The sequence below is a fragment of the Vanessa cardui genome, chromosome 15, assembly GCF_905220365.1.
Source record: "Vanessa cardui chromosome 15, ilVanCard2.1, whole genome shotgun sequence".
In the NCBI taxonomy this organism is placed as follows: domain Eukaryota; kingdom Metazoa; phylum Arthropoda; class Insecta; order Lepidoptera; family Nymphalidae; genus Vanessa; species Vanessa cardui.
This window is the reverse complement of record NC_061137.1, coordinates 13202275-13274363: the sequence shown is the minus strand read 5'-3', so window position 1 is coordinate 13274363 and position 72089 is coordinate 13202275. Positions and strand designations below refer to the sequence as shown.

The 72089-nt window shown below is 33.4% G+C and overlaps 2 protein-coding genes across 2 annotated transcripts; both read right to left on the bottom strand.

The window, feature by feature from the left end:
- Window positions 1-26312: 26312 nt before the first annotated feature.
- Window positions 26313-38403, bottom strand: LOC124535867 (xanthine dehydrogenase/oxidase-like). The gene is given in 17 exon segments (XM_047112262.1): window positions 26313-26383; window positions 26722-26835; window positions 27630-27822; window positions 27899-28665; window positions 29213-29408; window positions 29845-30064; window positions 30300-30862; window positions 30934-31062; window positions 31168-31329; window positions 31559-31849; window positions 32168-32295; window positions 32500-32602; window positions 32962-33182; window positions 33812-33975; window positions 35693-35853; window positions 36844-37001; window positions 38361-38403. Coding segments are annotated over 17 exon segments (3684 nt in total).
- Window positions 38404-50490: 12087 nt separating this feature from the next.
- Window positions 50491-59015, bottom strand: LOC124535753 (dopamine D2-like receptor). Its single transcript, XM_047112070.1, has 7 exons — window positions 58906-59015; window positions 58300-58552; window positions 56668-56855; window positions 53506-53616; window positions 52375-52584; window positions 51622-51833; window positions 50491-50951 (listed from the first exon to the last, which is right to left on the bottom strand). The coding sequence occupies exons 1-7, from the start codon at window positions 58962-58964 to the stop codon at window positions 50737-50739; spliced, it is 1248 nt and encodes a 415-aa protein (XP_046968026.1). The 5' UTR covers window positions 58965-59015; the 3' UTR covers window positions 50491-50736.
- Window positions 59016-72089: the final 13074 nt, after the last annotated feature.

Genomic DNA, 72089 nt, shown 5'->3' with positions numbered 1-72089 from the left:
TAATTTTTGATTTTTCCGTCAGAGGTTCTGATGTTCTGACGACGGCATCTGATTGATCGGTGCTGGGCTTGCCTCACAGGAGGCACTTGGGTCACCTTACGACATCTGGCTTGAATAATCTAGCTTTCCCGGAGACGCTGTAGTCATTGTTAGGACCAATATACAATCAAAAAGAGAAACTTAATATGGTATGAAGTTTATGAATTAACGATTATTTCATTGTTGTGTTTGTTATATTATATTCTGCTGGCCTAATTAATAATAATAATAATTGTTGCTGTTGCTAAGTTACTTTTCCCCGGTCAAGGCTCTCCAATTACATACCAATTACTCATTAATTAATCTACATAAAAAAAGAGTATATACATATCATTGTGTTCCAGATTGAAGTGAGATAGAGAATATATTCATCTCACTCACCTTTCATTCTAGAACATAACAGGCTCAATGAGAGAAATAAAGGAAAGGTTATTTAGGACACGACACAATTTTAAACAGTATAGCAAATATAAAAGAAAAAAGAAATCCTGGCAAATAAAATAGTATATTTTATAAAAACAAAAAAACAACAAAACGGAAAATAAATATAAAAAAAGAGATTTGGCAAGAAGTGACAGATCGTGTACTATTCAGCTTCCACGTTGGGTCCTGAAAACCAAAACCTGATTTTAAATGGTACCCTATGAAGATACGACGGACTGTGACAATGTATGTTAATATTTAAAATAAAGACAATATTTTTGATGTTGTGTTGGCTGGTGATCGCTTAACATATAACAATATATAACTCAGTAGGAGATATTTACATACCTTAACAAATACTAATTTATATACGCCATAGTATTCATTTTTATTTAAGAACAATAGTGAATATTCTGATTAAGAGTTTTTGAACACTGTTAAAAGAGCGTCCTTTTGGCAGTGGTTCGGAATAATTTGAAAGTAATTGTAAGAGAAGCGACAGAAAAGGTAAAGGACCAGCTACAAATGAAATACGATTATTGAAATACTTGTAGTGGCTCGCACTCGGATGAGACCTCTAGGGAAGATAAATGCGCTTCATAGATATCACTCGGGACTTCTTGAAGATTTTGAGGGGATTTTATTTTAAAAAGATTTTTTTATAGTTATTAAATTTTGTGAAATATTTTCAAAGTGACCATGAATTTATAATCTACTGTGGGTAACTTTTCTCTTGGTAGGACTTTATGCAAGCCCATCTTGGTAAGTAGTAAAGTAACAGCCTGTTCATTTCCCACTGCTGAGATAAGGCCTCCTCTTCCACTAAGGAGAGGGTTTGGAATATATTCCACCACGCTGTTCCAATGAGGGTTGGTCGAATGCACATGTGACAGTATTTCGATGAAATTAGACACATGCAGGTCTCCTCACGATGTTTTTCTTTACCGCCGAGCATGGGATGAATTATAAACACAAATCAAGCACATATATATATAGTGGTGCTTGCCGGAGTTTGAACTTGCAATCATCGGTTAAGATGCACGCGTTCTAGCCACTGGGCCATCTCAGCTCCTTGGTAAGTAATCAATAACCAATCAATAATCACATAGTTAGCTGTCAAACTGCAGCTCTTGATATTAATGTGAACCGATTTGAGTAGTGACTGAACAAGTGTGGCTACATGAACATATAACATTCTACCTCCCAAGGTTGATGGATTGGTGATAAGAGGAATGTTTAATACTTCTTATTCGACCAATTTCAATGGGAATTGAACATAATTTACCATCAGATGACCTATATGCCAATCTACATATGACGTAAGATAATATCAAAAACCCACGTCTGGTTTCAATCTCTTCATTTGGAGAAGTCGAAATTAATATTTTAAAGAAAACGTGATGGTATTTATTATACAAGATTAATATTATAAATTGGAAAAGTATCTGTCTGTCTGCTTGTTATATTATCACGACCAAATAACTGAATGAATCGTAATGTAATTTCTCATAGAGGCATCCTGGGACCTGAATACGAACATGGACATATTTATATGGACATATAAATAATAGCATTTACGGAGAAATTTAATCTGACACGTCGAGTCAGCCAGGGTGTCCCCTGGCTGACTCGACTTGTCAGATGGATAATATATTCGGATATACGAGAACATCAGGCGCTTGTTGTTGTTGTTTTTGTTGTTGTTGTCCGTGATCATATTATCTTCATATCTGATCTAGTATCTCAAATTTTGCAAGGGTTCTTAGTGACCACTTTGTCGTTTCTTCTAGAATCTACATTCCGAAATATTGGTAACCTTATATTCAAAGATAATTATCAAAAAAAATTCAAAAATTTTTTAGTATTTTTGGTCTTTTTACATCTGAATACAGTATATTTAATTTTGATGTGATTTGATATATCTAAATTATCATCATCCCTATCCCAATTTTATTTGGGGTCGGCGGAGTATGTCTTCTCCTTCCATACTTCTCTCTAAATATGGAACCAATTAAAATAAATATTAAAATAAGAGATGCGCTTCAAATATATTTATAATGAAAATCAAAAAGGTTATCATGGATTAATTCAGTAATACGCTTTCAAAGATATATTCATAATGCTTATAAAAATCTCTCCTAGTTTTAAACACACTGTTGCGATCCATTCATCTTTCAGTCATATTTAATAAAATATATCAAAGCTAAGGAAAGAGACCGTAAGAATGGAACTCGTTAGCGCAAATGAGTTTTCATTTAAAAAGAAAAATAGTGTTTCATACTTATCAAATAACTGTCGCTGAAACTATTTCTATACTTCGCTCCACATTTCTCTTCATATTTTACCAATAAAAAATATATAATTATTAAGCCTTAAATTTATATTTATACGTACTTTAGATGCTCATATTTAGATGAGTTTTTAAGTCCACACGTGATGTTCCATATTGTTTCAGTTGTTTCATAAGAAATTGCATTAAATTCGATTTATTGTTTTGGCCGAGAAACAGCAACAGGCACACAGACAAGTACTGTAAATTCGCATTTGTAATATAAGGGTAGGTATGTAAGGGTATATATTTGAAAAGGCTTGCAAAAAGTAAGTTTACCATCAAGTAAATCTCAATTAACTACTAAAGTAAAATACTCCTTAAAAAGTCTGTTTGTTATTCTTCCGCCAAATAACAGTACTCAGTACTGTTGTGTTACGGTTTGAAGGGTGAGTGAGCCAGTGTAACTACAGGCACAAGGGACATAACATCTTAGTTCCCAAGGTTGGTGGCACATTGACGATGCAAGGAATAGTAAATATTTCTTACAGCGTCATTGTCTATGGGTGATGGTGACCACTTACCATCAGGTGGCCCATATGCTCGTCCGCCAACCTATACCTTAAAAAAAGTAAAAAGTTTGTAGTGAAAAGAGGTATTATTTGTAATGAATAGCTTTTTAAATTTACTATTACGCTATGATAGATAGCATTGATCATTCAAGTAACTACCCATTGATGCTGCAAATTGTCAATCAATCAATTTGAAGATACTTATAAGAGCCTACTTCAACGAAGTATATTTCTACGTTCGAAGATGGCGTATTTCCAAACGAAATTTCAACCAAAATGGCCTCAAGGCGTTTTTATGCGATCAGTCAACGATGCAGAATAATTATTATAAAAGTGGATAAGTGTTTGCCACAACACATGTATGTTTATTACAAGGTGGTAGGGCTTTTTGTGAACCCATCTGGGTTAGTACTATCCACTCATCAGATATTCTACCGCCAACAACAGTGCTTAGTATTGTTGTGTTCCAGTTTGAAGGGTGAGTGAACCAGTGTAACTATAGGCACTAGGGTCATAACATCTTAGTTCCCAAGGTTGGTGGCGCATTGGCGATATAATAAGTGGTTAATTTAATTCATGCGCCTTTATCCATGGCCGGTGGTGACTACTTACCATATGGTCGTCTGCCAAAAACGACTTTGATTTATTTATCAAAAATAAATCTACACATAAATAAAAATCTTCAGCGAAGCTTTGTTTTTATAAATATAAAGAAAATAAAATAATATTAAGAAGATAGTTGAATAGCACAACCAACATTTAAATACTTCCCGTCACTTGGAACGAAGACTGCTTTCGTCCTTTAATTCAGAATGTTTCCTTGTAAGCATTACACGTATGTGTTCCTAACCCGTTTGCCTAATTGAGTTTAACTTTGTACAGTAATTGTTGTTGACACTTGCGTAAATGTTCCTAGCAAAGCACGATGTACAGTCAGAGTAAGAAAACCTTCGTCAGTTTTCAAATTTATTCCTTTACCAAGTCTTAAAGTCTTAGCACCTTTTGAATCTAAATGTTAAATCATTGCAATATATCATTCTCTATCGTTAAAGCAGATCGCTCATATTGAGCACACGAAAATAGATCTTAAGGTGAAAAACCTTTTCTTGACTGACCCTGACTGTACATATTATATCGTCAGTAGGAAGTATGAAACGCTAGTAAGCCTATATGTTACTTTTGTAAATTGACATTTAATGTAAATTTGTTAAGTTTTATTTTCTCATAGTACCATTTTGGCGCTTGAGCTTTTCTTGCTTTTTTGATTATACCAAATGTATAGCATAATAATTTGCAACTGAAACTTTGCAGAGATAACTCAGTAGTTAAAAGTTTTGAGTCTTAATCGAAGATTGTGGATTCAAAGCCAGTCCAGCTCTACTGGATTTTCGTCTGCTTAGTCTTAAATATTAATAAGCGTAAACCGATTACATATCATATATAGAACGATAGCTGTATATAAAAAAAAAATGATATGGTCTCATTTTGAAGAGTTCAGGTCGGAGATGTGCTTTTGTGCACATAAAGATAATCATCACCATGATTGCAATTTATTTAAATTCTTACAATTAAAGAAATAATTAATTTTAGAGAGCGAAAGAACGTTACTGGACTGGAGTGAAAAAAGGTGTAGTTCCAATCTCTAACAGACCAGTAATGGCTGTGTTATAAAAAACTTAAACAAAATAAAACTAAATTGTTTGGGACAAACTCATTTTTTTCTTGAATTAATGATATTAAAACTGTCATTTAAAAGAGTTTACGTCATTTTCAACCGACTTCCAAAAGGAGGAGGTTATCAATTCGTCTGTATTTTTTTTTTTTTTTTTTTATGTTTGTTACCTCATAACTTTTCACTGGGTGGACCGATTTTGATAAATTTTTTTTTGTTTGAAAGGTAGTGCTTCCCGTGGGGTCCCATTTTTTTATTTTTTTTTCCGATGATGGTATCCATGTGAAAACGACATAAGTCTTAAATTTGCATTATGTATATGCGCGACAAATAGGTGAATAACTGAAAATCACGTTAACCAATTTTGATAATTCTTTTTTTATTATAAAATATATACTTCAAGGGTAATTTGGTGAAAGTTTGGTAAGGTTCTGAGAACAGGATCCATGACAAAGTAACGGAACGGAAGGGAACGGAACAATTCTGAGGAGCACGTTAGCGATACTCGGTCGAATCTTTTATTTATAGGTTATTTGGATATTTGAGTCACCTTCCGTAATGTGGTTATGTTTATGTAATTATCATAGTCGAATATTATAATCACCTAGCTACCCAACCCGGCTTCGCACGGGTGCAATACTGATACTAAATATACTACAGAATTTGTTTATATACGACATCACATCGCAAACTTCTAAAATTATCAGTGTTTCTTTACTATATTGTTCATGTATTATATACACAAACCTTCCCCTTGAATCACACTAACTTTTAAAAAAAACCGCATCAAAATCCGTTGCGTAGATTTAAAGATATAGGGACAGAGAAAGCGACTTTGTTTTATACTATGTAGTGATGGAACTCCTATACGGCTCGCAGTTAGGGTGCGATATGGGGCAGAATTTCTTACTATCTTTAATCAAATTTTGTGTATGTGATGTGATGTCATATGATGTATGAAATATAGTTGGTCTTTTTCAAAGTTTTTTTGCTGAGTTCGATTACAGCTCTTTCGAGGGATCCTTGTAGTTTACGCCGCGTGACGTATTAAATCCGCATTTTCGAAAGTCTATTTTTGCTTTATTCGCAAGTTTCCTTTGAAATTGTCCTCGAAGTAGTTTCTGACTCATATAAACGGAACGCTTAATCTATCCATATTAAAAAAAAATTAGTTAGTCTACATCAGCTTCACTTAAAATCAAAAAATAAATAAAATTTTAACAAAAAGAAAAACCGACTTCAAACAAAACACTGTTTTAAAACAAATGAATATGCACGAAAAAGTAATAAAAATAATTGCGTATTCAACATATTTTCTAGAGTCTTCCTAAGTTAAATGAAATGAAAAATATTAGACTACTTAAAAGCTGATTAACGATTATATCATGTAGTTATAATTATTGTTATATTTGGAGTCGGTGTCAGCCAATAAAACCGTACAGTATATCTATCAAAAAACAATACGAGAATACTTTAACAAATATGTTTTTTACAAATTACCTTTTACACAATAATATACTGGATCAATCAAGGGGCTCGTATCGCTTCTTTCTTTTGATTGTTGGGGCAAGGGCACCGTGGCTGACACCGGCTCCAAATATACCAATAACTATAACTACATGATATAATCGTTAATCGACTTTTAAGTAGTCTAATATTTTTCATTTCATTTAACTTAGGAAGACTCTAGAAAATATGTTGAATACGCAATTATTTTTATTACTTTTTCGTGCATATTCATTTGTTTTAAAACAGTGTTTTGTTTGAAGTCGGTTTTTCTTTTTGTTAAAATTTTATTTATGGCGCTAAATGTAGACGAGTCTCTTGCGGTACACAATCAAATGAAATCAAAACAAGATTTTGTCAATGGTTTCGAAATTCCTAAACTATGTTTTTATTAAACACAAAGTTTGTCTGGGGACCCACCAGTATTTGTTCAATAGTTAAAAAAAAGCATAAGTTAACCTGTATGGGAAGAATAGTGCGCCTTTTGTGCATCTTTCTCAATCGTGTTTAAATTATTTATTCATTGACGACCTCTGCGGTCAAGTGGTGTGTACACCGGTTTTCATGGGTACGCCACTCAGAGGTCCCGGGTTCGATTCCCGGCCGAGTCAATGTAGAATTTTTATTTGTCTTCTATGTCGTCTTGGGTCTGGGTGTTTGTGGTACCTTCGTTACTTCTGATTTTCCATAACACAAGTGCTTTAGCTACTTACATTGGGATCAGAGTAATGTATGTGATTTTATTTGATTCGATACAATAATTTATATGCGCTAATCATCACTGAAAAACCCTGGTAGAATAAGTGGAAACTCTTCTTCTTTTATTATTTATCAGATCACTGGATTCCGTCGTTAAATGTGATAAAGATTATATTAATAAATAACACAACGAAAGACAAGGATAAGAAACACGCCATCTCATTCCAACCGCTATCTCGCTCTCACAATCCATTCAAAGCTGACATTTAATTCGTAAAACCAAATACACAATGGAGGTAAATCTCACGTTTTCCAAATAATAAGACATCAAACACACTTCGCCGCGAAATTAAACATTTAACCCGAAAAATTGTGAAACTTAATATAAGTCAGCCAGTCCCGAAGTATATTTATCTCATCAGCGCTGACAATACACCATTCTTGCCCAACAAAAGGAGCTCAGAGGGCGCTTTCTGCAGCTTCAACCAGTCATGGGCTATTGAAAACTTAGTCATGCCTTTTCTTTATTGTTCCCTTTTTCATTTAAATATTGAGGATATAATATTAAAATTTATTTATTTCAAAAGTTTTTGACATTGTTTTCTGTGTTTTTAAAATGTGATTTAGTTGGGAATGAAGCGATCGCCTCCTGGCTATTTCTATTCATATTCAATATACGAACTAGGTAGTGTTTAACTTGACTATCAATAAATAAGTGTAATGCTTCTATATATTATATTACTACTAAATGAAAGAATTTGTGGTAAATTTTGGTATCATTGATATATCTTTAATTTACCTGCAATAACACACGCACGCACGCTATGTATACACATTGAGTGTAGTGTGTCAGTGTAGTTTCGAGTGTATTAGTTGATCTGGATAAACACATGCCTGTGTAAATATATAAAAATAATACATAAATTAAAATCAAAATATTATTTATTTAAGTAGACTCATAAAAGCACTTTTGACACTTATTCACAAGAAACTCAGTAGTTATTCTTTTTTCGCCATTTTAATTACAGAGTATGTCAGTACGGTTTTCTTTATACTCCCTAGCAATCTACGACAAAGAATAAGGATGAAACTACGTGGAACAATTAGAATTTAATTACTAGTATTCAATTAAACGTATATAACTTCCGTAAAAAATCCGAATACAAACTCCGCTATATAAAAGTTTTATTGATTAGAAAGTATCTGCGGTATTTTATCGATTTTATAGAAACGAATACCTCGGCCTTTGTTGTAGACTAGCGCCCGTCCTGGCTTCGTGCGGTTTCTTATGTTATAGAGAGCAAAGAAACAGGAGGCTCACCTGATGGAAAGTGACTACCGCCGCACGTGGAAATCTGCAACACCAGGGGGCTTTCAGTGCATTGCTGGCCTTTAAGGAAAGTGTACGTTCTTTTCTTGAAGATGTGTGATTCCACAGAGTGGTTGTGCGAGGCACAAAAATCGCGCTGTTGTTGATTTTTGGATAGGTATCTATGTGATGATGAAATTTGGAATTTTGACGAGATGTCCGAAGGTGAAATTCAGCAGCCGGGATTGATCCAAACGATATCAGAATAATCTTCATGAAAAATTCGGTAGAAGATGTAAAGTATTGACGAGTGAACATAAGATTTTTATCTTTTATTTATATATATATTTTTGTCGTTTTATTTTTATATATTTTTAAACACAGTACCACAATATCTAATTGTACTTATAGTCCGAATTTTGTTCATTGTTTTTTTTATTTCAGTGAAGTTTTTAATGTTAAGGGAGAGAGATTATTTTGTTTTTTTTTTTTTTATTTCTATACCTTATTAAATTCCTAATATCTATTAAATGGAATAGCTGATTTGAACAATTCAAAATGTGTTGAAATTAAAACAGTCATAAATTGAAACAGTCTTGAAAACAATATGATTTATTTTGATAAAGATTTAATCAGAAGCATGAATAACGTAGTCTAATTTAGGTCGGTTTCTTTAATAACGTTTAAAATGTATAATATTTGTGGCGGTGACCACCATTAGGTTGGTCATTTGACCGTATATAAATAAGTAAAAACTTAATCTCATATACATATAAAATAATGACTATAAACTGAAGCGAGGAAATATGTTAAAAAACCTCGAACCGTTTATATTCACAGCGTAAAAATTTGCGCAGAGTTTTTTATATTTTATTTTCTCGTTGTTAACGATAAAGATTAAATTTAATCTGTTTCGTTAACGTAACAGAGGAGATGAAAATATGCACATGCTACGGATCCCGAACTAACAGTCGACATTCAATTACAGTCTAATTGAATATCAGTTTTCATTTAACCCTATAAAACAAAGGCTTCAAGTAATGAACTGCGTCCGGAACGTTGGAGACAAAAATCGCCCATAAAGTCTTGTATTTACATCAACAACAGCCTTTAAATTTCTCACTGCTGGGCTATGACTTGCTCTCCATTTGAAGAAATAGTTTGTCATATATTCCACCACGCTGTTCCAATGCGGGTTGGTGGAATACACATGGCAGAATTTCTATTAAATTAGACACATGCAGGTTTCCTCACGATGTTTTCCTTCACCACTGAGAACGAGATGAATTATAAATACAAATTAAGCACATGAATATCAGTGGTGCTTGCCTGGGATTAAACTTGCAATCATCGGTTAAAATGCACGCGATCTAACCGCTGGGCCACCTTGGCTCTTTACTTGTAGTTGCTTTTTTGAGAAATCACATATTGTTTGTAAGGTTTTGAGTACTTGTTAATATTGCTTACGTATTTCACATGATATGTATGTTGCAAATTATTGAAGTTGTAATATATTAGTAACTTATGGTAGATCCACTGGACACAAACTTTGATCTTACTTCTTTTGAATATTGTCTGTACTTTGCAGTTCAGACAAAAGTTGGTATTGGAAAAGTCTGAGATTTTTATGAAAGTTGAGTTTTGTCGGCGTATTATTTGGAACAAAATTGTTGAACAGAGAATAATCTAATCTAGTATTTGCAATGATATTGCTAAGATAATTGTTTGGAAAACTACATCCTCAAAACTAAAAGTCGGAGATAATGACAAGGCAGTACAGACATTTTGTCGATAGACTTTTTTACTCAGACTTATAAGTCAAAGGACAGAAAAAAGTAAAAGTGTGCCAAGTCTATGTCGTGTGGACTTACTATTAGGTTGATTTTTCCCTATCAATTAATGTTTCGATTGATGTTGATTTGACTAAAGTAGCGTCAGGCAATCAGAAGTGTTGACCAATCATAGCGACTACAAAATCATAGTTGAGAACAGCTGTATAATATCAGGCACTCTGTCTTGAGCGCTCAACAAGCACAACACTACGTGTAACATTATATTACATGGTTTTTCTTTACAATAACAGCCTGTAAATTTACCACTGCTAAATTATTTCAGCTGTTTAAATGTATTATAATATTACTAATTGTATTTCTAAACATACATAATATGGATGAGGAGGACCGAGGATCGGGCTCAGTGGGCGCCTTGGGGGAGGTCTACAGTGTCCAGCAGTGGAATAATACAGTCCGATTATGATGAGGATTATGTATCTCTAAAAATGATTACACTATTTCTGTAAACATGTTTTATTGTCTTGTTTAAAGTCATTGCTCTTTACATAATTTTTTTTACATACCGTTATAGACATGTCTATTATTCGAATATACTATTATTAATAATAATGTTTTTGTAATAAACGCCGTGGAGTCGTTAATTGAGCTGCTTTAATATATTAATAATTTAAACCACACAATTAATATTATAACAATGAAAACATTCTATACAGTTAAGCACAAAAGTATTTCTCATGTTATTAATTCCCTGCCTTCCCAATTCCACCCCCTCGGTGACAAATTCTTGGAAATCTTGGAATTCCTATTATATAAGTCATTGTATTTGTGATACAAGTAATATCTAAGGCTTGTTAAAATTCTATACGTTATTTGTATAGTAAGTAATTAATTGTTCCTTCTCGTCTTCGCCTGCGTGTCAGAAGAGGCAGGTGTACGAATTATAACATGTATGTAAAAATGATGTTTAGTTGAGTAGGTGTTGATAAGGTTTAGCAAAGAAACTCACTTTCACATCATTAAACAGTATAAAACAAAGTCGCTTACCGCTGTCTGTCCCTATGTATGCTTAGGTCTTTAAAATGATGCAACGGATTTGGATGCGGTTTTCTTTTAGTAGAAAGAGTGATTCGAGAGGAAGGTTTTTGTTTATAAAACATTTAGAATGTAGTAAAGAAATACTGATAATTTTAATAGATTCTAAAGTGATATCTTAAATAATCAAATTCTGTAGTATATTTAGTTGATACTAAATATACTACAGAATTTGCACGCATGCAGAGCCGGGATGGGTCACAGTTTTATAATATAATATTAGAATGAGTAATAATATTTAATTGTACTGTGAAAGATAGTGACAGAAATATTATTTTTTCTCAAATGTTCACAAAAATATATATTCAGCATTTTGGTTTCGTATCAACATAGTTTATTCATTAGGGCATCTTAAATAGCAGTTCTGTTTAATAAGAAAGATATTTTAAGTTGAAACCGCATTAGTCTGAGGTTTTGCGTTGAATACGAGCAGCGAAATTACTGAAGAGATGCATTAAGAATTCCTCACGGTTTAATCCAAAAATAAATATGTCTATTGCCTTAAAATGCTTTAAATATAAGTAACGTTTTATGTATTTCACTAATCTTTATAATTCTGAAGTAAAGTAACAGCCTGTAAATTTCCAACTGCTGGGATAAGGCCTCATCTTCCATTAAGGAGAGGGTTTGGAACATATTCCACAACGCTGTTCCAATGCGGGTTGGTGGAATACATATGTAGCAGAATTTCTATGAAATTAGAAACATACAGGCTTCCTTCCTTGAATTTTAAACATAAATTAAACACATGAGCACATTAAGTGGTGCTTGCTTGGGTTTGAACCCGCAATCATCGGTCAAGATGCACGCGTTCTAATCACTGAGCCCTCTCAGCTCTTATTATTATTATTATAAGAATACTACAATCAAATTATACTAACAAAAAATTGTTAACATTAAGTCCTTAAATACATATAAATATGAATTAAAGATAGTTACGGTTTAAATCTGAACAATGTGAAACGGTAATGGAATCGCAATTCTATGTAATATGTAGATAAATGAATGTTGATAATTATTTAATTGTAAATATAAAAATATCAATATGTCATTATTATATAAATTGGAAGCTATTACAAGAATGGGCAAAAATCCCCGCGTAGATCTTAAAGCCCGGTCTTCTCAGGATTATGTATTTTCTTTTCCGAACCTTCAGACAGACTTTTAAAAATAAATTGAAACTGTCTCAAATGTGTAACTAGCTGTGACCGCGACCTTTAACGCGATTGAATTTGAAAAAAAAACATATTATAGCCAAAGTTACTCCTTATTATATCATTTTTCTGCCCGTGAAAGTCCCGTCAAAATCAGTTCAGCCGTGACAGAGTTTAGCCGGAACAAACAGACAGACAGACAAAAATTGTAAAAACGTTATTTTGGTATATGTACCATCTAAGTAAAAAAGGGGCTATTTGAATATAACAAACAGACACTTCAATTTTATTATATGTATAGAAGATAATAATTAAGACGTGCCCAAAAATATTATGAAAATCAAGCCACATGACATACAGCTGATGTTTTTGTCTATTTGGCTCGACGAGACGTCCAAAATCTAAATCAAAATAAGCTTTAGTAGGCTTTTACCAGCACTTTTGAATCGTCAATTAACAATTAAGTGAAGCTACCACCGGTTCGGAAAGTAGATTCTATCGAGAAGAACCGGCAAGAAACTCAGTAGTTACTCTTTTTCACCATTTAAAAAATACAGTCATATTAGTTAAATACAATTATGTATGTATGTAATGTATCCTGAAAGTCAACAGGTATTCATTCCAAGCTTTTTATCATCTACAAAATCCTGTATCGTTGATAGGAATAAATTGAAACAGTTTAAGGAATACCGACGGTAACGACGTATTTGTGTTGCAGATTCCGTTTTGCATTTCCCAACACTTGCGATACGGGAATAAATAAACAATGGTTTTCGTTGCTTATTGGAATTGTATTTCTTGGAAATTAAGTAGTCTTCGAATAAATTGGCTATTTATCATGACATTTTAATAAAAAACGGACGTTTTATTTACAGTTAATGTTTATAATAATTGTATCGTATTAGTGGTTAGCTTATTAGGCCGCTAGCTCAAATAAACAGACAGACAGTACGACAGAATTACATTAATAATATTATTTACTATAAATTATGTATAATTGACTAATATTATATATTTTAAATCAATGATGAATTACTTGGTGGTAGGACTTTGTGAAAGGCCGGCCGGGGTAGGTACCATCTACTCATCAGATATTCATTCTGTATTGTTATGTTCCAGTTTGGGTGAGCGAGCCAGTGTAACTACAGGCACAAGGGACATAGCATCTTAGTTCCCAAGGTTAGTGGCGCATTGACGTTGTAAGGAATAGTTAATATTTTTTACAGCGTCATTGTCTATGGGTGATGGTGACCACTTTTCATAAGTTGGCCCATATGCTCGTACGCGAACCTATTCAATAAAAAAGAGTAATTAAAACAGATTATATCTTGGAATGCGCAAATAAATAGCATACATAGTTCCTGTACGCGTGACGTCTGTGTAAACTTCTTGTTATATGTTTATACATACAACAAACAACAACAACAACAGCCTCTAAATTCCCACGGCTGGGCTAAAGGCCTCCTCTCCCTTTGAGGAGAAGGTTTGGGACATTTTATACAAACAGCTTAAAATATTCTATAAGAGTACGGAACATACGATTCCGTACAATACTATTTCTTAATTACCTAATTTTTCACTCCTTATGTATTTTCACAGCTTTTTCCCTACAAAGTTCTAGTTAATTAAAACGGCTAATTGAGTTCTGAGCTGTAAAGCCGTAACGTACTTACGGATGAAAATGCAATGTTGCGACCACAGAGCTATGACGACTATAGAAGTGGCACACATACAGATATTAATATATTTAATTATAACTACAACGGGTAACGCAAATAAAAATACTATTTGTAAAAATGTTAAAAAGTTGAACCGGTTTTCGTGGGTACAGCATTACGAGGTTCCGGGTTCAATTCCTGGTCGAATCGATGTGGATTTGGGTGTTCATGGTACCGTCGTTACTTCTGATTTTCCTTAACACAAGCGCTTTTGCTACTTTCATTGCGATTGATTGTAAGTGATGCTGTATTTTTTTTAAATACTTTCTAGCACAACACATTACACGACAATGGGTAACAGAGAGACAAAAAACAACAAATGGTGCGCAAAGGCGGTCTTATCGCTTATAGCGATCTACTATAAATACATATTAGGAAGTAAACATTGTAAGCAATTTCGCGAATATTGTGGGTGGTTTTTATTTTTAAACATTTAGATCTGTAATTAGAGCCTTTAAGTGATCTCCCATAGCGCTATGAAAAATATCAATTTCTTACATTGTTAGGTAATGTATTATAAAGATATTAATATACCTTGGGGATCTTATTTTTGCCTGTTCAAGTAATTAGTTAATCTACGACCTAATGCAAATATACATTGTATGTATTTCAATTTTCTTTATATCCTCCGAGGTACTTCAGATATGGAAAATATAAAGGGATTAAGGTGTATTATAAAACAATTCTGTATTTAGAACAGTTTACCATCTTCCTTATACATAAGCATTAAAATAATGTAATTGTTATATTTAAAAATAGAGAGCTATGATGGCCCATTGGTTAGAACGCGTGTATCATAACCCGTGATTGCGGGTTCAACCCAGGCAAGCACCACTAAATACATGTGCTTAATTTGTGTTTATAATTCATCTCATGCTCGGCGGTGAATGAAAACATCGTGAGGAAACCTGCATGTGTCTATGGAAGAGGAGGCTTTATCTCAGCAGTGGGAATTGTACAGGCTGTTACTTCACTTTTTTTTATTTAAAAATAAAATAGGTACTGTGTTTTTAGTTCCTAAAGCTGAATCTACATTCTGGACTTGTGGTATCGTTAAGGTTTATTTCATCCCGTAAAATAATGACTCAGAAGTGCTTACATTCTACTTGAATAATATAGTAGATATATCTTAATCTAGCCTGACATCGCTAAGTTCATCATTTTTAATTTTCCTAATAATATTATTTTAGCAAAAAGTATATACTTTTCTAAATTGAGCCCCTAATTATCTGTATTCTTCTTTTGAATTGTAAATTTATTGTGACAGAAACACGTGACATGACGTCTGAACTAAGCCTCGCAAATGTCATTTTTAAGTAATTATAAATGCTTAATTTGTTTTTTTAATTCATCTCGGTCTCAGAGTGAAGTTAGTGAGGAATCAGAAATGAAGTGATCCGTCAAAGAACCAAAGTCATCGACATAGCCCACGGGATTAGTAAGCTGAAGTGGCAGTGGGCTGGTCATATTTGTCGCAGAACCGACAACCGTTGGGGAAAAGGTGTTCTAGAGTGGAGACCGCGTCTCGGTAAACGTAATGTAGGACATCCTCAGGCACGGTGGAGTGACGATATACGCAAGGCGGCAGGCAGGAGCTGGATGCGAGTAGCCGGAGAAATACCACAGTGGCGTGCACTTGGAGAGGCCTATGTCCAGCAGTGGACAAAAACAGGCTGATGATGTATGATGTATGATGATGTCAGAGTGAAGACATCGTAAGGAATATTGCATGTATCTAATCTCAACGATATTCTCTACACGTCTAACCAACGATCCGCATTTAAGAAGCTTAGTGGAATAAGCTCAAATCCTTCTCCTCAAATGAGAGGAGACTTCAGCTCAACAGTGCGAAATTTATAGTTCAAAGTATTAAACATAAATTCGCAATAAAAAAAATTCAGAATTATATCAGGGATTAATATCCCTGAGATAATTACTATCTGTAAAGATGCGGACATATGTATGATCTGACCCGTCCTACCTTCGCACTGCATAATAAGGATCTAATCAAAACATTTATACTGTAACACATAGCTCAGTCAGCATTTTGTTTTTGACATCTTAAACTGTCCAAGTTATACTTCAGTCAATTTACATAAAAGCTTAATGAATTGTATCCTTCAACTTTCCTCATAAATAACACCGTCCATTTGTGAACAGCCTGTGAAATTGAGAAGGTTGTTTCTAAGTTTACCACGTTTAGACAAACAGACAAATATACTGAGGACGCTTTAATTTATCATATGTTATGACGCAAAATCAAAATCAAAGTATTCTTTATTTAAATAGGCCCAAAAAAAGCATTTTTAATATTTGTGTTATAGTATTGAATTAAATTTGAAATTACCACCGGTTCGAAAAATAAATACTATCGAAAAGAACCGACAAAAAACTTTTTAGATATTCTTTGCCACTATTTTAATTACAGAGTATGTCAGGGTGAGACCGTTATCTTACTTTTCCTACAAGACAAATTACACACACATGTGTACCAGTACAATTGTATATATGTATTAGAATATACATACATACATATAGATATATCTTCTGGTATAAGCGTTCTTATTTTTAGTAACAGGAATTTGTTACTGCCACCCAAAAGGCACATTGGCACTCCGACCACAATCCATTAACAAATTTAGCCGACCTAGGTCCCTAAGAGCCTCTCATAATACTTATGTTAAAGCTTGCATTAAAACTTCAATATAGATTACATTCTCACAAATATACTCTTAAATTTACTCTTCTCAATACATATTTTGTAATGTTTTGTATGTACGGAAAAATATTAATGTTTTTATGAGAAAATGTGATTCTCATAACATTGGTACAAGGAACAAACACAATCTTGTTACTCCTGTTACTCGACTGCATAGAGTCAGTAACTCTTTTGTGGGGCAATGTATACGCTTCTACAACAGGATCCCAGAAAGCGTTCAAAATGCTTCTGTTGCCAAATTTAAAAAAATTGTTAAGGAACGCTTGTGTGCAAAAGGTTACTATACAATTAGCGAGTTTATGTTTGATAGCACACCTTGGGAATGAAACGATCGCCTCCTGGCTATTTCTAATCATATACCACTATGTACCTTATAAATTTGACAAAAAAAAAAAAATAACAGAAAAAAAAGACCCGCTGAGTTTCTTTCGCCGGTTCTTCTCAGGTCAGGGTGTTCCTTTTTCCGAACCGGTGGTAGTATTTATTTGACAATCAATAAGTAAGTGTAATGCTTTTATATTGAATAAAGGAATTTGAGTTTGAGTTTGAAAAAAATACATTTATGTGAGAAACATAAATGAACTGTAAAAATAGTGTTTATTGAAAATAAAATAATATACCTAATCAATTTCTAAACAATAAGTTAACTTAAATTTAATTATCAAAAGAATAAAAACATATGCAAGCCCGCCTCATTAGGTACCCTTTATCAAATATACTACCACCAATTTCCCACTGCTGAGATAAGGCCTCCTCTTCCATTAAGGAGAGGGTTTGGAACATATTTCACCACGCTGTTCAAATTCGGGTTGGTGGAATGCACATGTAGCAGAATTACGATGAAATTCGACACATGCAGGTTTCCTCACAATGTTTTCCTTCACCGCTGAGCACGAGATGAATTATAAACACAAATTAAGCACATATATATAGTGGTGCTTGCCTGGGTTTGAACCCGCAATCATCGGTTAAGATGCACGCGTTCTAACCACTGGGCCATCTCAGTTCTATGATGATGTAAATGTATGTAATGGTTAATATACCTCACAGCTTTAGTGTCTTTGTGCAGTGGGGACCATAAATTGACACTATTATTTTTAATATGACAGATCAATTTGTATTAAATTAAAAAAAACGATTGAAGTGTTGTGAATTTCAATATAAACTGAACGCCCCGTTCACAATTTTTACTCTATTTCTCTATATATCTATACTTCTGTACTATAATATTATTAATTTGAAAGTAACTCTGTCTGTCTATTTGTCGGTTTTTCACTATCAAACCACTGAACCGAATTTGATGAAACTTTTTATGAAGCAAATTTGATCTCCGAGAAAGGGCGGGCTACTTTTTTCCTTGACATATGATAACTAATCCCTAAATCACGAACGAACCCGCGGGCGATAACTATAAAATTACAATCTGTCAAAATTTCTATAACAATTTGACCGTGACATAAAACTTTAGTTACTTTTATAATAACATCAAAAACTGCAAAACAGGTTTTGAAACGATTTTTATAATGGTGAAAATTAAATTAAAATTTGTCCATGCAAAACCAGGCGTAGTAACAAGTTGTATAGATGGAATTGTTCAGAACCACATACCCCATCTATTAATAAGATTTGACGTAAGTTGATTATGTAATTTGCCTCGGGAAGTATGTATTGGCTTTGTGGAGCGTGAACTTGATGTAAATCTCGTTATACTATATAGTACTTAACTACATTTGAGTCCAAGAACATCGTATCTGTTTTATCAAGTTTAATATGTCAGTAACTACAGAATTAATATCAGCGAAACTTTAGTTCGAACACGATTTCGACTACGATTACAGTACAGTAAACAGTAACAGCCTGTAAATTTCCCACTGCTGGGCTAAGGCCGCCTTTCTCATGGTTTAGAACATATTCCATTACGCGGTTCCAATGCGGGTTGGTGAAATGCACATGTGGCAGAATTTCGATGAAATTAGATACATGCGGGTAATCCTCACGATGAATTCCCTACACCGTCGAGTACGAGATGAATTATAAATACAAATTAAGCACGTATATATAGTGGTGCCTGCTTGTGTTTGAACCCACAATGATCGGTTAAGATGCATGCGTTCTGATCATGTCAGCTCATATCGATTACGATTATTTGATAACAACTCGAATTTGGAATCTTTATCTTATGCATATAATTTCATTTATGCAAATATCAAATCACAAGACTAGAAGTTGTGTATCACTGCAACGCTAAGGCCTCCTTTTTTTTGAGAAGACTTGGAGGTCATCTTACAATCCGATTTAAATACATATGGAGTAGATTTTTAGCGCAGAACAAACAAATTATGGATATAAGCAGTCGGCGCGGATTTGAACCCGCAATCTGTAAGTGTTCGATTCATTGATCTGTCATTGAAATAATATCCGGTAAATCACTATGCGATAAGGTTAGTGTTGCATATATTTTTGATTTTAGAAACACATATTATGGAATCCTGTTCATACGAAATTCAATCTATACTTTTATACTAATATTATAAATGTGAAAGTAACTATGTCTGTTTGTCACTATTTCGCAACCAAACCAATGAACCGAATTTGACGTAATAGGCTATTTGACTTGTTTTTAAAATCCATTTTATATTAGGTATTTAGTAGAGGTTAAGGAACCCAGTAAAAGTTGATTTTTTTATTTCTAGTACATATTTGCCAAAAAATATCATATTAAAAATTCCATATTTAAATAACGCGCGAAAACGCTACTTGGACAATATGGCGCTGCAATGGGGTCGGTGACGTCACTTTGCTGTATTTTAATCTGTAGTAGACTTCATCATAAGCCCGGCCAATAAGGAGCGTTTTGTGTCAAGTGACAAACGTTTGAAAAAATGCATTTTTATTTATTGATTTTTGAATAAATTAAGTATTATTTTTGAATTTCGTTAGTAAATAACCATTTTTAAACTCATAATATACACTGATTACAAATTATTTTTCGCATTGTCAAATAGCCTATTTCCTTTGAATCAAACTTGACCTCCAAGGAAGGACATAGTCTACTTCTTTGCCTAACATAAGACAACCATAACTAAAATGCAAGCGAAACCACGATCGACAGCTAGTATATCATTAATAAAGGTAGATGAACAAAATATGGATTATACCGCTCCTTCTCATTATCAGAAGAGACTAGCAAAAAAACACGATATTTCCTTTTAAGTGAAGTAATTAATTCTATAATTTTATTTTGCAAGTAAAATCATTATTCATGTTGATAAATGAAAAATACTAAAAAAATATATTATATGTATTAGTAACGCTTCCAAGAAAAATTTATGTCTCCTGTAAAAAATATTTTTTGCATTTAAAAGATTCTGCTTGCCTACGATGTACGAAATGATTCTCACGATGTTTACGAACCCAGAACCTTCGGTTAGACTTTACGTAGCACACCACTAAGCAGTGACGGCTCATCTAATACGTCCAGATTATACTCTCAAAGCGCCACTAGCTTGCACTGGAGTTAATATCACGAAACCACAAAAATGCAGATGTAAACTTGAGCTAACCTCATGGTAGCGATATTAAATTCTCTATCGCCTTACTGACAAATCTTTTTGAAGGCTTCCCAATATATCAAAGATTAAATTTATTTTACTTTTATAAAGATAAATATTATAACTCAAGTACTGCATACATTATACACAAAACCATCGTAAGTGTTGGAGTTTCTTCAAAATCAGTTTTATACCAATTTCAATCTATATTAATATTATAAATGTAAAAGTAACTCTGTCGGTCTGTGGCTCACGACTAAACCAATGAACTTGATTTGATGAAATTTGGTGTGAAGCAAACTTAAACTTCAAGGAAGGCTACGTATTTTGTCTAACATGTCCCCTAAGACGCCAGCCAAGCTACGGTCGACAACTAGTAATACATATGTTTTGGTGAAGTTAACGCAAAAGAAGCTTAAACTTTAGTGATTTTTTAGCCTCATTAGTTAATGTCATGCCTGACTGTTTACCGATTTTCCTATTTGCAACATTAAAAAAGACGAATTATCATAAATACTTTCATGCCTCTTAGAGATTGATTTAGGGAAATCCTTGCATGAATAATTTCTTCTTGTTTGACCAAGTTGGTTTAGACTGTGCGTTATCAGTCGATTATATTTGGAAACTATCTGATCCAATTAAGACTAATTACTATGAAATTATCATGAATTTTAATGGCGTTACGTCATTAACGATATATATTATTATCTACACGAACTAACTATTTGGCTCTTGAAGAATTTTAACATTAAGATTTCCAATTCGGTCGGGCATTGAAGACATTCTAACCAAAATGAGATTATTTTATATTCCACGACCACCCCGCTCATTAGATCTCGATAGAGTAATTTTAACCGAAGTATTGTGTGTTGTAAAGTACAACTGCCTTCTAAGAAACCAACTAAGTAGTAATTAACTGTATAAATGTAACTATACTGACAGGATATTGAATGAAGTAAATAAAAATTTTAACAAAAAAAAAAAACCGACTTCAAACGAAACACTATTTCAAAACGATGAATATGCGCTAAAAAGTAATAAAAATAATTGCGTATTCAACATATTTTTTAGAGTCCTACTAAGTAAAATGAAATGAAAAGTATTAGACTACTTAAACGTCGATTTACAATTATATAAGGTCCAACCGACCGTCCACCGACTCCAAATATACCAATAATTATAACTACCTTATATAATTGTAAATCGACGTTTAAGTAGATGGATCCTGTGTTCAAAACCTTACCAAACTTTTACCAAATTATCCTTGAAGTATATATTTTATAATAAAAAAGAATTATCAAAATTGGTTAACGTAATTTTCAGTTATTCACCTATTTGTCGCGCATATACACAATGCAAATTTAAGACTTATGTCATTAATTAAAAAAAAATAGGACCCCACGGAAGCACTACCTTTCAAACAAAAAAAAAAAATATCAAAATCGGTCCACCCAGTGAAAAGTTATGAGGTAACAAACATAAAAAAAAAAAACTTCCTCCTTTTTGAAGTCGGTTGAAAATAGTTAATTTCACTATTGATTCTAGCGATACCTCATACATCCCGATCAAGACAGGTATTTATAAGTTTTGCTGGAATAAAGAAACTCAGAAACATACATACTATATATATGAATTCAAAGAAACATTACACCCATTTTGTTATTATTTTGTTATATATTTGTAACAATTTACAATATATCTACATTAAACAATGTACTGAACAAACTTATTCTTATTAAAGTATTTGTAACTCACAGCTAACTCGAACAATAGTACAAGTACATATCGATACCTTAGTTCGAAGCGATCCCTCATGTTTAGTTTCAGGGTTAGTTCAATTGCAAGCACGGAGTTTGGACTTGAAAGTTGGTGCCACACCTGCTACACGCCTTAATCTCTTATACACTTGAACTTTGTAACATGCAACCGCCGCTTAAAGAAAGTAATAAGTATTGTACAAATGGTCCTTATGAAATAAACTTTATAACAAGCAAGGAAGAAATACTACGTATAATACTAGTTGTCGTTCACGGCTTTGTGTTTTTTTATGGTATAGGTTGGCGGACGAGCATATGGGCCACCTGATGGTAAGTGGTCACCATCACCCATAGACAATGACGCTGTAAGAAATATTAACTATTCCTTACATCGTCAATGTGCCACCAACCTTGGGAACTAAGATGTTATGTCCCTTGCGCCTGTACACTGGCTCACTCACCCTTCAAACCGAAAAACAACAATACTGAGTACTGTTATTTGGCGGTAAAATAACTGATGAGTCGGTGGTGCCTACCCAGACGGGCTTGCACAAAGCTCTACCACCAAGTGAAACAAAAAAAGCCTATGCCCTTACTTGCAGCTCAAGTTTGCTTTATACAAAATTTCATCACATTCGGTTTGATCGTGAAAGAGCGACAGACAGACAGAGTTACTTTGACATTTATAATATTAGTATAGAAATGTAGATTGTAATCGAATTACTTTTTATTTTTTTATTACTCGCGTTTCGAGGGTTACACGTCAGGTGTTATATATATCTAACAATTACTAACTTTATATATAAAGTAGTAGTAGTTCTTCGGAAGAACATACTTATTTGTAGTATATTCTTCCGAGGAAGAACATACTTACGTACAATAGTTTGCTTCACAACAATTTTCATCAAGTTCGGTTTAGTGGTTTGGCTATGTGTGTAACACAGAGACAGAAATTTATAATCCTTCTATGATAATTTTGATTTTATTATATATAAAATGGATTTGGATGAAACTTTACAGTAATATAGGATATTATACATCACATAGGCTACAATTTATAATGATTTTATGAAATTTGGTCATAATATAACGATACATACAAAGAACCCATCCGATGCCGTAGCGGGTAGCTAGTATTAGTATAAAGTTAAAAGAATAAGACCGTATCCGTTTTCCATACAAAAGTTACAAGTGTTATTGTTGTATGTCTGTTGAGAAATCTTGTAACTTCGGAGTTGCTTCCTGGTTCTCGTTTGCTTGAGTTCACATTCTTGACCGGTAGGTTTACATAAAATTTAATAGTTTGACGTAACGATTCGAGAGTTTTGATCTAAACTTGTATTTATAAAATATTTTATAAGGTATAATCATATTGTGATGTGTGTTTGTTTACTTGAATACTTCAAAATCTTGATATTTTAGTTTTATTTAAATAAGTCAAGAACAACAGTCTGTAAATTTCCCACTGCTGGGCTAAAGCCACTTTTCCCTTTGAGGAGAAGGTTTGGAGCATTATGGACCACTCCAGTGAAACTGAGGCTCAGCCTCCGACATGTATAAATAAATGATAATATATATTTAGGAGATAATATTTCGGAACGTGAAAACCCGGGGGCTACAATTGAATAAACACCTGCAAGGGACACGTGCAAGTGTTCAGTGAGGAAAACAACAAACAACAGATGGAGACTGGCGTGAAGAGATATAAGTCAGTTCACTCGGAGCCGTTGTAGTGTTTAGTCGTCTTAAAATTTAAAACTAGAATTAATGTTAAAATTGTTACATTTTGTATAAATTATTAATTAATTGCATTTTGTTAATTCCATTAAATTCGATTATTTAAAAGTCCTACGTCCGTTTTATTTTTATTTTTTTAGTAAAATTTTTATGAATCGCTAAAAATATGTATAATCGTTTGGTAAACAGCTGTGTTTGTGAAATTACAGCCACTTCAATTTTATTTGTATAAATAACATCTGTAGATATAAATCCTACGTGGGCGGAGCATTAACGTCAAAAATAGAAGCTATTGGTAATAATATTAAAAACATCTTGATAAAATTTCAACTTTAACTTTTTAAAAGTTTTACTTTCTAACAATTTTAATAATATCTATAGTTTTTAAGTTATTCTTGTTTTAGGCTCGAAATAAATCCAAGTGACAGAGATACTCCCAATCTGCCAGAAATACGAAATCAACTTGGCATTTATTGTACACGAAACCGGAATATTTTACAGGACTACGAGAGCAATAATTCTATTACATAGATTATAAACTATTTCGCCATTTCAAGTCACTGACTGAACTGATTTCCCAAAGGTACGGATTCGGTGCTATCAATACGACATTAAATCATATTTTCATTTCTGGAATAATACTGTTTGAAATATTAAATTCTAATATGACTGTACATACATATTTCAGAGCTGTTCCCTTGGTCCAGTAGCTAACATAGAAAGCTTTTGATGATGATGTCTTAAGATCGAATACCGGGTCATGCTAAGTTGATGTTTTTATGTTTTTCGTCATAATTTTTATGTTAATGAGATAGAGGAAAATAGTATTCTAAGGAGATTATTTGGTTTTCGTTGTGGTTTCTTATTTATTTTTTTAACAATAATATGGAATATAGTCGAAATAGCAGGGTGAAGCTTGCGATTTTCTACATCACTTGGCGGCCCTTTTGAGGTTACTTGGTGGTACGGATTTACGGATTAATGTATAAGAGTTTAGTGAGTCAGCGTAACAGCAAGCAGAGAGACAAATTAATATCTAAGTTCTCAAGGTTAGTAGCGCGTTGACCATGCTAGGGATGGTTAAATCAAATCACCTTTTTTATATTATTTTATATTTCTTATCTTTCTTAAGTCTATAATTAGTAGTGACCATTACCCACTAGGCGACCGATACGTAATTCGACCTACCCTTTTTAAATAAAAGTACATCGTGAGGAAACCGGTATATGTCGAAAAAATAACATATGTGTATCATGCCAACCCTTATTGGTGTGACGCGGTCGAGAGAAGACTTCCAGTAGATTTGGGTAAATTGACAACTTTCTTTACGTTGTGGTATACAATTATTGAAACGGTTAGAACAAGTGCATCTTAACCGACGATTTCAGGTTCAAACCCAGGCAAGCACCACTATATATGTATGTGCTTAATTTGTGTTTATAATTTATGTCGTGTTCGACGGTGAAGGAAAACATCGTGAGAAAACCTGCATGCTAATTTCATCGAATTTTACCGATTCCGATTGGAACAGCATGGTGGAATACGTTCCAAGCCCTCTCCTTAATGGGAGAAGAGGCCTTAGACCAGCAGTGGGAAATTTACAGACTGTTACTTTATTTTTTTATACAATAATTTAAAATCCATTTTTTTTCTACAAGAATTTGTATCAAAAGGTTCTTAAGGGGAACCCAAAACTTTATAATTCGTTTTTGCTTTCAGCACAGTATTGCAAAATACAATTCGAAAAGTGTTTTTGTTTGAAAAAGTTGGACTTTCTTCTATTTAAGACCTTAAACGGTTTTGCTTGGAGGGAGTAATTGTTTTACAAAACGGCTTCAAGTCGACATAATAAGAAGATGAGCATTTAATACTAAATATAAATCTGTCTTTGACATTCATAATGCAGGTTCTTTGGGGAGGCGTCACAGTAGGCAAAAGCGATCCTGTGGGGCCCACTGAAAAGACGGAGAGGATACCACTGGTTTTTCGTGGGTATTCCTGAGCACCAGAGAACCCCACATACTTTACATGAGGGAAACGAGTAATGCGTTTTTCCAACGAGAATAAATTCTTTGGGAAGTTTCCAGCTTTTGTCTTTCTGCCCGATGTTAGGTGAACTTTCAGTTGGTAATATTTTCACTCCCTTTCTTAATTATTTGGAAACTGCGTTTTCAAAATTCTCAGTTAAAAATAAACATGGCAATATTTTGTGAACGGATATTAAAGAACAAAACCCATATCCATTTTATTTGTAAATATACATACAAACATTTTAAGTATTAATGAATATTAATATAAGCTATCAGTAAAATTTGAAATCCTCGATTTTGGTTTCGCACGACAGACATATTTTTTCCACTGTATATGGTCCATCTGAAAAATAGCGTTAATAAGAGTTAGCTACCAAACCTTTTTGATTACAGCAAAATAATTACGACCTGGTAAATTATTTTGAAATCAATATCTTAAAACTCACACAACACTATCGTGAAAAGTATAAATAGAAATGCGACTTTGACTATAATAATTACAAATTTTAAATTTGAATTTATGTACTGTACGCACCAAAATGCGTATTAATTATCTATCGTTAGTCGTTTTTACCCCAATTCTGCAAGTGAGTTCATAAAGAATAGATCTGTATCTATCGTATATTAAAAGACCAGTGACTTATAATATAGTTTTTTTCATAAGTTCTAGATTTAATTTACCTATATCAAACCATTTATTTGAAGGTATTCCTGATTCTAATCTGGCAGAAGCTATTGCCTCTCTCATTGCGAAGGGTACTGCTATTGACAAACAGAGAGGTGGTTCGCTAGTTGCTGCAAACGAACAAATATACATCGATTATTTATATATACATATCGCAGTATCAGATAATTAAATACAATTCAATCAAATGAAATCACTAAGTTGAGAGATTTGCTTCTGATGGATGGATGGATGGCCAGTGAGAATCATGTCAGAAAAACAAAAGATGTCAGCTGTCAAGAAGCGGTGGACAGATGGTTGCTTATAAAATATAGTAAAAATCAATATACGAATCCAGCTATAGATTTTATTATTTCGTGAATATGTATGTGGAAGATGATGAACCTGAACTAAATAATCCTACCGGCTTCTGGTCATACATATACATATTATGTCGAACTATAAAATAAACAATCGTTAAACAATTCTTTATTATATTGGTATGCTTTTACGGTCTATCTAAAACATATCATTATCATTACATAGTACAAAACAAAGTCGCTTACCGCTGTCTGTCCCTATGTATGCTCAGATCTTTAAAATTACGCAACGGATTTTGGTGTGGTTATTATAATAGATAGATTGATTCGAGAGATACAAAAACCTTCCTATAAAACATACCTTTACTATATTGTCCATGTATTATAATATAATAATTTTAGAATTCAGAAGTTTCTAATGTGATGTCGGAAATAAACAATTTCTATAGTATTTTCAGTATCGGTATTGCACCCATGGCGTATTGAAGTAATGAAGCCGGATAGTAAATAATAATCAAATAAGTATGAGCATAAAAAATTACACTTTGAGAGGTTCACATAAAATTAAATTTGTATATATTAACTAAATATTTTTTTGTTTATACCTTTTGTTCCAAGAATAGCATCATAACTGTAAGATTTCTCCCGAAAGTATATTCTAAAGTCTTGCGGTATGTCCGTTGCTTGTGGCACATAGTAATTCCAAGATCGATCAGTGAGCAGTTCACCAGTGCTGTGATCGTACACCAATTCTTCAGATGTCATATACCCCACTCCCTGTACGAACGCACCTTCAATCTGAAAATAAACATAAAATAGGTAGGGCAATAATAATATTTGTATGATAACTAATTATTCATCTTTCAACACTTACTTGTCCAATATCTATTAATGGATTAATACTACAACCTACGTCTTCTAATAAATCAACTCTTAGGATTTCAGATTCACCTGTCAGTACATCGATTTCAACTTCAGCTAAGATCGCACCAAAAACATTATTATTTTTATACGAGTCATCGAATGTAGCGAGGCCATTTGCTTGTAAATTCATTCCTAATTCATATGCTCTTGCAATTAATTGTTCCCAAGTTGGGTTACCCATATCTCGTCTTAGAGGTTCCAATCGTTTTAGCAATTCCTTGCAACATCTTGTAACTCCTAAAGCAACATTTTGTGTTCCTAAGCTCGAAACGGTACATGAATTATTGGGATTGGCCATTGTGTTGCTGGCTTTAATTTTTATTTTACTTACAGGTATGTTCAAGAAATATGCACAAACTTGAATTGCTTTAGTGTTAATGCCTTGACCTAATTCAATTCCTCCATGAGTTATTGCAACTGACCCGTCTCCGCTGTAGACTGATAATGTTATGTTTAATATGTAAGGGTAGATGCTGTTCCATCTCATTAGAGCAAATCTCAAGCCTCGCTTTTTCCATCTATTTTCTGAATTAAATTTGTCTGTTGCTTTTTTTCTTTCCAAGTAATTCGAATCATCTTTAAGAGTATTGGTCATTTCAATAAGGTCACCGAATTCTTTGTCTAGATTATTTAAGCGAACTGTTAAGGGATCTAAGTCCAGTTCGTAAGCTATTCGTTCCATGATTGTTTCAGCACCAATAATAGCCTCCAATGTACCTGGAAATGTAATTAAGGTACATCTTTATAAATATTATTTATAACGGGCTTGTAAATATTCTTATGACTAAAGCCTCCTCTCCTTTTCAGTAGAAGGTTTAAAGTTTGGACCACCTGTTCTGAGACATGTAATAAACATATGTTAGATGTTCTTCTGTCACATATAGGATTCATTTTAATATTTACTTTCACCCAACAAAACGAATTTCAGTGAAAACACAAATGAGACACAATGACAATTCATTAGTGTTATCAGTAGTGCAGTATTTAACTCTAACATTCATGTGTTCTACCTTACTTAGCAGTTTCAGCTCTAACTAGTTAATTGCTCACTGGAATCACATAACACTTCACATCAATGGAAATCTGTGATATGGATGATGCAATAAATAAATTTCGATCTAACGATATTCCTCTTTTTGAAAATATTACATTACTGCGTATAATACTGCAGCCTTTGCCTTATCTTGACAAAACTGCAAAAGGTAATAATTATCAAAATGATTCATTAGTTCAAAGCAATTAAAATATGAAGTTTTTTTTTTACCTGGGGAACGAAACCAAGTATTTGAAGGAGTATCGGATATAACATTGTAACATCTAAAATCCCACCTCGCCTTGTCATAGCAATTGTAATAGGTTCCTTCGGTGATACGCACAAGGAGTTCATTGACAATGTAACCATTATCGTCATATATGTCATAATTCACGTACTGAACAACACCTTCACTATTTACGCCTATCTAAAAGAAGTAAAATAATTATGTCACTGATTTTTGTACACAACCAATTTATTGTCATGCATCTTGACGATTTATGCAAAATATCAGGCGCTGGATGCGAGTAGCTGCATAAAAACCACAGTAACACATACACACACACACAATGCACGCCGCATTTGGAGAGGCATAGGCCTCAGCAGTGGACAAACATGAGCTGTTTCTGACGATGATGACGATCTTCGATGATCGAGTTGGGAGTAAGATCAAATTGTATACTTGTATATTTATCATCGATAAACGGTATACCCCTCCATCCCCTCTTTGCTCATGCTATGTAACGTATTACATACATCATATACATTGTTGTCATGAAAAACTAAAATAAATTAATGGGAATATTTATATGGCAACATTTTAATTCATATTATACTCTACAAATAATACCCTGTTTACCTACCTCATAATTCGTCATAGAAGGCATTCTTTTACCAAGTGCACGAGTTTGAATTCTTAATGGCAAGAGGAATCTGCATGGTCGGTTCAGTTTGTAGGTAGCGATACAACAAGCCGTAGTTATAAGTGTCTGTCTTGACAATTTCAATCCAAAGCTTCCTCCAACTCGATGAACTTTCATGTCGACCCTGTGTTTTTGAAGCTTCAATAAATTAAGTAACAACCTGTAAAATTCCCCGTGCTGGGCTAAGGCCTCCTCTCCCATTAAGAAGAGGGCTTGGAACATATTCCCCCACGCTGTTCCAGTGCAGGTTGATAGAATGCACATGTGGCAGAATTTTGATGAAATTAGACTCATGCAGGTTTCCTCACGATGTTTCCCTTCACAACAAACATAAATTAAGCACTTGCATATAGTGGTGATTGCCTGGGTTTGAACCCGAAATCATCGGTTAAGACTCATCGTTCTAAAAACTGTGCCACCTCAGGTAATTTTTAAATTTAAATTTTCATAATTCAAGTGTTACGAGTCCGTACCTGCTCTGATCGATGTTCAAGCATCGCGCTGCCATCGTTTGGGCAGCAGCAAGGTAGTGTGACGTAGGAGTAGCTTTGATGCCTTCCTCAGTTGGCCAGGACACACACGACAAGTTTTCCAAACAAAAATGATATTGCCCGAACATTGTTTTTTCACCTTTGATAACTTTCACCACATCACTGCCTTTATCAGTTGCCTTAATTGATGAGTAAAATGTAACTTGACTGGGATCATTTTTAAGATTCCTTATATCCATTTTGGGTTGACGTACATTACTGTACTTAACTTTAACCAATAATCGAGCCCTGTTAGCTATATCATAAGATTCCGCTACGATGATACCTAAAGGTTGGTTGTAATAAAAAACTTCACCGTCACATAGTATCTCTTCGTTGGTAATGCTATCTTGGTCTTCAGGTGGTGTAAATGAATTAATACCTGGTATATCTTTTGCTGTATAGAAGGCTATAACGCCTGGGAAATTCTGAAATTGGTTTTTAATATAACAAAAATCTTTGCTATTGTTTCATTTTTAATCTTATTTATGGTACCTACCAAAGCTTCCGAAGCATCTATGCTGTCTATGTTTCCTCTTGCGATAGTTGTAAGGACAAAGGTAGCAAACACTTCTCTGGGTAGGGATGGATGATCGTCTACATACTTTGCTTCTCCCGCGCACTGGTACTATTAATTTTAATATGGATATTATTAAAATAAGCTAATTTGTGTACGGGTATATTCTATAATTTTAATTTAAATGTTTAAATGTTCATAAATAACAAATCTTACCAAAGCTTCCACCTTAGGTATTGGTTCATTAAGAGGCCATATATTTGGATCAGTTGGAAAAGTCTGCGACGCAGAAGAGACTGGACGCGTTTGATGAAGTTTTATCTTACCGGATTTGTAACGTGAGTGCAATATGTTTTGGGGAGACAGAAATAAAAGTCCCTGTAAAAGATGAATTCATGTTTAAAAAAAAATACTTAATAATGTTTCAAAATTATTTTAAGATCTTATTGATATTAAGCTTTAAAAAGAAAATGTTATAATATATTGATCTGAATGTCTTTTAACAAAATGCTATCGGGCCGTCAGTCAAAGCTTGAAATTGCTTTATTACATCAAATACAATTTTGACTTGTTTTGTGTAATAAATAAAATATTAATACATTTTCACCTTATAAAAGAGTCCTATTGCCAGCTGTTTTCTATACTGAACCGAGGGTTCAGGTGGAAGATCGGTTACCATGAGTTCATCGGAGAGTATTTTGATGGTTTGTTGCAATGTATCGTTATTGAAGAGCATTTTTCCAATGACAAAATGCTCTGTTTTTGTAGCTCTTGAAAAATTTGAAGACAACCCACCGAATACAATTCTAGATTTTAACACATTGTTATCGTCCTCATTTAGCTTATAGAGAAACGCTGCATTAACAATTGCATGTGCATTTCGGGATCTTGCTGACACCTGTAAATTTTATCTTGCATTAATAATAAGGATGAGTATTCTTTCAAAATTTAAGCTTAAATGAATAAATATTGGACCACGTCACATACGTTACTCTGATCCTAATCTAAGTAGCTAAATCACTTGTGTTATGAGAAACCGGAAATAACGACGGTACCACAAACATCCAGACCTAAGACAACGTAGAAAACCAATGAACTTTTTCTACGTCGACTCCGGCCGGGAATCGAACCCGGAATCCGAGTGGCGTACCCATGAAAACCGGTGTAGACACTACTCGACGAATGACTATTATCATATAAAGACGCGTTAAAGTACCTTGTAAGTAACCAATTTATTAGCAGTATTTAAAGGTGGCAGTAGAACATTCAATATTATTTTTCCTCTCATGTTTTCGTTTAGAAAATTTTCCATAGTGACTGTTTTCGTAACACCATTAGCAGATCCTAAAGTAAAATGAAAATAAATATTATTGCCAGAATTCCTACTTAATTCCAGGGAATGGAATTGCGATTCATTGACTATATTCTCACTATTCCACGGGGTCATGATTTATGATTCTTTTTTTTATAAGACTGCTAAGGAAATCTTAGTTAAAATTGTTATGTAAATAACTGATAAACCATAATACGATAAGTTAGTATATTTACTTAACGTCAGCTGCGCTCCGACCGCTTGAAAAAGGAGAAAAATGTCAGAAGAGAAGTCGCGATACATATGTTTTATCATCAAGTTTCCCGCTATTGTTCCTTGCTGAAACAATTAAATTATATTCATACTTACTATGAATTTGAGCTAGACCTTGAACAGGTATGACCAAATCAATGATTAATTATTAGAGCAGTATGGGTAGGTACCACTCACTCATCAGATATTCTACCCCCAAACAAGCGTAATCAGTATTGTTGTGGTCCAGTTTGAAAAGTGAGTGAGTCAATGTAACAGGCACAAGGGACATAACATCTTACTTCACAAGGTTTGTAGCACATTGGCGTTGTAAGGAATGGTTAATATTTCTCACAGAGCCATTGTCTATGGGCGGTGACCACCTACCATCAGGCCCATATGCTCGTCAGCCAACCTATACCCTATAAAAATCTATGTAATCTTACATTTCTGATAGCAACGTTGGCCACTAATTCAATATGATCATTAATAACTTTCAGGTAACCAAAATACTCAGTGTCAGATGTGTCAGCAAATATATCTATCAGTTCTGATAGTGTTGTTCCAGCTCCAACAACCATGTTTTGGTCGAAATAGAAACCCTTCAGATCCCTTATAGCAGTGACATCTATTAAAATACGAGGATATTCTATAATCGGACGTACTCCTAAAAAGAGATAGGTATTAATAAAAAATAAACAGTCCAAAGAATTTTCTTTACTTATAAAACCTTTTACAAAGAACTGAGATAGCCTAGTGGTTAGAACGCGTGCATCTAAACCAATGATTTCGGGTTCAAACCCAGGCAAGCACCACTATATATATGTGCTTATTATAATTCATCTCGTGCTCGGTGGTGAAGGAAAATATCGTGAGAAAGCCTACATGTGTCTAATTTCATCGAAATTCTTTCACATGTGTATTCCACCAACCCGCATTGGAACAGCGTGGTAGAATATGTTTAAAGCCCTCTCTATAATAGGAGATGAGGCCTTAGTCCAGTGGGAAATTTTTAGGCTGTTACTGTACTGTTACAAAAACCAGAAAAACACTGTGTTTTGAAAATCGAACCGCTAATGTTACCTTTTCCAGTATTCCCCGCAACGAGCATATAAGAATCATCGCCTTCTTTCCGTAATATATTAAATACATCTTCAACTGAATTCACTCGAAACCATTTTCTATTATCTTTTAAATCAATATGTATATTAATTTCTCCCAAACTATCTTCAGACACAAAGTACCAATCGTTATCTTTTATGTTACTTTTCATACATATCTCTTTGGTTTTGTTACATAGGGAAATATCTTCTATATCCATTATTTTATTTGGTTCTGGCGCATCACTGGCAAACTTCTTAAATGCTTGTAAAATGGTTCTGTACCCAGTACACCTGCATATATTACTGGACAGCTGTTGTTCTATTTCTATCATCGTTTTCCTTTTGCTCTTTAATAAGCTGTAAATGTTTTTGTTTATGACAAATATTTAATGGGTAATAAATAGGAATATTAGTAATCACTCAAAAGGAATATAAGGAATATTAGTCAGTGCTATCTTATTGATGCTTATTTAATATAATATATTACAATGCATTTGCAATGATTGCGCTGCCATCAATGCTCGAGCTTATAACACATTTCTATGAAGCTGGAGGTTTTTATGACTTATCCAATGCATTTGGTTATTATATTATAATATTTCTGAGTTTCACTCAGATCAGGAAATTATACTAATATTGAGTTTGTGTAGCCCTTTTATTAAATCTTTAAAGTCTCTCACGAAGTCGAGGGCAATAGCAAAACAATAACACACAATGAAGTAATTGAATAAAATTTTAAACAAAAAAAAAACGAATAAATTTTACATTAAAATTGTTAACAATAATATATATATTAGAGTTTAGCTGTGTTCCTATGTAAATAAGAAGACAAAATAAACAATGAAATAGAAAACGACGTTTCTCAAATATCGCTGTCTGATTTAAGTATCGCGTTACATATACATTTAGGTGGGTATAGTATTCATTTATATAAATAAGTAAACATATGTATATGTAAGTCTTAATATTAATTATCTCACTTAACGTAATCTACATGAATAAATTTTGGAAGCCACAGGCTTATACCATAAGGGTCGCCAGCCTAAAGTAAAGGTAGGTCCGACCGCATTATCCCGTTGAAAAGCAATTTGCAACGCTCACACTCAATTAAAGGATTTAGGAGATTGTATTATATGGAGACCGATTCGCGTAGCTTCCAATGCAATATGTTTCTACGTTAATGATCGCGGTTTCGAGCCACATTTGTGTTTACCTCATTTTGTTGTGTGTGTGTGTGTGTGTGTTATCATACACTTCTACATTCTCAGACTATTATATTCTTATTCATAATATTATGTCTTAGATATAACCAATACTGTTTTGATTGTCCAATCAGTTAGATTACTTGCAGTGATGCCTATATATGCCTGCCTTTAAATTGATTATCTCTTATAGTCAAGAATTTTCAATAGTAGATCTGGTAAGAATAATTTCATCTAACACTGTAGTTTTACAGAAAGCCTTACATAAATAAAAGTTTTAACAAAAGATAAACCGTCTTCGAACAAAAAAATATTTTAAAACAAATGAATATGCACTAAAAAGTAATAAAAATAATTGCGTATTCAAAATCTTTTTTAGAGTCCTCATAAGTAAAATGAAATGAAAAACATTAGACTACTTAAAAGTCGATTTATAATTATACAACGCAGTTACAATTATTGATACAAATTTAAGATTTATATGGTTTTTGGGCCACACGGGAAGCAGTACACATTAAACAAAAATTATCGATTTATTGAACATTGATTGTCAAGTCAAGTGAGCCGAGATGGTCCAGAGGTGAGAACGCGTACATCTTTCCCGATGTTTGCGAGTTCAGACCCAGACAAGCACCACTGAATATTCATGTGTTAAATTTAAACACAAATTCATCTCGTGATCAGCCGCGAGGAAACCTGCATGTGTCTAATTTCACAAAAATTCTGGCACATGTTTATCCTACCAACATTCTTCTTGATTATCATTCTTGATTGTCAAGTGGGACCTTGTGAATCCACTTTTATATGAGTACTGTATATTCAATAACTATCAGTTAGTATTTATATATTTATGTAGATTAAAATAAACTTACTTGTACATTGACATCACGAAGCCTGGACTACAGTAGCCACATTGAGTACCGTTCGTCTCTGCGAGTGTCTTTTGTAAGGGATGGTATCCATCAAGCCGGTTACCAACCTTCTCAATAGTCGTAACCTCCCAGCCATGACAAGATGGTAGTGATACCATACACTGAAATAATGCTTTTTCTGTTAATAACCTATTGGTAATTGTGTTTTGATGAAAGTTTCCAATGAATGTTATAAATATATTTCATTCAAGAGTCGTAATATTATGATTATTATAACATTTTATTCAGGTTAACTAATTCCAGCTTTTATCAGCTAAAACAACTGACTATATCGAACATTAATTTAAAATATTTAAGTCAATTTAATCATCGCAGCTACATACTAGACAAAATAAAAACTATCAAGGTATTCAAAGAAAATGTGATCCGAGAAAAATAGTGTTGTCATCTTGATTTTCAATATCGTTACATTTCGAAATTTAAACAATTTATGATGGACCGAGTAGTATAAAATACCAAAGACTTTAAAATTGTAGCTCCACATATAACAGTGTCCACTAAAATTCTTATAGATGGCTCATTATGTTTGATTTTTGCCATCCTATTCTTCGTAGGGAGACTTGATGTAAATTCTACTAGTTGCTTCCCAGACACCTGTCACATACTCAACAGATATTCTACCCTTAGACTGAAGGATAAAGTTGCTTTTATATCTACAGACACATGAGAGATGCCGTGCCCGAGTTTGCCTAGTGGATATGTGAGGAATTGTTAATATTTGTTATTAATAAGTATCAATGGGCATGATCACTAAATACTGGTGGTGATTACTGTCAGTGTCATACCACGTATACCCTTCCACTTATATACTTCACGTCGCTTTCTGTCTGTCCCTGTGTATGCTTAGATCTTTGAAATGAGGCAACGGATTTTGATTAAGTTTTTTTTAATAGATAGAGTGATTCTATAGGATGGTTTATACTTATAATACAAGTTTATTAAAGAAACACTGATAGTTTTAGAGATTTCTAAAGTGACGTCGTAAACAAACACATTTTTTTTGCATTGCAAACGCAGTTTGTATTGTATGAGGCATATTAAAATAATGTACCACAGTCTTGTTATGTATAATTCAATAAAGGCTATCTTACAGAATTAACCGCTTCTGGCATTGAACCCGGTGATTTTATGACGCTGATGATACATGATCCGCATCCGCCTTCCAGGCACATGTATTTGGTTCCTCGCAGTTCCAGAGATCTTCTCAGGAATTCGAGCAGTGTTGTGGTGGAACTGACATCCCCACCAACTAATAAAATATTTATAACATGTATAAATTGTATTTTTTATGAATATTTGTATCTTTTAACATGAAATCGGTATTTAAAACAATACCTAATCGATATCCGGTTGACTCAAATAAATATTTAAAAAAACCTGTTTTACAATATAATTCAAAATGTCGCGATAGGTAATTAAAGCAATGATAATGATTTTACATTGAATTAGGCTCATCTACTTGTAAAACATATTTTTAAAAAATATAACAGCAGTTTCGAAAGAATGTTAATTATTATTAAAGAAGAATTGCCATAAAAAATTATGAATTAAATAGAGCGGGTTTCGTTAATCTAAGAAAAAATTGCCTAACTAATAATGGTTATATCCATTCAAATATTGGTAAAACACTATAAATAAATAATAATATGTAACTAATAATACAGGCACAAGGGACATAATATCTTAGTTCCCAAGGTTAGTGGCGCATGGACGATTTAAGGAATAGTTAATATTTCTTACAGCGTCATTGTTTACGGGTAATGATGACCACTTACCATCAGGTGGCCCATATCCTCGTCCGCCACCCTATACCATAAATAATAGTAATAATTTAATAGTACATTTTGTTATTGAATAACTTTAATGGATATAATAAACCATCGACGTTTCTGCTCTTATTCAGCCCCGAAAAACTCCAGTCGTGATGATGGCATGAGACCTGATGGACTGACAACGAGGATGGGACGCTACATGTGTTGATACGTAGGTCACGTCTCATATCAAAGAAACAATATTAAGAGTCTTAACCACTTCCGAAACAGCTGAAGCGAACAAATATTCATCACTGATTCTAAATTTTGATACCAAGACAAATCTTGGTCTTATTTGCAGTTAAAACATTCGGACTTGAATATAATAATGATATAGTACCATGCACCTTCAGTAAAAGTATAACATCTCGCCTTTTTGGCTTGACTGATTCCGAATTGGTTACTTTTTTGCTAAGAGGATCAGAATTGCTATTCAACATGATGCTAGCATTTTTGTCACTATTGCATGCCTTAATGTCAATAATTTTATATGCAAATGTTTTATCAAAAAAAATTGTAAATTTATTATTAATATTATAAATAGAAAGCTCATAACATACATACATATAGAATAATATTGATTTTTTCTAATATATTGAATCCATACTTATAGAAGTTTTTGATAAAAGTTTTACTTATTAAAAAAAATCTTGACTATTTTAAGGCTCACACTAATAGATTGACAAAAAAAGTTTGCCTAGCACATGAAATGAACATTAAAAAATATGGCAACTATCTGAAATGACGCAAAAAAGTTCGCATCATTAATCGAGTAATCATTATAGAATTTTACTTACTTGAATATTCTGATCCATTAACTTTAAATTGTACAGAATCCATGCCTGCTGTACTAGACATCAATATCGGTAATGGTTTCTGTTTTGTTACTATTAATATAACTTATCATTATTGACAACTCATATAGAACGTGTTTTCGAAATTAAATACAAGAAAACCATTCTATATTTAAATTTACTTTTTAATATTAAAATTTCGCAATGGCATAATGGTGAATTCCACTCCATAATCAATAATTTATTCTTTATTTTGGCTGTCAATGTTAAGTAGAAGACTGTTTACTGTTGACTTTAATTTTTTTCTTTTCATGTTACGGTATATTTTTTTATGATTATTCTTAAAAGATATATATTTTTTAATTTAATCGTATTCAAAATATCCTACCCAATGAAATGAATCTAAGAGATAAGTAGGTATTGTATAATGATAAGTAAATAGGTTGAATTTTTCCATTGAAACATTTGAGTGTGTACTTATTTAAGCATATGACATGTCTTCCATTTTCAGATATATTATTTTGCATTTGATTACATAATTTAGTGCCACAGCGTATTTCAAAATCAAAAGGAATTATCTATTCTGTGAATGGACGATGTATTTTCTGAATGTCAAACACACCTCTGATTTAACGGCACCACTCTGTAAAAATGTTAAGGTAATATTAAGATTTCAATATAATGGCAAAATAAGCTAGTTTCCTGAGACAAAAATATTCAGCTGTATTTTGGAACTAACTTCAAACATTCAACATTGTCATGTTTTTACGTAATTTTCAATCCACTACGTTATTTAACACGTCTGAAGATGCATAACTTCAAAACTTCAGGCGAAGACAACTAACCACCAGATCCAGTTTCGTCTGCCTTACTAAAATCAATTTAAAACAAACCCCGTCTATACCGTCAGTTTACATTAAAAGCTATTATGGTAAAGTATAGAACAAAGAAATGTATAGAAAGCGCATGGCACTAAATTAGTGGTTAAATGGTTATTTCAAGGTACTGAGGTGAAATTGCAGCTTCGTATAAAAGTGGTTTTATTTCTAAAGCTGCTATCCGGAACTGTTCGCACTGGGGAGATGGTACGTTCGGAAAGAAAAATACATTCGACCGCGTAAAAAGAAATTAAATGGCATCCATTGTGAAACTAAAAGCAATGTCAATTGCCTTCTTGTTGAAGACTTTCTAATTTTGTCTCATTATCTGGTGAGATTATGGTTTCAACATTTCCTTCACTGATCTCAATGTTTATAATATAATAAATTGGGCACATTGAATTGCTCTTTATAATAGTGCACTAATTGTAATAGATCATCATCCCTTCATCAGATTTGATGGCAATCTGACCCAATTGGATGATCATGCTACTGGAGTTATTTAGTTACTATAGCCAACCTTCTGAAACCACTGAACTTTCATGTGCTTAATTTGTGTTTATAATTCATCACGTGCTCGGCGGTGAAGGAAAACGTCCTGAGCAAACCTGCATGTGTCCAATTTCATAGAAATTCTGCCACATATGTATTCCACTATTCCGCATTAGAACAGCGTGGTGGAATATGTTCCAAACCTTCTCCTCAAAGGGGGAGAAAGTCTTAGCCCAGCAGTGGGAACTTAAAGGCTGTTGTCGTTGTCGTTGAGATAATTCCAAAAATTTGACCAGCTTTAAAAGCAATGGAATAAGAGGTCTCAGGAATCATCACATCTATTTGATAATATCGTAAGTTGACAAGAAATCTTGAAAATAATTGATGCGTTACCTCGCTGGCCTGGAATTGGCCGTTTTGTTTAAAGTTTGGTCAGGAGGACATCAGGATTTCAGACGCCATGGTGGTTAATGCAAGTGATCTTGTGAATTTCTCTAAAAATTCAAGGTTGACTGATAGTTTATTAGTAGTTATTCTGGTCAAGTCAACGCCACTGACTCAAATAACCATCATTTCAGCAAAGATAAATCGACGCAATTCCAAACTTACGCAATTCAAAAAAGGGTTGGTATTAATTTTTAGTTCATTAAGGCTCGGGTAAAGGCATTAAGTGGAAGGATTCACCTATGTTCAATAGGTATTTGAGAGTATACAACACATAGGAGTTCAACGCCCTCAAGTCGTTGATAAGCTAATTTAGTTGAATAATTGTTTTCTTCGTTGTTTTCTTTTGTTTATCTGCATTTAAAACTCATTGCCAATCGAATAAAGCGGCGTGAGGTAACATTCCGTTGAAATTATTGTTATAAATTATCATCCGTAATGCGAATTCTGTTGCCTTTTATGCTTGGAAATAATCGAAGTATGACGTATGTGTTAAAATTTAATGAATACTTAAAAACATTCCGTAATCATCAGCAGTAATAAATGGGAAACATTATTGCAGTTTCATGTAATTGTTATGTCACGACTATTTTATTTTTCAAGTAATATCATAAAAATTATATATAATGCATTATTATTTAGTATGAAGTATTACATTTAGTTCGCCATTGTTAAATTTCTAAAAATTCAGACCTGAAAAGAAAGAAAGAAATTCAGCGTGACCGCTGTCTCGTCACATCTCCTAAACATACATATAACAAAATTGGAGTGTCAGCTTTTTCCTAAATGCGTATTTAGTCTTTCAGTCTGTTTGTTTGGATTTTACTGGTATATCTAATATAATAAGGCTACTTTAATTTTAAAATTACATAAAAAATAATAATAAACTTCCAGCTCGTCATTTTTCCCTACCGACAAAGAAATACTAATAATCCTTTACAAATGAAGACAAAATGCCATTAACTTCACTACTCTTGCCATGAACTAAAATGGTGCCTGCCTGCAATTACAATGAATCACAATCTTTAAAACGACACAGCAATAGTGTTGGACTATATGACGAGTTGGACAAATCCACTTAATAAAAGTGGATTGAAAGGAAAAGTTTTCAATAATTTGATACTATTGAAGTATATTGTCGAAAAGAATGGGCTTAAACCATTTCAAAAGGCTGATCACAATTGCGAAACGACTTAAGAACATCTGTAATAAAATCATCGTAAAAGTACATTTAGCTGAACAGAGCGGATCGGGCCTTTCTCTGCGGACAATGTGCCAGGAATTGACTTCGGGCTTCGAGACAACTCCACCATTATCCGCGTTTACGATTGGTCCAAAATATGGAAGAGCGGGTTCGATTTTTAAATTATCTTTGAAAGATTTGGTGATCGAAATAACTAGACCAAATAACTCTTATTTGCGATCTTCCAATTTAAATTATTATTAATTGTAAATTAATGTTACCTTTTTTTGTATACTATCAACTTTGTTGTCGTCATAATGGCCATAATAAATTTATTAAGAGTATGTACATTTTTAGTTTCAGTTCATTTGTTGATCCAAATGAACTCAAATTCTGTAATTCAATAGAAACATATTGAATTACAGAATGTGGAGTTTTAATTACCTATTTAGGAATAACATCGTGAAAAAATCTGTATGTATTGAGGTATTGTATTTATGTATCCACCCATGTATTCTATCATTGTATACGCAAATACAATATTTTCAAAAGAACTTCAATTTGACTATTTCGAAAATCGTCACCGCTTACATCTTGGACTAGAAAATGGTGGAAAAGTATGAATAGCATTCATGCTATCGTCGTGACACTCGGTATAGTCAGATCTCGTCTCCTGGGTTGATCAGCCTCGTATTATACCCTTTGTGATGAGATAGGCTCTCGATAGCGTACACAATAACCTACACCGGCCATTTACATTGTATTTTATGATTGAGGATCCGGAGACTTTAATTTTCTGAGAGTACTTTTGCTATGATCAATATTGCCTTCAATTATTCAAACAAATCTTGTGATATGAGTTGGGTTATCAAACTAAATCCGACAGAGATGGCGATATTTCACGTCTCAGGTTACGGATTGTGTGGTTTATTGCGAATTGAAAGAAATCGCTTATATTTCTTACACGGCTCGCGTTTTTTAGGAAAAATTGTCAGGAATGTTATTCATATGATTTTTAATACTTGAATCTTTAATGGTGTTTATACATTTGTTGGTTTGTGTGGTTCTAGTTATTGAAATACTAAATATTCATGGTGTTAATAGATAATTCTGGCGGTTTAACCATCTACCAACATAAAACTTTATAGTGGAATAATAAGACAATTCTAAGCCTACTAATATTAATGCCAGCTGGAAATTAGTAACCACAAAGAGATACCTACGAAGTTTCGTTCCGGTTCTTCTCGGTAGATTCTACATTCCGAACCGGTAGTAGCAGTCAATATAATGTTTAATGACGATTCATAGGTCTTTTTAATTCCTTGTTTACTTACCAACAGACACACAAAACTAAAATTTATTGTATCGGTTTTTGTAGCTTACTTTACTTAAAAAGACTTGAATTGAAATCTCAGACTTATGGACCCATAAATTTTATAAGAATGAACAAAATGGAATACAAATCTATTGTAAAATTAAATAAATAAATTTACATATATATCTATATAATATCAATTCGCAGACAAACAGTTAACTTTTTAACATCATATTAAGAAATAGATGTAAATTTTGTATAATAGGATCCTTTTTGCTTGGTTTAAAAATCATAGTCTATGACAACTGTAACTGGCATGCCAACTCATTGCTGTTTCGTTATTATAACGAATGCGTCGTTTAATTAATCCAGTGTAAAGACTTAACAAAGTATTCCATTGTAAAAACAATCCTGAATATAAAAACTAATCTCAATTATTTTTTAATAAAACTTAAAATTTATACATATAATAAAATTGGAGTGTCTGTTTGTAATATTAAAATAGCCCTTTTTAGGGTTCCGTAGTCTACTAGGAACCCTTATGGTTTCGTCATGTCTGTCCGTTTGTCTATCCTGTCTCGTTCTCCGCCGTTTCTGTACCGATTATCACGAAAATTGGTGGACAGATGTATGTATACTGATAATTCATAAATTGGTTTTTAAAATTATCGAAAAATAATTATCATTCATCTTATAGCTACGGAACCCTTTCATGTGCGTGTCCGACACGCTCTAGGCCGATTTCTTTACTCAATGCATATGTACATACACGGTACATATACCAAAATAACATGTTTTTGTCTGTCTGTCTGCATGTTTTTTCCGGCTAATCTCTGGAACGGCTGGACTGATTTCGACGGGACTTTCACTGTCAGATAAGTGATAAAACATGGATTATCTTAGGCTACAATTTTTTTTTTGTTATATGTAAAGGCGTACAAGGTCGTGAAAACAGCTAGTATTATTATATACACGTGAACGTAGTATATATCGATATCTATATATAGTACGGCTTAGAGATTGAAATAATTACTTGGATCATCGTGATCTGGCAGATTGCTTGGCTTAATAACAACGGAATTGCCTTGACCGTTCATCATTTCGGGATCGACTCAGCTAAAGATAAATGACTACCTATATATTAAAATAATCGTTTCTTACGTCTGTTTCAGATTAATAGATTTCGACACCGTTTTCACGATCGATAATAACACTATTATAAGGGTGCAAGTTTTTGAGGATGTATATATATTTGTTACACTTTCATGAGGAAACTAATAAACGGATTTGGATGATTTTTTTAATAAATATAATAGGTTAGACATCAAAATAATACATAGGCTACAATTAATAATAATGTTACGTTAGTTAAACGTAATATAACGATGCATATTAAGTAAGTGGAAAAAAATATAGCATATATTTTAAATGAATGTTTTCGATGATATTACATATTCAAAATGCAGGGCATGCCGATTTGCTAATAAAATTCGTTAAAGAGTCATATATTTGACGACCTCCGTGGTCCAGTGGTGTGTACACCGGTTTGCATGGGTATGCCACTCCGAGGTCCCGGGTTCGATTCCCGGCCGAGTCAATGTAGATTATCATTAGTTTTCTATGTTGTCTTGGGTATGGGTGTTTGTGGTACCGTCGTTACTTCTAATTTTCCATAACACATGTGGTCTTGTTCTAGATCAGGATCAGAGTAATGTATGTGATGTTGTCTCATATTTATTTATTTATTTACATATATTTTTTTATCTTGTTCCTTCAGTAATTATAGGAGGAAAATATCCATGAAATTGTACAATATCCTCCAAGAGTCCAAGAAGGAAAGGGAAGTTTTACTTGATGCTTCAACCTGATTGAAAGACTGAAAAACGAGAAAGGTATGTGTGTATAAATTGTAAATTTTGGGTGTGTAATGGCTGAACGATGACGGATCCAAAAATAATATTGCATACACTGATTTGACTAACATATAATTCAACTTACTTACTACTCAGCACAAAGTGAGTCAGCCAGGGTAACAGACACAAGGGATACAACACTTTCGTTCCCAACGCTGTAATGTACCACAAATTGATGTATGATGATGATATTAAGATAGCCTACAAAAAATATGTGTAAATTACGATTACTTTATTTTCTTTTATAATATATCTTGATTATTTATTTATGAGCAGTGCCGTAAATAGCCCTTTCTGCGCCCTGTGCGAGTTTCTATAACTGCGCCGTATTTAAGCAGACCCTTTGCCTATTTTACTGTCTCGCTCACTTAAACGCAGGTTCACTACTGCAAATGCGTTGCCCATTGACGATAAACACTAAACACAAATACGCTCGTGAGCTGCCGAAAAAATTAGTGCGATGTATGTTTTTAATGATACTAGCATGTAAATACGTTTGTATTAGAATAGAGTACTAGGGCCTTAGCGGAATTCTAATAACAGAAAAACGAAAAAACAATAGTCCTGCCCAGTCAGTCTATTCTTGCGCCCCCGAGAGTCTACGCCCTGTACCTGGGCATCGTTAACACCGCCCTATTTACGCCACTGTTTATGACTAACTATGTATTATCTATAAAGTAATTATGTATATTTATTTAAATGCATAGTTAGTCTAAAAGCACTTTTCCTTCTCTCTATTAATAACTTTCAGAGATGCAATGCCGGACGATTTACTAGCTATTTTATAAATTAACACCGTTAACAAACTAATAAAGACTAAAATCGTTTTTTTTTTTTTTATAGATTAATATTATAAAATATAACAAAACATTTAATATATTTATCTGTCTTTATAAAAATATGAATTTAAAGTAGTTTAGGATTGTAAATTATGTATATTATTAATATTTCAATTACGGTGAAGTTACAATGTTAGTTTTATAAAAAATTAATGAGAAAATATTTATTTATTTGCTTGTTGCGCTTTCACGTTGTACTAAACTGATTACTTTTTTAAAAGACAATCGTGATTCAAAATGCTATATAAGTAAGACACTTTTAACTTTGCCGTTTCGTAAATTCAAAATTTTTTTGTATATGATTAAAAAGCGTGGAGTGAGTACCTGTTGACTTCCAAGCAGGATATATTAATTTAAAAAATTGTATTTAACTAAAAACTTTTGTATTTTTTAAATGTTGAAAAAGAGTAACTACTGAGTTTCTTGCCGGTTCTTGTCGGTAGAATCTACTTTCCGAACCGATAGTAGCTTCACTTAATTGAAAAATGACGATTCAAAAGTGTTTATAAAAGCCGACTTGAATAAAGTTTATTTTGATTTCGTATGGCTTACTTGAACAGCACAGCTTAACATACATCATCAGTCTATTAATATTAATTTAATTTATTATTATGAACTTCAAAACATCCTTGTCATTTTTTATATTAAGTAAAAAGCGGTGAAAATTAAACAAAGATAATGTAATTTTATAAATAACCCTATTTTTATATGAATAAAATTAAACATAACAAAACAATTAATACACTTCACTGTCTGGTAAAGGCCTTACGACCTTCTCGAGATAAGAAAAAAGGCTAGTTAAATTTGTTCAAGTAACTAATTCGTAGGCGGCTGGGGGCTTTGAGTCGAGTAATTAAACTTTATTCCGCCTTCGAGATTCCGTAAATCGTTTACCGAGTAATTTTGACGTTAAGACAAATAAGTAGTATTAGGAGTTTAGTTCTATTAGTATAAATAACATTGATATTTATATACATATATTACTGGAACCCGCGGCTTTAGTTTCGTTTTAGGATGTTGTTTGTCACGTGTCAGGGAAAAAAGTAGCCATTTTTTTTTCTCGCTGGAAAAAACGCTTTACGCGGCGGCGGCATTATTTTCCCGCTCCCGCTCCGCGGCTTCCTTCTGCGACATGACATCTCATCAGCATCTCTGACCAGCACATCGAGCGTTATCAACGCCATGCTCAGTAGCGAGAGGTCTCCACCCATAGTCGCCGCAAGGATGTGCCTCTGGGGTCCCCACGCAGCACACTCGTACAGGGTGTGGTACGCCGTGTCCACTGGCGCACCACACTCGTGGCAGGAGGGTGTTTCCTCCCGCCGCGCTATCGCGTGCAGGTACTTACCGAAGCATCCGTGCCCGGTAAGTACCTGCGTCATTCTGTACGACAGTGTGCCGTGCTTCCTTTCAACCCAGCGACTCAAGTGGGGACGGATCGCCTCCACTGTCGCCAGGCCTGCTGTGGGTGACCCTAGATCCTCCTGCCATCGGACGATCAGGGCTTGCTGGGCTAGAGTCCTGATCCGCCCGATCTCCGTTAACCCTGGACGGTCGCCGCGGTCCCTCACCTCGACCCGAAACCGGTACACTTCCGCGAGCACCTCCGCCTGGAGCTCCCAGGGCGGATCGCCCGCGAGAAGTGTCGCCGCAGTCCACGAAACCGTACGGTACCCTCTGATGCCTCTCACCGCTATGACCCTCTGCGGCTTTCGCAGTAGGGCCCGATTTTTAGCGGTGAGGGCGTCTATCCAGATCGGGGCACCGTACAGCGCCATCGACCTCACTACGCCGGAATATAGACGCCGACATAGGGATCCCGGCCCCCCCACATTCGGAAGGAGGCGACCGAGAGCGGCAGCGGCGTTGATGAGCCTCGGGCCGAGATGGACAAAATGCTGCCCGAAACTCCATCGTCTCGACGAGCCTCCCATCGACCCCCGCCCAGAGGATTTCCCTGTCTTGGAGGTACGCCTCCAGCAGTCTCCTGAGATAGGATGGCACGCCATGATATCGGAGTGCCTCCCGTATTGTCTCAAAGGGAAGACTGTTGAAGGCGTTCGCCACATCGAGCGACACTGCCAGGACGATTTGTCCCCGGGCCACCGCCAGGGAAAAAAGTAGCCTACATCCTTTCTTGGAGTACAAGATTGCTTCATACCAAATTTTATCAAAATCAATTCAACGGTTTGGTCGTGAAAGAGCAACAGACAGAAAGAGTTACTTTCACATTTATAATATTGTGCCTACGTATTATCTTTTATTAATGTAAGCAAAAATCACTGTCCATAATGGCATCAAGAAACAAGTCGATATTCGATATGCTACATTGTCAATTAATACATTATTATATGTTCTGTCGCGGAGTCGCCATTCTGACATCGCACTGTAATATCGTCGTAACAATTAAATATTGTAAATTATATTACATATATCTATACTCAATTGCCTTTCATTACATCATCCACAAGACATTTAAGGCAAAATATTAATACAGATACTATTAATAGTGATGGTAACTGACAAGTGCCACAAAACTCAATAGCATAGAAAACATTTCTGCGGACTTCAAACTGTAAAAAAAAATGAACAAAAATATTTTATATAAAACCATTCTACATAGCGTAATTTAGACCCTCTTCTAAAATACCGTTGTCTTCCCAAATAAATAACATTTTCTATGCTTAAATGGTAAGGTCGGAGCAAATACTCGTGCCATCTTCGGTTCATAATTTTTAGTAATGGGAAAAGTGTTGCCCTATTTAACGAATGAAAGAAATGCAATCGCAGATTCAGATTCTGAATAAATAAATAAAAAATATATATTAATATTTACAAATAAAAAACCTTTTTTTAAAAACAGAATATTATATATTTCAAAATTATCATCACTTCGCATAGAAATTTAAAATTCTACTTGTACATAGACTTTTTGATTTTGAATACAGCCGCTTAAAAAGCTTTAGATTTTTACAAAGCACTTAAATTATATTAAATTTATCCTTTGGCATAACATCTATTTCCATTGTTTTAACGAAAATTATGTTAAAACTAATTAAAATTTAATTCTATTATCATCTTAATATATTCTTAATATAAATGAGTAATCATAGAAGAAAGGAACTAACATTAGATGTTACGATTATGTAATACTGTATGTAATAATAAATACTATATAATTACATAATTATTCACAGAATTCTTAAATATGTAATCAAATAAAATGCATGGACACAGCGCATGCAATATATTGCTATTATTTGCTTATAAATTTAGCTTAGTAAAAGAGACGCCAACTACTTACACTTTTTAGAATTACATGACTTAGAATAACATTACATAATTGTAATTTACATACAATATTATACAATATTCTAATATTGAATAAACTCTCATAAGAAAACAAAGAGATTATAGATATGGCTATAATTTACAATTATATAATACATTTTATAACAATTTATTTATAATAGGGAAGTGGATTATAACAAGGTTATAATAATATCTACTTAAATTTATTTGTAGGTTTGAAGTCTTAGAATTTATAAAATTTTAATACAAAGGTAATTTGAGCAAAGAAATTATCATAAATGGAATTTTCAAATACACAAACAGGAAATTACTTAAACGTGTAAATAAAAAAGTTTTATTGTATAATAGTGAGCATTATATAATTTTTATTACGATTCTGAGCAATAATCGCGAAACAGTTTATTAGACACATAGTCACGATAATTTCTAGAATAATCTACATTTGAAAATTATTTCTTTATAATTTTACACCAATTTTTATAGGAATTTCAGCTATTTTTATGGCACAAAATCATGAAAACACTATAATATACACACTACAGTATCAAATCGCGTCGTGCATATTCTCGTCATTGGACACTACGAATATTTAATTCGAGTGTTATCAGCGACATAATTATTTTAACCGAAAATTACATAATATTAATTCTGAATGATGTAATAAAAATATTTAAAATATCACTTTTAGGCGAAATGTAATGCGAATTTCGATAGATTAAAGGGTCGCAAGTGATTGCTAATTATAAATGTATAACATATTTTGTGATATAATATATTATGTACACGGTCTTCACAAAGATGAAATGTACAGCTCTGTTCTCATATGTTGCAGCATCATGTTTATAGATATTTTATGTATCTCATGAAATAAGTTATCCAATGCATATTTTGAGGGAGGTCTTGAGCATGAATGTGTATGGAAATAGAGGAAGACGATGATCAATGAAATTATGGATTGTGTGATAGAAGATATGGCTGGAAAGAATGTTACTTCTGAGATGACGTCAGATAGAAAAGCATGGAGGAAAAAGACATGCTGAGCCTACCCCAAGTTAATTGGGATAAGGCAAGGATGATTACCTATATAATGCAAAAATTTTTTTTATTGAATTCTAATAGAAGCGTATTCAAATTAACAAACCACTCAGCTTGATAAAGTTTGAAAATATTTGTGTGAGTGTAGTTGAGATTAAATATATTACTGATAAGAAACCATCTTTCTTTATTATTTTCTATGAAGATTCAGCAAACTTGAATTCTTTGTGAGACATTATTATTGGACGGAAAAGACGAAGCATCGACTAAACTAAACAGAAACGAATTCATATGTTTCATGCAAGAAAAACATCATAGGAATAATTTGCGTACCATTTTCTTTTAGATAAATTTAAGCCACCGATTTTTTTATTTGCGCTAAGAGTATCTTAAATACTTAATCACAATGATACTTAGGATAAATAAAATTATAATATTTAAAGCTATTCTTAAATATTCGCATTGAGTTTTTTTTACATAGGAAATAATTAAAAGTCTAAAATTAAAAATATCACAACCTTAAAACAACTAAAGCTGCAATAACATTTCTTTATAATTTGGCAATATTTTGACTAAGACAAAACTTTACATTATACAATTTATACTGATATTCGAGTAGAATATACCTTAGCATATAATTACAATATAATATATATTTATTAAGACATTAATTCTAATAATTTTGATATGCTAAGATTCTACATAAACATTTACAGTTACTGAAATATCACAAAGTAATAAACTTTATTCAAGATATATATTTGGCCGTTTAGTAGATCTCCCGAAACCCTTAGAAAAATGATAAATTTTATTCGTTGTCATAGAATATGTTAAAGTTTGATGATATATAATTCTTAACGACATACATTGAAAGCGTCACCACACAGATATCATCTCTATTAAATAAAACATCTGGTTATACTTATTTTGGAGATCTACTGAGTGAAAACGACCAAATAATCTATGGGCTAGGTGCTGCACTTGAGTATTTTCCTAAAGGCCTTCCTAAACTCAGGATTGAAAATGGTGTAGATGACAGGGTTTAAGAAGGAGTTGATGTACCCGAGCCAGGTGTTGAGGATGAAGACCGTGACTCCTGGGGAGAACTGAAGGCCAAATTTTCCGCAAATCGCGTCCAAAACGTTGCAAGTGAAGAATGGGGTCCAGCAAAATAAGAAAACGCCTGAGAACAATACAAATTACAGGTTAGCAGATATATTAATATTATTACGTAATATTTAATGAGATGTTGATGATATAATCATACGTAATCAGCCTGAAGGTAATTAATAACATTGGTTTATAATTCTTTCTTTATAAGATAAATAAAAAATAACTTTGTTCAAAGTAATAATCTTGGGATCGAATTAAAACAAAATTGTTTTTCGTCTCTTGTAAGTTATTATATATAATTATTTTTATACAATTAAATAAAGAAATAAAATAAAAATAAGCCAACGATATCAATACTTTCCAAGTTAGTAACTTCCAACAACTCTCACAAGGACCATTTGCTAAAGTTGAGAAATTATTTCCAAAAACTAACTTTTCGCCGATCTTACGAAAAATCTTGCAACTAGTTAGAAAATTTACTGATTGACAGAGTTCCGAGGAAAAAAATCTCGTTACCGAACAATAAAGTTCAAGAAAAAATATATTTGTAGCAATTTTTCGATACGGTCATTTATTTTCGAATATAATAAGGACCATTTTTGTTTGTAATTTATTGACAATACTGTTGTTGTAAAATTTACGAAATCGGTGCCTATTACCTTTTCTTACGAGTATCAAAAGATTGAAAAGTGAGTAACCTTTTTAAGAAAAGCGATAGCCCCATAAATATTAAGACTTACCTAATACAATAGCCAGCGTCTTTGTTGCCTTTCTTTCTTTTTTAGCGGATGATTTTTCTCTTTTCTTTTTGCTCGCCTTATTGGCTTTATAGATAGTAAATCGTGCGGTCGCAGCGCTGGCCTTTCTTTCCTTTTTACAGGTCGATCCGTCGCGAATGTCGTAGTGACTTGATCTCAGGTCGTCATCCGATCGGAAAGCAATTGATGCGTTTCTACAACAAAATCACAATGTCTGAATGAAGGAGATTAACTTATGAATGTTTTCAAACGTGAAACAATTTTATATAAATAGTGAATCACGTTACTTTAAATAAATTCAAATATTTTTCAGATTTAAAATATTAACATCGCATTTGAAATAAACAAGATCTGCGATAACTTTGCCTTTTCTTTAAGTAAATTTTATTTAAAAATAAGACTTGTTAATGAATACAGAATAAGTGTTTTTGTAGTTGTCGCCCGCGGGGTTGCTCGCGTTTGTAGGATTTGGTTGTCATATGTTAAGGAAAAAGTAGCCTATATCCTTCGTTAGAGTTTAAGTTAGATTCAACCTAAACTTCATCAAAATCGGTTCATTGATTTGGTAGTGGCAGTGACATACAGACAGAGTTACTTTCACATTTATAATATTAAGTATAGGTTATTTGTGTTTGAGTTCTATTTTGGTATTTTTCAAGTTTCATTTTATTTGAATTCAGAACAAATATCTACGTAATGCCAGCGCCGTCTGCTTAAATTATGGCAATTGATTACCTGGAATCCGCATCAACTCTCTTTCCATTTTTCTTCCATTTTGATTCACAGCCCATATTTTTCAAGACCGTGGCGTCTTTTAGGGCAGGAGATGCGGGCGGTGATACGTGCTCTCTGATTGTGTCTTCTATGTTTGAAGGTGCGTATCCAGAATCATTATTACCATTTGGATCTGGTATTGATTGGGATTTGAAACTTTTTTTGGGTATCCTAGAAGAAATTTATTAATAAAATTACTTATCAAAAATTCCTAATTGCCTTATAATTATCAGGGGTATCCTATATTTACCAGTGAATAAATATAACAATGTTCAACAAAGATATATTGAAATTCGTGATTTCCCTCAGTTTTCATGTGTTTCATTTGTGTTGTGTTGTACATACAAACATCGCGAGGAAACTAACCTTATTTTTTTCCTTTAACCAAAATTATTTATTTTAATAACTTGGTGGGTAGGTACCACCCATTGATCAGATATTCTACCGTTAAACAATAGTACGCAGTATTGTTGTGTTCCGGTTTGAAGGTTGAGTGAGCCATTGTAACTACAGGCACAAGGGACGTAGCATCTTAGTTCCCAAGGTTGGTGGCGCATTGACGATGTAAGGAATAGTTAATAATTCTTACAGTGTAATTGTCTATGGGTGATGGTGACCACGTACCATCAGGTGGCTCATATGCTCGTCCGCCAACGAATTCCATAAAAAAAATATAATTGCTCGAAATAGTGAATTATAGTTTCTCTTTGTACATACAATATTAGATGAATAGTGCTTGTACAGAATATATGTAACTACAGTCATTGACATGAAAAATTATAGAAATTAATAGTCCAATACAAAGTAAAGAAGAAAATCACGAACAGAATCCTTTGTATATGATTCAACTTCACAGTTGAAACATATGTTGATAATAACTTTATATTAACACGAAAACATTATTATTTTGGTCCAAAATATAAGCTAATCTTTCAAACAACCCCCTTCGATTCCTAAACGTGACACAATATCGTTACACAATTGTCCTTCAAACCCTCGTCCCCTAATATATTCCCAAGCATCACAAACATACAATACAGACTTATAATTACATTACGAATGTTTCAATGGTTGATAGTAAACAATATTTACTTAATCTTATCTTCCGGTACAGTTGCCAGCATAAATTCCGTTGATTTATCATTTGGGATCACGTGGCACTCTTCTGCATCAGCTTCAAGATCGACGGAGCGCTTGTCGAAACTAAAAAAACATAAGAATACATTAATTGTTTAAATAAAACTAGTTATAACGGATTTGAATCGCATATATTAATTATTTTTGCCATCTTTTGGCATAGACTCACGGTGTCTACCCGTGACCACGAACGCTGTAAAGTGCTCGAAACGTCGGGATGCCAAAAATAATTAATATACGCGATTCAAATCCGTTATAACTAGTTTTATTTAAATGTGTAATAATCCCAAAAATTTTCGCGAAGACAACATTTATACATTAATTGACGAAAAAAGGTCGGTATATCCAAATAAGCCATAGTTATATCGGCCAAAAATAAATAATTACTTTGGGGAAAGAACAACTAAATATACGGTACCAAAATTATTCAATAGAAATGTTATGCTAAGACAAAAAACGAAATAAGCAGAAAACTGTTAGAGATTAAGTTAAGGGTTTTGTTTCTCGATGAAGAAAAAATGCCGACACGATTAAATTATATTTAAGCTAATTTTAATAAAGCTATGTTTATGTAAAGTTAATACTATATTTGTATTTATGCTAAAAACATTTTTTTTTTGTATAACAGCTTGGCGAGAGCTAATTTTTTTGTAAAAACTTTCATAATAAATATAAAATATAAATAAAACAAAGCGATGAGAAGCATAGACATACATTAGGTACCACCCCATCTTTCCGTTATTTATTATATAGTAGTACAGTCAGAGTAAGAAAACCTTCGTTCAATCATTTCAACAAATCATTTCCTTTATCAAGTCCTAATATCTTAGTATCTTTTGAATCGAAACATCAAATCATTGCGACGCAATATGTCATTCTCGATCGGTGAAGCAGATTATCCGCTCATACTGAGCACACGAAAATAGATCTTGAGGTGACGAAACTTTTCTCACCCTCAGAGATCAAATATTTCTATTTAATCTTATTTATCAGGTTGTTTAAATGTTAATATACTTAAATTTTATAGGCGAAAGAGTCAACTAAATATGGCCAAAATAATTTTATCCATTGGTCGTGTAAAATGTGCAATAACAATTTTAGTACTATAAATGTATTTTTAACCGACTTCAAAAAAAGGAGGAGGTTCTCAATGTTTTACAGGTGGTCCCATTGTCAGGAGATCAGGATCTGATGATGGGATCCTGGAGAAATCGAGGGAACTCCTCAAATTTTATAGGCACACCTATAGTGATTTCGGTTTTATTCAAAGTGCCTTGGTCATATGCTCACGAAAAGTGACATTTGATGAAGTGGAACTGATGATGAAGCCCACAACTGGTAATCAGAACCTATTAGTAAGTAACTATTTTACGGGTTTAGTTCTATTTCAGTCGTCAAGCAATTGATGTTAGTAAACATGCCTATGATGAAGTCTAGCTGATGGTGGACTACCAGGAGAACTCCTCAATGATTAACGGCATTGCATCGGGAAAAATGGTATTGTCTAATTGGCGATGAGCAGTTAACATTAGGCTATTGTAATTTAGGTAACGCTTAATTTGAGTTGCAGTCCACATCGTATTGAAACGGCGTTGAGTTATGTTTAGAGTCGAAAGCCGAAATGTACTGAGTATAATAAAGTGAATGATAAACACTACCAATTGTAATTATAAATAACAAAACAACACTGAAAAGCAGTAAATAAATTTTTATAAATAAAAAAAAACCGCCTTCAAAAATGAACTAAAGAGAAAAAAATAATCAGTTACATCCATATCCAATTTACAATTTTTTAATCACCTTTTGAAGTCGGTGCCAACAAAGTAAATAAATTCGTAATTTGAATCGATAGTAAGGTTTGTCTAATGGTGTCATCTATACAATAAATATATTTAGTTTTTGTATGTATGTATTATGTATATATATTAGCAATGTTGGCACTTGGCACCGACTTTGAGAGGTGATTAAAAAATCGTAAATTGGATATGGATGTAACTGATTATTTTTTTCTCTTTAGTTCATTTTTGAAGGCGGTTTTTTTTTATTTATAAAAATTTATCATGTCCCTTATTAAGTCTTTAAAAAGAACATCAATGAACTGTTAAATTAATGACTGCTAATTTTTAATCTCTAACATTAATTTTAATTATTATTTTTTGTTGTAATTATTATTTTTTTAATTCTTTATGTAACTACTCTAGTTCCTAACTTCCTATCTTCTTCTTGTCCTGCTTCAGATTTCTATTAGATTGATTGATTTCTACATCAGTAAAAACTTAATTGGTTTATACATTATTTTACTGTTATTTTTCATATAACTGTTCTATGTACTATGTATAAAATATAAAATAAATATGTTGTTCATTAAAGTGCATTGAAATGTACATTATTAAAATACACATAATTCAAGCAGAATCTTAGTGGTTTCCTATGACTTTAAAACAGATACGTCCGTTATTATTCTAAGAGATAATAATTAATTTCATATAGTAAGGTTAATGTCGCGATAACTTATGTTCAACTATATCGAATTCCAACCAAAATTAATTAGATCGGTATCTATGTCATTACTAGCAGTAAATTAAATATTAATAATAAACACGGTGTAATTATTGAAACCACAATATATAGACTGTTTATTGGCGGTTAAGCCTATTTGGGCCTTATTCCAAAAAGTAATGCTTGTTTTTAACTGATTTATAAAAAAGGAGGTTATCAGTTCGACATGTGTATGTAAGATTGTTAGAATTTAATTGTATTTGAATGATCCATTTAGGTTTCCAAGCGCGTGTGTTTAATTTCGTAATCGTATATTTGTATGTTTGTCCATGAATTTCTTAAAAACTAAAAGTCGTATTCAGATGATCATTTTTAATCTAAATTGAAGTATACTTCAACTTAGGCAATGACGGATTTACCAATAGGCTAAGTGGGCTGGAACCTAGGGCCTGGATATAGAGGGGCGGCAAATTTAGCCCAAATTTGTTATTATCTTACAGAAATAAAAAAAAAAGAACTTATAATTATATGTATACACATTACGTCCGTAATCCATTAACTCGCCACTACTATTTTTCCAACCCTCTATGGGTTTTATACTATGTAGTGATACCATACCTGTCTTCGTGATCGTCTTCATTGCTACCGGAGCCAGTGTTGGTAGGTCGGTCGTCCAACGCTGTTTCCAGCTGTCTCGTCTGAGCTACATTCTCTATAACAACAGCCGCTGTTGCCCCGGTTATCGTATCACCAGATACTGGAGGCTTTTTGGCCGCACGTTGTTTCTTAGCTCGATTTCTTAATGCCTGTGTTCAAATATTTTCTTTAATAACATAATTATAATGTAAATAAAACAAATCTTTATTTTTATTATATAGGTTGGCGGAAATGTGAGCCACCTGATGGTGAGTAGTCACCAGCGCCTATGGACCATGGCGTTGTTAGAAATATTAAAATTCGTTACATCGCCACTGCGACACCAACCTAGGGTACTAAGATGTTATGTCCCTTGTGTCTGTAGTTAGACTGGCTTGCTCACCCTTAAAGCCGGAACACAGCCATACTGTCCTGTTGTTTGGCGGTAGAATATCTGATGAGTGGGTGGTACATAACCAGACAGGATTGCACAAAGCCCTACCACCAATAAAAAATAATCTTTATTTCTTCTCTAAAAACAAGCAATAAAGTTACAATATTTGTTTATAACTTTAGATAGGAAAACAATTTATTTATTTATTAAGTGACACTACATTCCATAGGAATATTGCATAAAATAAATCAACTTCGATAATTAAAAATCTAAATTTTATGGGCCATAATTCTTGCTTGACAATATTGGCTGTGAGGTAAAACTTTTTTTATAATGTATAAACTTTTCCCCTGACATTTAATAATGCTATTCTGTGAGAAAAACTCGACGTTCACCCCGGAAAACGATCGTGAAATATATAAATATAGTGATTATGATTCAAATTATTACAATAAACTTCAATCAGAGAGAGAAGACAAAACCAAGACACGAGTTAGGACTTTGTAACATTTAATGATTATTGATCAACAAAATAATCAAACATTGCAAATCAATTTTCCATATTTCACAAGTGGAAAAGGGTTTTACTTATAGAAGAGCATCACTGACGTCATCTTACCTGAGCCACACATTGTAAACTTAATTAATGATTTATTTTATTAATACTGTCATTTCCAATTTTTCCCATGAAACTATTCTATTGAGATTGCTTATTTAGGGCAAGTATCACTGAAGAGTATGCTGTATCAGCGACCCGGCTTTACATGGGTACATGATATGTATCGTTATATCATGACCAAAGGACATAAAGTAATTATGAATTGTAATCTGTATGTTATTCTGATATACCTATAGAAAAATAAAAAAAAAAATTAAGTAAAAGTAAAAAAGTAAAGTAACAGCCTGTAAATTTCCCACTGCTGAGATAAGGACTCCTCTTCCTCACGATTTTTTCCTTCACCGCCGAACACGAGATGAATTATAAACGCAAATTAAGCACATATATATAGTGGTGCTTGCCTGGGTTTGAATCCGCAATCATCGGTTAAGATGCACGCGTTCTGACCACTGGGCCATTTCAGCTCCACAACGATAATAACGCAAATATAGATCCTCCATCCATCCTCACAAACTTTCGTGTTTATAATATTAGTAGGACGTAAGATAAACAGGCTTTTGATATATATGATTACATAAACAGTGTCGATACTGATAATTACCTTAAATATATTATAGTAGAGGAACATCATCATGATGCATGGAATGTAGAAGGAACCCAGTGAGGAGTAGAGGACGTAGTTCTGACTGTTGAAGAGGCACTCGTCAAAGTTCCTGTCCGGGGTGTCGTTGAGACCGAGGACGATGGGCGCCCCGATGGCAGCGGAGACCAGCCACACGAGGACGATGGTGAACCAGACGCGCGTGTTGTTTTTGTGTTTCGCATACTTTATTGGCTGTGTTACTGCTATATATCTGAGAAAACAATTATCATTACTAATGACAATTTGACAAAATTGACCACTTCAAGTGAGATGAACAGTGGTGTGTAACTGATGAATATGTTTTTGTTGCTTTTTTTCAGACATGTTTAATTTCATCGGTCTATTTCAACTCAACAAAAATCTTAATAAATTATATACCTAAACCTTTCTCGTGAATCCCTCTGTTTGTCCATGAAAACCGCATGAAAATCTGCTCAGTAGTTTTGGAGTTTATTGCGAACTTACAGACAGACAGACGCGGCCAGGAGACTTATTTATAATACCTTATACTATGATATTTGGTGATTGTAATACAAATAAATCATGTCAATATATTTAGCTCACCTATCAACAGAAATGGCGACTAAATTAAATATGCTCGAAGTAGAAGATGTGACGTCCATCGCGATGTATACATCACAGATGAAAGCCGGCAAACCCCACGATCCGTGCACCTGTAAACAAAAATATATTCTAAATCAATATTATAAAGTTCAATTTCGAACACACAAACAACCGAGCAAAATCCAATTGGATTCCCAAATACAGTGTTCAAATAAATCAACGCGATTTGAGTAATTCCATCGGTTTCTTTTCGAACTTGTCAATTTTGTTTGAAGATATTTGTAGCATTTTTCTACTTAAGCGTACTTATATTAAATTCGATATCGTTTTTTGATATTTTTTTCGGTAATTGATTGGAATGAAATAACAATTGATTCTTGATTTTTTTTTTATTAACAAACAAATGTGAATTAAAAATAGTTACTGTATAAATCTAGACAGCGTGAAACGGTGGCAAGGTTTTTTATTGGCACTACAGTTTATTTTAAATATATGTCTTTGTAGGTACTTAATATTATTTTATAGATTAATTAATATATAAACAAAAAAAAATCTATTAAATATGATGACACAATCCATTTTTTAAAAGTGAACAGAAATAGCGGGGGTTTCAATTCAATGTATACAGGTTTTAAGGGACCCTGGGCTACAGACCTGGGGCTTCACATAAGAAGACCATCCTAAGATAGAGTTTATAATAACGAAAAAAAAAAACAAATTCGACCAGTGAATGTAGTGCTTTCGTAGATTCTTAACGCTTTTATTATTCCACTAAAACATAATTAAAATATTTAAAGCAAAGTAAGTTTAAGCAGTTGAAAGAATTTAATTTGATGCCTAATAAATTATTCAAACACCAGACTGAAAAATATCGTTCAATTTATTTGGAAAATAATTACAAGCTTTCACTCTTTCGTTGCTGAAAACCGAACCTCTAAATCCGATCTAATCCCTTAACATAATTGCCAAAAAGTATTAAACCCCACCAAAATAAACTTTTCATTCAAATATTTCCTTATAGGATATCCTTATACCCTGCGAAGTCAGGATAGCCTTAGTAATAATTGTAAGCGATCTATCAAAATTCGGATGTTTTTAAAATGATGTGACGTCATCACTTACAGCCGAAATCTGGCCTCATTGTTGGCCATTACGTGCGCCCATTGTTCCCTGGCTTTTGTGTCTCCCGTTTTATTAGTTTCTTCCAAAAGGTAGGTGCCATTTATTAATTCAGACACGACCACGATGCGTCATTAATATTGATCATAGTTAAAATTCCATTACGGATAACTGAATAACTTGTGGTATCAGGTTATATGAAGACATTATTTTTGTTTGGATGGATTCAAGGACGAGGAATGATCATGATTGGGATGATGATGTCCCAATTACAGCAGCTATTAAGGTAGATATGCCAATTGTTGAGTAGTGGACGTGGCAACAAACTAATTATCTATTCTAGCACCAAAATGTAATACTTATTAAGGTCCTGTGCAGAGTGAGTAAGCCATTGATACATCCGGAGTGCAGTGACGTTGCAATAGATATTGATTATTTTTTACAGTGACAATGTAAATGGGAGATGGTAATCATTTAATATCAGGTGGTCCATTTTTTTAGGAATAGGTTGGTGGTGGTTTGGTGGTGAAGCATATGGGCCACCTAATGGTAAGTGGTCTTCATCACCCATAGACAATGAAGCTGTAATAAATATTAACTATTCCTCACATCGTCGATGTTCCACCAACCTTGGGAACTAAGATGCTATGTCACTTGTGCCTGTAGTTACACTGGCTCACTCACCCTTCAAACCGGAACACAACAATACTGCGTAATCTTGTTTAGCGGTAGAAGATCTGATGAGTGCATGGTACCTACCCAGGCGGGCTTGCACAAAGCCCTACCACCAAGAAAACGACCATGTCGCCAGTCTATTTATCTATACAAAAATTAAGGCTTCAAAGTTATTATGCATATCCATGCACATGCCCCAAATGCTTTGATTTTCAATGCACGCTTCAAGGTCAAGTCAAAACAAAGTCTAAAGTCAGGTTGTTCTTTGGAAAACGAAAAACAGGTTTTACATATTAATTTTTTTAGAATGTAATAAAAGAAAAACGTGTTTATATATTTTTATGTAGCAATTTTTTTGTACAACAGGTTTCCTCACGATGTTTTCCTTCACCGCTGAGCATAAGATGAATTATAAAGACAAATTAAGCACATGAATCAGCGGTGCTTGCCTGGGTTTGGACCCGCAATCGTAGGTTAAGATGCACGCGTTCTAACCACTGGACCACCTCGACTTTCCACATGGAAGTCCATCGCAAAATATTTCCAAAACCGATTGTGGCGTAAACCATATGAGAAATGTATCAATAAAACGATAATCGAAACTGAAAAATATTACTAATTATTAATATAGTTTTGAATAATTTACTGTATTTATACAAATCAATTATATTTTTGAATGATTGATATTTTTAGTTATGGATAGTAGATATGAACGCAAGGCATTATAAAGAAGCTATATGTAATTAGATATTAGCTTCTTGAGGCTTATAAGATTAGAGCTTTTTATGTCATAGGGGGCAAACGAGCAGGAGGCACACCTGATGGAAAGTGATTACTACCGCCCATGGACATCTGCAAGTGCGTTGCCGTCTTTAAAGGAAGGAGTACGCTCTTTTCTTGAAGGTTCCCAAGTCGTATCGGCGCGGAAAAACCACCGACGCTGGTGGTGATGCTTAATAGAGTAAGTATATGTGTATGACAAATATCGTGTTTTGATATAATAAAAAGAACATTTAGAAAATTCTACTACACATTTTTTTTCTTTGGTATAGGTTGGCGGACGAGCATATGGGCCACCTGATGGTAAATGGTCACCATCATCCATAGATAATGAAGCTGTAAGAAATATTAAGTAATCTTAACATCGTCAATGCGCCACCAACCTTGGGAACTAAGATGTTATGTCCCTTGTGCCTGTAGTTACACTGGCTCACTCACCTTTCAAACCGGAACACAACAATACTGAGCACGGTTGTTTGGCAGTAGAATATCTGACGGGTGGGTGGTATCTACCCAGGCGGGCTTGCACAAAGCCATACCACCAAGTAAATACCACATATACTCGTATCAGTCAAGTGATATTCTCCAAATATTGCGATCTTATTACGTAGGTCATAGCGTACCTAAGAAGTTGACTGTGAGATTTAACATTTGAAATACAAAAAAGGTCTATAAAAATTTAGTTGACTCTGAAATTGGCAAAACCCATTGTCGAGGTCAGGAATTTATTCAAACAACAAAATATTAATTTTGAACATATTAGTAAAGGTGTAATCGCTTTGTGCTTTAAATTTTTATATACGAGAATTGTTTTTTCATAGTAGTTAATCTTTAGGACTTAATAACTTACCAATTCTTGAAAGTAAAAACTAAACTGCCTTTGTCTATGAACGAAAGATTATTTTGTTTATTCATTTATTTATTCCGCAACCTGAACGCCGTTTTTAAAATAAGTAACTAAATAACTAGGCTGTTAATTCAAACCCCAATTAAACTTGTAAGCTGGGATATACAATAAAATTTAATCATAAGATATTTTGGTGCAAAGTGCGCCGACTTTGAGAGGTGATTAAAAAATCGTAAATTGGATATGGATGTAACTGATTATTTTTTTCTTTTTAGTTCATTTTTGAAGGCGGTTTTTTTTTATTATAAAAAATTTATTTACTGCTTTTCAGCGTTGTTTTGTTATTTATAATTACAATTGGTAAACATTCTTATTCTTATATATAATAGTTGTTCATAAAGAATCCCATTATTTGGCTTTCGACTCTAAACATAACTCAACGCCGTTTCAATACGATGTGAACTGCAACTCAAATTAAGCGTTACCTAAGTTACAAAAGCCTAATGTTAACTGCTCATCGCCAATTAGACAATACCATTTTTCCCGATGCAATGCCGTTAATCATTGAGGAGTTCTCCTGGTAGTCCATCATCAGCTAGACTTCATCATAGGCATGTTTACTAACATCAATTGCTTGACGACTATCTTAAAGAAATAGAACTAAACCCGTAAAATAGTTACTAATAGGTTCTGATTACCAGTTGTGGTCTTCAAACAAAAAAAGAATTGTCAAAATCGGCCCAGCCATCTTCGAGTAATTCGGTAACATACATAAAAAATAAAAAAAATAAAAAAAAAGGCCCCGACGAATTGAGAACCTCCTCCTTTTTTTGAAGTCGGTTAAAAAGAAAGAAGAAAGAAATGTTTAATAGGACACAGTATATAAAAGAATAAGAATTATAAAAATTTTAAAACAAAAAAAAAATAAAAACAACAAAAATAAAAACATATTAACCAACTAAAACTACTCACTGACTTAATATACAAAAAAAGAACAACAACAATACAATCATAACAACACAACGAAGAAAGGCAAGAATGAAATTTTAAGTATCAATGAAGTAGAAAAACAATTACCCGACAATGTAGGTTGCCCTCTCATGAAAACTATAGAAATTAAACTCATTACCTCCAGTTAATCGTTGTATGTTCTCACCAAATGATATTATCTGCCAAAATAATAATTCTCTCAATGAAGTAAGTTTCAAAATACACGACAAACCATTAAAACGTATCATATAAAATAGTTCCGTCACTAATGCTTTTCCATACGTTACTTTGTTTGGGGGAATAATTTACGTTAAAAGGGAATCGTTCAGATCTTGTCTATATCCATCAGTGAATTATATCTGGTTACATCAAGACAATATGCATTGTAGTTTCATATAATTCTATGAAACAAAGTCGCTTACCACTGTCTGTCCCTATGTATGCTTAGTGTAAAATTACGCAGCGGTTTTTTTAATAGATAGAGTGATTCGAGAAGAAGGTTTTTGTATATAATACATGGACAATATAGTTAAGAAATACTGATGATTTTAGAAGTTTCTAATGTGATTTCATAAGTTAATAAATTCTGTAGTATATTTAGTATCAGTATTGGACCCGTTGGAGGCCGAGGTAGGTCGCTAGTAACTTACTTTATATATGCATATACCTATATCTATATACAGACATTAGAGATAGAGGGACATTATTTATTACAGCAACATTAGGTGACCCATTTGTCTGTTTGCCTACCTATAATAATAATAATAAAATTAATGGCGGATATCTTTTCGACAGTTTGTTGTTTGTCCGACCGCAATATGTTCTTTCGATAGGATTAGGATTAGCAAGTAAGTAGTATTGGGTCATTAATAAAAATCTATACATACATATAATAATTAAAATAGCCGTTCTTTATTCAACGCATACGTATGTATACACGGTACATATACCTAAATAACATATTTTACAATTTCTGTCTGTCTGTCTGTCTGTTTGTTCCAGCTAATCTCTATAAAACGGCTGAACTGATTTGAAGGGACTTTCACTAGCAGATAACAGATATAAGAAGGAGCAACTTAGGGTACAATATTTTTTTTTTAAATATAAATAATATAATGTAACTTAAACATACATATTGACATTAAATTTTAAATATTATTCTAATCCTTCTATTATATTTATATTAAATCTAATGTTCTTGGTGGTAGGGCTTTGTGCAAGTCCGTCTGGGTAGGTACCACCCACTCATCACTTATTCTACCATCAAATACCAGTACTCATTATTGTTGTGTTCCGGTTTGAAGGGCGAGAGAGCCAGTGTAACAGGCACAAGGGACATAACATCTTAGTTCCCAAGGTTGGTGGCACATTGACGATATAAGAAATAGTTAATATTTCTTACAGTGTCATTGTCTATGGGTGATGGTGACCATTTACCATCAGGTGGCCCATCGGCTCGTCCACCAACCTATACCATAAAAAAATCCATGTCCATAATATTACTCGGTAACTCGGTCCAAAGATAAAATAATTAGAGAGTTAATTAACTTAAATTAGTCCTTCGTGACCGGACTTAACATAAAATCCACAACATATAATAATAACGTAACATTCATTGCATAAATGATAACTTTAATTATTTATGGTAATTTTAAGTACACATCATTAACGTTGTCATATTTATTTATTTAAATATGCAAATTAATATTAATAGTCACCCTTAGTTTTTCACATAGGTAAAGTTATTTACGTCATGATTTTTATAGTACTCTAGGATATTATATGTTAAAAAAAATAAAGTTTGACAGTATAATTGTAGCGTATTTAGGTTCTATGCGTGTATTGAAACGTTAATAATTTATCCATGGCATGATTTCGATGGCCCTTCTCGTGTGGGCCGCGGTAACGTGTGCAATGTTCTTGACTTGTGACTTCGAAATTAATTAGTGTAACGGACTATTATCCATCACCTATGACATCACCCATCCCCTGGCGTGGTCTTCGAGTGTGTGAAGACCAAGGGAGCGCTCCCAAGAAGAATAAAGTGTCTTCAAAACCAAGAGCCCAGAACTTGAGGTAACAATCTTCCTAATCAACTTAAATATACAGTCAATTTATCTCTCGCGTGTACAATAATTATATGATTTAAATCTTTGGACAAATAAGAGTATAAAAAAGCAACAATAACACATTCACAGGATAAAAATTAACGATTATTCAACCATTAACTAAAATAATATCAACCTTTCAATTGAATTAAGTGTTACTAGATAAATCAGTAAAATCCAAAAATTTAAAATATAAATGCGAATTCGAACACCTATAGTGGCAACTGATTTATAGTTTTGAAATGAAGCATTCAATCGTAATCTAGGAAATCGTTTCCTCGTGTCAGTAAACATCAAAACAGAGCTATGAAGTACGTGGGGTAAGCATGAGTGCACGAACAAAGGAAGTCGGGTTTAGAGAGCGGAATCACCCCTTTTAGGTCATCAAATTTGACGACCTCCGTTGTCGAGTAGTGTACACCGGTTTTCATGGGCAATCCATTCCGAGGTCTTCGATTCCCTGTCTGATGTTTTGGCACCGTTTAAGTCAAAAACCCAAACTTACCTTTAAAAATAGGTAAAAAATTCATAAGTCAAATAGTTCAAAGAATTCTACCCGCAGTTGATATAAAAATGACTTTATCCGCAGTCCGAAGGTTTCCTTCGTATTCTTGCCACGTACCCGATTACTCTATATCGATTTCCATTCTCGATATTTATATTGTCAGCGAGATATCGATAATGGTATTTCGATTAAGTTAACTTGTTCAGGGATTTGGTCGTATAAATAAAAAAAAAATAAAAATAGAAACGTATATGAATATTATAAATGTGAAAGTAACTCTGTCTGTCTATCTGAGAAGGTATCAGTCATTCATCAAATATTCTACCACCAGTCTGTAGAAATGGTATGACATCACAGCTTCAATGTTAGTGACACACTGATGATGTAAGGAATGGGTAATATTTCTTCAGCACTAGTGATAGGCGGTTATGGTCCAATACCTGCGTAGTTGGTCTGGCCGAACTGAGATGACCCAGTGGTTACAAAGCGTGCATCTTGACCGTTCATTGCGAGTTCAAACCCAGGCATGCACCACTGAATATTTGTGTACTTAATATTTATAATTCATCTCTTGCTCGGCAGTGAAGGAAAACATCATGATCTGCATGTGTCTTATTTCATAGAAATTCTAAAAGAGTGCGCCTTAGCCTAGCGCTGGGAAATTTACAGGCTGTTGTTGTGGTTGTTGTAGTTGATCGTCCTCTAGATAAATCGCCAAGGTTGAAATACTTTAGAAAAACATCATCATATTTTCAAATTGCAACTATTATGAAATCAAAATTTTAAAAATTTAAGTTTATTATCTTATATAATACTATTATTATTATAAAAAATAATGAGTTCACTTCAAAGAGTCATAATAATCTCAATGTCCAGTATCTGCTCGGAACCCTGAACTACTTCTCCGAAATGCACCCCGCTTTCACCGTCAGTATTCCGAACACGTAACCAATTACACTTCATCGATTTTGGTTCTCGATATTAATACGTCCTAATGTGGGATATTGATGATAAGCATTTTAGAGATCGCAATATAGTTTCTTATTTTATTGTTTCCTTCTTGTTAGGAATAAAATGAGTTATTTTAGCACTTAATTCAACTGCCTCGTTTGCCTTAGGCTTATAAGAAGCAAACTATTAGGTTAGCCAACAATTTGTCTGTCAAAAATATTTTATTAGTTGCCTGAAATGTTGTTAATAGTGTTTCTAATCCCGTGCCTCGGAGAACAAATCAATCAAAACAATCAAAAGATAGGAGTAAAGAGCTGAGATGGCCATGTGGTTACAACGCGTACATCTTAGCTGATGATTGTGGGTTCAAACTCAGGCAAGTGCTATTTATTATTATTATTATTATTATATTGATTGTTCATGTGCTTAATTTGTGTGTATAATTCATCTCGTGCTCGAAGGTGAAGGAAAACATCCTCATCAAGTGAAAACATAGAAATTCTGCCACATGTGTTTTCCTCCAACCCACATTGGAAGAGCGTGGTGGAATATGTTCTAAACCAATCGGAGAGGAGGTTTTAGTCCAGCAGTAGGAAATTTACAGACTTTTGTTTCTGATGGGAGTAAACTTGTTCACTCAAGTATGCAGTTACTACTTGAGAAATAGATATTCTTCATTTCCATATAACCTTTCCTTATAGCCAAGATTTCGCGACAATATTGCAAAAACTGACAAAAATCTAGATAGCAATATGAGTTTTTCATTCATTCGCCTGAGCTGGAATTTGCTGTCATCCTTATTTGTACAGGACTCATGATGAATAGAGAATTGCTTACTTAAAAAAATATTTACATTCAGATCTCGAGTTCCAACAGATCCAAACTTCGATGTTATTTCTTTGAGCTCAAAGTAATCGACAACATAAGACAACTTTTTTACAATAACATTTTATTTCACAGACAAAGGGGAGATGTTCTTTTGAACTACTCAGAGTGCTCTAATGTACTGAAATATTTATTGGCATTACATATAACGAGACACGTATTTTTTAGCTTAAAGTTTTAACAAAAATGAACCTTAAATCAAAGGAGTAAGTGTTATGGTAATCGGAAGTACTTCGTTCTCTCCCACAGCGGCCGCCAATTGCAATGAAGAACCGTCTCTTCGTGCGTGGGTTTTAATACGGTAGCCATTCTTTTTAATACAGCCCCGCTTTTTACCCTTTGAATTTGAAATAATACTGTCACGTGCAATATCATACGTGATCAGAATAACTGCTAGTGTAGCATTAGACTATTCAATTCGTCACGCTGAATACTGTATCACATTATGACATGGCCTATCATCGATATGTACTTATGAATACAAATATTGCTTATATTTGATATTATGACGACCTCGGTGATTGAATGGTGTGTACACCGGTTTTCATGGGTACACCACTCCGAGGTCCCGGGTTCCCGGCTGAGTCGATGTAGATTAACATTACTTTTCTGTGTTATTTTGGGTCTGGGTGTTTGTGGTGTCGTCGTTACTTCTGACTTTCCTTAACACAAGTGCTTTAATTACTTACATTGAGATCAGAGTAATGTATGTGACCACTGGGTTACGGCCTCACCACTACTGGTTTAAGGCCTCCTCTCCTTTTGAGGAGAAGGTTTGTAACATATTCCACCACACTGCTCCAATACGGGTTGGTGGAATACAAATGTGGCAGAATTTATCAATATATGAAATTAGACACATGCAGGTTTCCTCACGATGTTTTCCTTCATCACCGACCACGAAATCAATTATAAAGATAAATTGAATACATGAATATTCAGTGATGCTTGCCTGGGAACGCGTTCTAATCACTGGTCCATCTCGGCTTTCAGAAATGTAGTTTTATTTAAAATTTATGAATCAATAGATGTAGGACTTAGAAGCGAATTCATAGATGACGAGGAAATATTTAGTAAAGTTTCAAGAGAAGTTAGTAATTCCGTGGATAGATATAAATTTGAACAATCTGAACTATTCAATAAGATTATGGAAACTCAGAGCTGTGATGCCTTACCTGCACGTTGAACTTTCATTGGTCAACGTTTGTTCCTGAATTGTTACTGAATAATTTAATTGATCTGATTGATACTTGAACTAAAATAGATCATCAAGTGTTACCAAAATCTTCAATTATCTGAAATTTTAATATTCTTTATCACCAATATGATTATTCAGTAAAAGTGAACTTTGATTAGGTTTTACTGCTGGACTGTTCAAGCGTCGAACTCAACGGTACATAGTTTGCTAATAATATAATATGATAGCCTTCTTGGCTAAGTTGTTATAGTGCGTGAATTATAACCAATAATGGCAGGTTCATATCCAGATAGGCATCACTGAGTTACTGAGATTAATTTGATTATTTTGGCCAAATGATTTTTTGCTCCAGTTCAGCGATGAAAGAATACATCTTAAGAAATTTTCATCAGCCAGATGAAATAGTTACGCATTGCTGCAGTAAACTACAACCCTCCTGCAAGAGCAGAGGTTTATTATGGGTTTCCTAGAGATGTAAAAGTTTAATCCGCCTTTTGGTCCCCTATTATTCCAAGTGCATAAGCCCTTTTTTCCCTTCATAGGTTTCATACGTAAGAAAAAAAAATTTGAATTTCCTTCGAAACTGGTATTACAGTGAAAACTTGAATAAAAACTTAAAGTAACCTATAAAAACGCCGAATGCGAATTAGTTATATGTTGTCTAAGTTATCAATATATAAATATACACTTTCTTGAGACCTATCAAGAGTAATATTCCTTTACAAACTGCGGGAGTACATAAACTCGAGTGTGAGTATGGTTTATGTGGACCCTGGTACCGATACTTATGTAAGCCAAACAAAGAGAAGTATCGGTACCAGGGTCAAGGAACATATAGGAGATGTCAAAAATAGGCATTCTTCAAAGTCTGCAGTCTGTGAACATGCTCTGGATAAACCTAACCATTTTATTCGATTTGATAAACCACAGATCCTCGTTAAAGAACACAGATTCATTCCTAGAATGATACGCGAGGCTATTAAAATTCAAAAACATCCGAACTTCAATAGAGAAGATGGTTGGAGACTTTAACCTGGGATCCACTTATTAAAAATTTAAAATCCCAAATCCAACAGACTGCAAGACTTAAAGATACAGTCAGTGCCTTCTGCGTGCTACCGGAACGTTACTTAAGATACCAATTAAGAAATCGTTGGCGGTAGTTGCAAATAATATTTCTTTTGTTCTTCAAATATACAAATGCCACCTTAGTCTACCCGTGACCATGAACGCTGTAAAGTGCTCGAAACGTCGGGATGTCAAAAATAATTAATATACGCGATTCAAATCCGTTATAACTAGTTTTATTTAAATATACACTTTTTTTTTACTTTTAAATATACACTCATGATTATGTTTATCTAAGAATATAAACTATCCAGAGAAATAGGTTTAGGCGAATCCCTGGCGAATTTTTGAAACATATTATACAACCCTATATGGTTGTTTAACATTAACTCAATAAAAGAAAAATACATCATTGAATCATAATTCCATACCCCATGACACATGTTAATGGGTTAATATAGCAACATTTTTAAAATTGCGCTAAAGATGTACTTAATTTAACAAAAGTTATACGTTTATTTTACTACGGCAATTTAGTAATTACCCATATCACTTCATTCCATAAAACCGGGACAATTTTAATTAAACTCTCAATCCTGAACGCGAATACTTAATTTTGTTTTATTGATGTCTTATTTGTTCGCATGCAACAAGTGCTCTTAAACCCCTCGAAATAAGGACCTTAATCCTTGACATCATCGTAATGACTAACTTCAAGTGTTAATAAATTTAAATTAATAGAATTTGACACGGATTTCAGTTCTTTGACGACGTTGACAAGATATTGCGTTTTGATTTTCTCATTTAGATTGTATGATCTTAATTTATATTATACTAGCCGTGTTCGCGACTTTTAATTAAACTGAAATTATAAATTTGTGTAATATATAATTCTAAAATAAAAGTAGTCTTAGTCACTTCTTATTACAATAGCTATATGTCAGTGAAAGTCGCGTCAAATTAGTACAGCTATTATAGAGATTAAAGCAAACAAACAGACTGACAGACAGAAAAAAATGTAAAATTTGGTATATGTACCGTTTATACGAAACTTATGATATTAATATTACAAATAGACACTCCAATTTTATTATATGTACTTATATCTGATAGCTGTAACACATTATACTTTAACAAACTGAACTTCAGTGCTCTCCTTTTCTTGCTACGAAATGAGCTACACTCCTCAGCATCATAATTTAATGAAACCTTTGGTACACTTTCATATACACATAAATGTGTTTTATATGCATGCATGCCTATGGGCGTGTGCAGTGATTTATATATTCATGTATGTATGTATATTTGTATTATGTATGTACCATCGGTTATTTCAATACACCAATATATAAAATATTATTATTTATATTCGATTCATGCTACTTTCAGTCGATACACTGCTTTGTCCATTAGTACTTTCCATTGACGCTTTCATTAGCCGTGGTTAAATGTGGCTAAAAGGGTCTTTTAATAGGAAAAATATATAAATAATGTTTGATCTTTAGCAAAACAAATGGGACTCATAATGAATTGATATAAAAAGGGGCTTCAGTGTCATTGGAATCTAAACCTAACGCAATAAGTGTAAAGACAGTTTTGGATTGCCAATGAAAATATGTAATATCTTCGCCTATTTATTTAGTATTAGCTGAGTTCATACAGCCGTAAGATCAGAAGAAATTAAATGTTCCATCAAAAAATCGGTCAGCTCAACCTAAATAAAAGCTAATATTCATTTATATAACCTTCGAGTTATTTGGAAAAAAAAAACATTTTACCGTCATTGGATACTTATTATTTGGAATATGCCTCTTTTGAGGATTTTTTGCTGATATTTAGAAGATTTTGTTCTAGTATTTCTGGACTTATTCTGACTACTTACAACAACTTACCCTTGTCTAGGCACAAATAAGCATCATTTCAATATTGGGCAACATCACTTACATTATTTTGGTCCCAATGTAAGCTAAAGCACTCATGTTATGGAAAATTAGAAATAACGACGGTACCATAATCACCCAGACCCCAAAGAACATAACGAATGAACTTTTTCTACGT

Bases quoted from the DNA above. Each gene is read 5' to 3' on its own strand.
- LOC124535753 (XM_047112070.1), bottom strand. From the start codon at position 58,964: ATGGACGTCACATCTTCTACTTCGAGCATATTTAATTTAGTCGCCATT. The intron at 52,585-53,505 runs GTAAATATTGTT...AATTTCTTCTAG, and splicing joins GTACCGGAAGATAAGATTAA to GATACCCAAAAAAAGTTTCA. The intron at 51,834-52,374 runs GTAATCAATTGC...ATTTTGTTGTAG, and splicing joins AGAGTTGATGCGGATTCCAG to AAACGCATCAATTGCTTTCC.